The following is a 72,089-nucleotide window of genomic DNA, read 5'->3' on the forward strand; positions in this document are numbered from 1 at the left end:
AAAATAAAAATGTCACGACCCAAAATCTAACCTGTCGTGATGGCGCCTATCTCAATACTATGAAAGCCAAAAATCCCAGTAAACCACCATTTCTTTTAAATTTGAAAACAAAATAATTAAATTCAGCAGAAGAAATCTCAAATTTTCAAATATATCACTCCCAAAACCCGGTGTCACTGAGTACATGAGTATCTAATATGAATACAAGTCTGGAAAATACGGTCTATAATAGTCTGAGACCAAATACAGTAAACAAGGAGATAGAGAAGGAGAGGCAAGGTCTGCGAAACATGGCAGCAACCTCAAAATCTCATGAAAATCAGCTGTACAGAAGAATCAACACCCGTTATGTCCGGGAACACCTGAATCTGCACACGTAGTGCAGGGTGTAGTATGAGTACAACCAACTCAGCAAGTAACAATAATAAATAAGAAACTGAAGATAGTAACGAGTTGTACAATTATAATTCATTTTTAGTAAATCCAGCAAAGATTAGACATTTTTTCAAATCCGGCAGTTTAAGTCAAATCAATTTTTATACAATTCAAGTTCATTTAATCCGAATAGAATCTTTCAGAAATTTCACCACAATAACAGATAGCAACTAAGTAAATCAACCAATGAAAAACAAGTATAGCCTCTCATGACAACAATCACTCACTGGGCTCCCAGCCCTCAGCGCTCCCACTCAATGGATACCCGCGCTCACTGGGGATGTACAAACTCCGGAGGGGCTCCTACAGCCCAAGCGCTATAATCTGCACGGATAACTCACATGCTGCATGGACAACTCACGTGCCATAATATAGTTATCTGGATCCGCACGGCCAACTCACGTGCTATAGTATAATATAAGGATTCGCACAGCCAACTCACGTGCTATAGTATGATATAAGGATCCGCACGGCCAACTCACGTGCCATAGTATAATATTTCACAATCAAGCCCTCGGCCTCACTCAGTCATAAAGATCTACAGTCTCGCGGGCTCTCAACAATCATGAAATCAGCCCAAACAACAATGATATGACACATCAATAATGAACAATAGAGACTGAGATAAAATAATCAAGTAAATTGTGACTGAGTACAAAATAACAATTTAAGCAGATAATTCAACATGTACACGACCTCTGTGGGTCCCAAAAATACCAACATATATCCTAAACATGGTTTCTAACATGACTTATAGTTAAATTTCCACAACACATAGAGAACACATAATTATCAACAAGTTATTCAACTTTACAGTTTCCACGGGACGGAACAAGTCAAAATTCCCTCGGTGCACGCCCACACGCCTGTCACCTAGCATGTGTGTCACCTCCAAAATAATTACATGATACAAAATCCGGGGTTTCATACCCTCAAGACAGATTTAAAACTATTACTTACCTCAGAGCGTGAAATTCTTTACTCTGTTATGCCTTTGCCTCGCAAATCGGCCTTCGAATGCCTAGAATCTAGTCACAAATAATTCGTTTCAGTCATTAAAATTTATTGGAATTAATTCCATAAGAAAATGCTAATTTTCTATAAAAATCTGAATTTTAGCTCAAAAATCGCATATGTGGCCCACGTCTCGGAACCCAACAAAAGTTACAAAATTCGGAAGTTCATTCAATCACGAGTCTAACCATACCAATTTTATCAAAATTCAACCCCAACTCGACCCTCAAATCTTCAATTTAAACTAAGAGGGTTTTCAAACTTTTCCAACTTAATTCACCAATTAAATGATAAAAATAACTATGGATTCGGGTAATTTAACCAATATTGAGTTAGAACACTTACCCCATTATTTTTCTTGAAAAACACCCGAAAATCGCCTCTTCCCGAGCTCAAATCCATCAAAAACTGAAAATGGGACGAAGCCCCATTTTCAGAACTTAAACTCTTTGCCCAGACATTTGCTCTACGCGATCGCGAACATTCCTACGCGATCGAGAAGAACAATTTTCCATCGCCCAGATTTTACTCTACGCAATCGCAGACTTTCCCACGCGATCGCGAAGTACAACATCATAGACCTACGTGATCGCGGACTCGTCCACGCGATCATGAAGTACAAAACGCGTGACTTCTATTTCCGCTCCACTTACTCTACGTGAACGCGACCTTCTTCACGCGTTCGCGAGTCACAAAATCCCAGAGCTACGCGTTCGCGAGTCACAAAATCCCAGAGCTACGCGATCGCGTCCCGCTTCACGCGATCGCGAAGCACAAAATGCCACTGCCTCACATTAACCCTACGCGATCGCAGATATCCCCATGCGATCACGTAGAAAAAAAACCCCCACTGACCAACTAAGCCTACGCAATCGCAGACGCATTCACGCGATCGCATAGAAGGAAAACATCATCAGATATCAGAAAATTCCAGCAGCTATTCAAGTTCAAATTTTTGATCCGTTAACCATCCAAAACTCACCCGAGCCCCTCAGGACCTCAACCAAATATACCAACAAGTCCTAAAATATCATACTGACTTAGTCAAACCCTCAAATCACCTCAAACAACGCTAAAACCATGAATTATACCCCAATTCAAGCCTAATGAACTTTGAAATTTCTAATTTCTACAAACGACTCCGGAACCTATCAAATCATGTCTCATTTACCTCAAATTTTGCACATAAATCATAAATGAATAACGGAGGTACTCAAATTTTCAAAATCGAATTTCAACCCCGATATCAAAAAGTCAACCCCCCGGTCAAACTTTCCAAAAATTCAACTTTCGGCATTTCAAGCCTAATTCCACTACGGACCTCCAAATAATATTCCGGACACACTCCTAAGACCAAAATCACCATACGGAGCTATTAGAATCATAAAAATTCAAATCTGATATCGTTTACACATAGGTCCATATCTGATTCACTTTTTTAACTTAAAATTTTAATTCTGAGACTAAGTGTCTCATTTCATTCCGAATTCCTTCCGGACCCGAACCCACTAGTCCGGTAAGTCATAAAATAACTATAAAGCATAAATTGAGCAGTAAATAAAGAAACGGGGTTATAATACTCAAAACGACCAGCCGGGTCATTACATTCTCCCCCTATTAAATAAACGTTCGTCCTCGAACGGATTTAGAACAATACCTGGAGTCTCAAATAAGTGTGGATATTTGCTCCGCATCTCTTGCTCAATCTCCCAAGTAGCTTCTCCGACTAGCTGGCCTCTCCACTGCACCTTCACTGATGCTATGCTCTTTCACCTCAACTTTCTAACCTGTCGGTCTAAAATAGCCACCGGTTCCACGTCATAAGTCAAATTACAATCCAACTGTACTGTACTGAAATCCAGAATATGAGACGGATCCCCGACATACTTTCGGAGCATAAAAATACATGGAACACTGGATGAAAACCTGATAGACTAGGTGGCAAAGCAAGTTCATAAGCCAACTCTCCAATTTTTTTAAGTATCTCAAAAGGCCCACGATACCGAGGGCTCAACTTGCCCTTCTTCCCGAACCTCAACACACCCTTCATGGGTGAAATCTTGAGCAGAACCTTCTCCTCCACCATATGAACAACATCATGAACCTTCTTGTCGGCATAACTCTTCTGTCTAGACTGTGCGGTGTGAAGCCATTCCCGAATCACTTTGACCTTCTCTAAAGCATCTTGGACCAAGTCCGTACCCAATAGCCTAGCCTCACCTGGCTCAAACCAGCCCACAGGAGACCGGCACTGTCTCCCATACAAAGCTTCATACGGAGCCATTTGAATGCTTGACTGGTAGCTATTATTGTAAGCAAACTCCGCGAGTGGCAGAAATTGATCCCAAGAACCCCCAAAATCAATGACACAAGCATGTAGCATATCCTCCAATATCTGAATAGTGTGTTGGGACAGTCCGTCCGTCTGAGCGAGAAATGATATACTCAACTGAACCTGTGCCCAATTCTCGCTGCACTGCCCTCCAAAACTATGAGGTAAGCTGCGTACCCCAATATGAAATAATGGACACCGGCACACCGTGTAGGCGAATAATCTCGCGAATATAAATCTCAGCCAACCGCTCCGAAGAATAATTAGTACCGACTGGAATGAAATGTGCAGATTTGGTCAACCGATCTATATCATCCAAACAATATCAAACTTTCTCAAAGTCCGTGAGAGTCCAACTACGAAGTTCATGATAATACGCTCTCACTTCCACTCCGGAATTTCGAGTCTCTGTAGCAATCCGCCCGGTCTCTGATGCTCGTACTTTACCTGTTGACAATTTAAATACCGAGATACAAACCCAACTATATCTTTCTTCATCCGCCTCCACCAATAGTGTTGTCTCAAATCCTGATACATCTTCGCGGGGCCTGGATGAATAGAGTACCGCGAACTGTGAGCTTCCTGGAGAATCAGCTCACGCAAACCATCTACATTAGGCACACATAGCCTGCCCTGCATCCATAATACACCGTCATCTCAAATAGTGACTTCCTTGGCATCACCGTGCTGAACCATGTCCTTAAGGACAAGCAGATGTGGATCATCATACTGGCGCGCTCTGATGCGATCGTATAAAGAAGACCGAAAAACCACACAGGCCAAAACTCGATTCGGCTCGGAAACATCCAATCTAACAAACTAATTAGCCAAGGACTGAACATCTAAGGTTAAAGGCCTCTCTGCTACCGGTAAGTATGCTAAGCTGCCCAAACTCTCTACCTTACGACTCAAGGCATTGGCCACCACATTGGCCTTTCCGGGATGATAGAGAATGGTGATATCATAATCCTTAAGAAACTCCAACCACCTTCGCTGCCGCAAGTTAAGATCCTTCTGTTTAAAAAATATTGCAGACTCCGATGATCGGTGTATACCTCATACTGGACACCGTACAAATAATGCCGCCAAATTTTCAAGGCATGAACAATAACTGCTAACTCAAGATCGTGGACTGGATAATTCTTCTCATGTACCTTTAACTATCTGGATGCACAGGCAATCACACTACCATCTTGCATCAGCACTGCACCGAGACCAATTCGCGATGCGTTACAATACACAATATAAGACTCTAAACCTGTAGGAAACACCAATACTAGAGTTGTAGTCAAAGTTGTCTTGAGCTTCTGAAAGTTCTCTTCACATTCATCCGACCACCTGAACGGAGCACCTTTCTGGGTCAATTTAGTCATAGGCGAAGCAATAGACAAGAATCCCTCCACAAAGCAACGATAATAACCGGCCAAGCCGAGAAAACTTCGAATCTCAGTAACTGAAGATGGCCTGGGCCAATTCTGAATTGCCTCTATTTTCTTCGGATCCACCTTAATTCCTTCACTGGACACTATATGTCCCAAGAATGCCACTGAACTAAGTCAGAACTCACATTTAGAGAATTTAGCATAAAGTCTCTCCTCTCTCAGCCTCTATAATATAATACACAAGTGTTGTGTATGCTCCTCCTGGTTACGTGAGTACACCAGAATATCATCAATAAATACTACGACAAATAAATCAAGATATGGCTGGAATACACTATTCATCAAATGCATAAATGTTGCTGGGGCATTGGTTAGCCCAAAGGACATCACAAGAAATTCATAGTGGCCATAACAAGTTCTGAATGCCGTCTTGAGAATATCCGAATCCTGAAATTTTAACTGGTGATACCCAGACCTCAAATCAATTTTGGAGAACACCCTCGCTCCCTGAAACTAGTCAAATAAGTCATCAATACGCGATAAGGGATATTTATTTTTGATTGTAACTTTGTTCAACTGCCTATAATCGATGCACATCTGCATAGTACCATCTTTCTTTTTCACAAACAGAACCGGTGCACCCCAAGGTGACACACTAGGCCTAATAAACCCCTTTTCAAGGAGTTTTCGAAGTTGCTCTTTCAATTCTTTTAACTCAGTTGGTGCCATACGATACAGAGGAATAGAAATGGGCTGAGTGTCCTGCACCAAGTCAATACCTAAATCAATATCCCTATCGGGTGACATACCCGGCAGGTCTGCAGGAAATGCACCCGGAAAGTCTCGCACGACCGGTACTGAATCAATAATAGGAGTATCTACTTCAACATCTCTCACAAAATCCAATTATGACAAGCATCCCTTTCCAACCATACGTTGGGCCTTCAAATAAGAAACTACCCTGCTAGGAACAAGATCTAGATAACCCCTCCATTCAACCTTTGGCAACCCCGGCATCGTCAACGTCACGACTTTTGTGTGATAGTCTAGAATAGCATGACATGGAGACAACCAATCCATACCCAGGATTACATCGAAATCAACCATACCGAGTAATAAGAGATCAACTTTAGTCTCCAGTTCCCCAATAGTTACCACACACGACCGATACACATAATCCACAGTAATAATATCGCCCACCGGTATAGATACATAAACAAGTGAAACTAAGGACTCACAGGGCATATCCAGATAATGAGAAAAATACGATGATACATATGAATAAGTGGAACTAGGGTCAAATAATATAGAAGCCTCCATGTGGCACACTGAAACAATACCAGTGATCACTGTATCTGAGGCAACAGCATCTGGCCTGGCAGGAAAATCATAGAATCGAGCATGTCCGCCTCCTGATCAGCCTCCCCCTCTTGGGCGACCCCTAGCTGCCTGACCCCCAGCCCGAGAAGGAAGGGCAGGTGGTGTAACTACTGGTGCTGGTGTCGTCGGTCGAGAACTCTATTGTGAAGCCCCACTCAACAGCCTAGGACACTCTCTCTTGAAATGATCAAATTCTCCGCACTCGAAACAACCCTTTCTCTGACGGAACTACTACTCCTGATAACTCGAGGAATAACCTGCAGAAGCCTGTGCGGACGAGGCATGATGAGAACTCTATGCTGGTAGTGCACTGAATGAAGACTGGCCTGAGTGAGCACTGTAAGAACTGTGGCTAGCTGATGCACCACGATGAGCTGGACGACCCGTCTAAGCGTGTCTGTAAGAACGACCCCTACCACGGTGAAACTAACTCCCTGAAGGAACACCGCTGTAATCACCCGGACCACGAGGCCTCTTAGCCTTCCTCTTTCCACGTTCCTGGCTACGAACCATCTCTATATGCCGAGCAATGTACACTACCTCATCAAAAGTAGCACCAGATACTCTCTCCCTAGTCATAAGTAACCGCAGCTGATATGTGAGGCCATCAATGAACCTCATAATCCTCTCCCTATCAATGGGAACCAACCAAACTGTGTGATGAGCCAACTCAGAAAATCTCATCTCGTACTGCATCACTGATATATCACCCTGGCGAAGCTACTCAAACTGCCTGCGCAACTCCTCTCTGCATGACTGAGGCACGAACGTCTCCAAAAATACCAAGGAGAACTGCTACCAAGTAAGGGGTGTTGCGCCAATAGGCCTACGCCTCTCGTAAGTCTCCCACCATCTGAGTGTAGCCCCAGAACACTGAAAAGTAGCGAATGAGACCCCACTGGTCTCCAGAATACCTGCTGTCCGAAGCATCCACTGGCACCTATCCAGAAAACCCTGAGCATCCTTTGACTCAGTACCGCTAAATGGTGGAGGTCAAAGACTCTCAAATCTCTCAAGTCTCCTCTGCTCATCATATGCCATAACAGGAACTACCGGGGCCTGAGCAGCTGTAATTGGCTAGGCTGGTAGTGCCCCGGTATCTGAAGTCCCTGTACTACCTGGTCTGGAGTATGGGCAATAGGGGTATGAGTACCTCCCCCGGCCTGAGAAGTGGCAGATGCGGTCTGAGCCGAAACCACCTGAGCAAGACCAGTGCAAGCTGCCAATATCTGGGCCAAAGTCTCCTGAAGGCCTGGAATCTCAATGGGCACAGCTGGTGCCTGAGCTGATCCTGTCGGCTCAGCTATATCCGGAATCTGCTCCTGAGCTGGAGCAATTGGTGGTACTACAGGTGTTGGTCCAACTGTGGTACGAGCTACACCTCAACCTCTACCTCGACCCCGGCCTCTACCACGGCCCCAGCCTCTCGCGGCCCTAACTGGTGGCACTGGTGGCTGACCGTCTGATCTGGTAGTACGTGTCCTTACCATCTGTAAGAGAATAAAATAACAAAATTTTAGTTTCCGGAACTAACAAATTCGCACGACAGAATACAAGAAAGTGAAATTTTCCTAAGGGTTCTACAGCCTCTCGAAGATAAGTACAGATGTCTCCGTACTGATCCGCAAGACTCTACTAAACCTGCTAATGACTCGTGAGACCTATGTAACCTAGGCTCTGACACCAACTTGTCACGACCCAAAATCTCACCTGTCGTGATGACGCCTATCTCAATACTAGGCAAGCCAAAAATCCCAATAAACCACCATTTCTTTTAAATTTGAAAAAAAAATTAAATTCAGCGGAAGAAATCTCAAAATTTCAAATATATCACTCCCAAAACCCGGTGTCACTGAGTACATGAGCAACTAATATGAATACAAGTTTGGAAAATACAGTCTATAATAGTCTAAGACCAAATACAGTAAACAAGGAGATAGAGAAGGAGAGGCAAGGTCTGCGAAACACGGCAGCTACCTCAAAATCTCTTGAAAATCAACTGTACGGAAGAATCAACACCCGTTATGTCCGGGAATACCTGAATCTGCACACGTAGTGCAGGGTGTAGTATGAGTAAAACCAACTCAGCAAGTAATAATAATAAATAAGAAATTGAAGATAGTGACGAGCTGTACAATTATAATTCATTTTTAGTAATTCCAGCAAAGATTAGACATGCTTTCAAATCCGGCAGTTTAAGTCAAATCAATTTTTATACAATTCAAGTTCATTTAATCCGGATATAGAATCTTTCAGAAATTTCACCACAATAACAGATAGCAACTAAGAGTATCAACCAATGAAAAACAAGTACAACCTCTCATGATAAAAATCACTCACTGGGCTCCCACCCCTCAGCGCTCACACTCAATGGGTACCCGCGCTCACTGGGGGTGTACAGACTCCGGAGGGGCACCTACATCCCAAGCGCTATAATCTGCACGGACAACTCACGTGCCATAATATAGATATCTAGATTCGCACGGCCAACTCACGTGCTATAGTATAATATAAGGATCTGCACGGCCGACTCACGTGCTATAGTATGATATAAGGATCCGCTCGGCCAACTCACGTGCCATAGTATAATATTTCACAATTAGGCCATCGGCCTCACTCAGTCATAAAGCTCTACAGTCTCTCGGGCTCTCAACAATCATGAAATCAGCCCAAACAACAATGATATGACACATCAATAATGAACAATAGAGACTAAGGCAAAATTATCAAGTAAACTGTGACTGAGTACAAAACAATAATTTAAGCAGATAATTCAACATGTACACGACCTCTGTGGGTCCTAACAATACCAACATATATCCTAAACATGGTTTCTAACATGACTTATAGTCAAATTTCCACAACACATAGAGAACACATAATTATCAACAAGTTATTCAACTTTACAGTTTCTACTGGACGGACCAAGTCAAAATTCTCTCGGTACACACCCGCACGCCCGTCACCTAGTATGTGCGTCACCTCCAAAATAATCACATGATACAAAATCTGCGGTTTCAGACCCTCAGGACCAGATTTAAAACTGTTACTTACCTCAGAGCGTGAAATTCTTTACTCTGTTATGCCTTTGCCTCGCAAATCGGCCTCCGAATGCCTAGAATCTAGTCACAAATATATCGTTTCAGTCATTAAACTTTATTGAAATTAATTCCATAAGTAAATGCTAATTTTCTATAAAAATCTGAATTTTAGCTCAAAAATCGCATGTGGGGCCCACATCTCGGAACCCAACAAAAGTTACAAAATTCAAAAGCTCATTCAATCACGAATCTAACCATATCAATTTTATCAAAATCCGACCTCAACTCGACCCTCAAATCTTCAATTTAAACTAAGATGGTTTTCAAACTTTTCCAACTTAATTCACCAATTAAATGATAAAAACAACCATGGATTCGGGTAATTTAACCAATATTGAGTTAGAACACTTACCCCGTTATTTTTCTTGAAACACTCCCGAAAATCGCCTCTTCCCGAGCTCAAATCCATCAAAAACTGAAAATGGGAGGAAGCCCCATTTTCAGAACTTAAACTCTTTGCCCAAACATTTGCTCTACGCGATCGCGAACATTCCTACGCGATCGCGAAGAACAATTTTCCATCGCCCAGATTTTACTCTATGCGATCGCAGACTTTCCCACGCGATCGCGAAGTACAACATCATAGACCTATGCGATCGCGGACTCGTCCACGCGATCATGAAGTACAAAACGCGTGACTTCTATTTCCGCTCCACTTACTCTACGCGAACGCGACCTTCTTCACGCGTTCGCGAGTCATAAAATCATAGAGCTATGTGATCGCGTCCCACTTCACGCGATCGCGAAGCATAAAATGCCACTGCCTTACATTAACCCTACGTGATCGCAGATATCCCCATGCGATTGCGTAGAATAACAACCCCCACTGACCAACTAAGCCTACGCGATCGCAGACGCATTCACGCGATCGTGTAGAAGGAAAACATCATCAGATATCAGAAAATTCCAGTAGTTGTTCAAGTCCAAATGTTTGATCCGTTAACCATCCAAAACTCACCCGAGCCCCTCGGGACCTCAACCAAATATACCAACAAGTCTTAAAATATCATACAGACTTAGTCAAACCCTCAAATCACCTCAAACAATGCTAAAACCATGAATTACACCCCAATTCAAACCTAATGAACTTTGAAATTTCTAATTTCTACAAACGACTCCAGAACCTATCAAATCACATCCGATTTACCTCAAATTTTGCGCACAAGTCATAAATGAATAACGGAGGTACTCAAATTTTCAGAATCGGATTTCGACCCCGATATCAAAAACCCCCCCGGTCAAACTTCTCAAAAATTTAACTTTCGGTATTTCAAGCCTAATTCCACTACGGACCTCCAAATAGTATTTTGGATATGCTCCTAAGCCCAAAATCACCATACGGAGCTATTGGAATCATCAAAATTCAAATCTGAGCTCGTTTACACATAGGTCCATATCCGGTCCACTTTTCTAACTTAAATTTTCAATTATGAGACTAAGTGTCTCATTTCACTCCGAATTTCTTCTGGACCCAAACCCACTAACCCGGTAAGTCATAAAAACATCTATAAAGCATAAATTAAGCAGTAAATGGGAGAACGGGGTTATAATACTCAAAATAATCGGTCGGGTTGTTACAAAAATAACAGACACGACTCACATATTCAAATCTCTCAACAGGGATAAACATATAAGTGGGTCACAAAATTACGAAGCTCACCCATAAGCAGAGAATAATAAGAGGACTCACCTCAATATTCAGATCTGAATCAAATTAAGGGAAAATATCCTTTTTATAACAAATCAGGATCATACCTATAACGACACCATCTGGTGTATCGGCCTCAGCCAAATCATAGCGATTATATCAACGGGTCGGGCCTCCACCTCTTAGGCGTCCTCTACCCGCCTATCCTCCACCTCTAGCTGGTTGTGTACGTGGAGTAATAACTGTATTGGGGCCATAGCCTGAGTTTTCTGATAAAATCCACCCTCCCAAGTCTGGGACAATCTCTCATAATGTGCATAGTGTCACCACACTCATAACAGCCCCTCTGAGGTCGCGGTTGCTCATACTGAGTCTGTGCCGGATAACTAGAATAACTATTATAGGAATCTCGTGCCGGTGGTGCATTGTAAGAACTTATTGGAGCACTCCGAGTAGTCTGATGTGCGGACTGAGTTGGTTGACTGCTCGAGCCTCCGCTATAATGGGTCCTAGCTGAAGAGTATAATCCATTGAACCCTCCAGATCTTCGAGGCCTGTTGGCCTCCTTTGACTCCCTTTCCTCGCCTAAAACATCCTCAATCTTCCTTGCAATCTCCACTACTTGTTGAAATGGAGTATCAGTTTGCAACTCTCGAGCCATGCATATTTTAATATCATAATCAAGCCCCTCAATGAATCTGCGGACTCATTCTCTGACATTAGGAACCAAGATAGGTGCATGACGGGCTAACTCACTAAACCTGATAGAATATTTTGACACTGTCATAGTGCCCTGACGCAACCATTCAAACTCTGTGCGCCACGCATCTTGGAGAGTCTAGGGAACAAACTCTTTCAAGAACATTTCCGAAAATTGAGCCCAAGTTGGTGGTGTTGCATCGGCTGGTCTACCTTCTTCATAGCTTTGCCACCACTGCTACGCTGCGTCTAACAGTTGAAATGTAGTAAAGGCAACTCCGCTCACTTTCACAATACCCATGGTGCAGAGAATACGGTGACAATTTTCTAGAAATCCTTGGGCATCCTCTATAGCTGTGCCACTGAAAGTAAGTGGACTATACCTCTTAAACCTTTCTAGTCTCTTTTGTTCTTCTTCTGATGCCTCTGGCCTGACCTTAGGCCAAACCGGAATAACAGGTTGTACTGGTATTACACCTGGAACCTGACCAATGTGAACTTGCTGCTCAGGAGTTGTGGTAGGAGTCTGAGCTACTCCCCCAATCCGCAAAATATTTGGTGCAACAGAAATCAATCCCGCCTGAGTTAATGTACCAAACATACTCAGGAAGTATGCCAAAGTCTCCTGAAGTTCGGGGGTAACAATAGGTGCTTCTGGTACCTGTCCCCCAACTGGAGCTAATGGCGGCTCCTCAACTGCTGCTCTGACAGGTGCTCCAGTCGCGACACGTGCCCTTCCTCGACCTCTGCCCCGGCCTCTACCTCGGCCCCGGCCTCTTGCAGCCCTAGTAGTATGTGCGGATTCCTGCTCAGCTAACCCGGTAGCACGTGTCCTCACTATCTGTGAGAGAATAGAGATACAAAGGCTCAAATTTCAAAATCAATAAATCCGCATGACAGGAATGAAAGAAGTGAAAATTTCCTAACAATTCTGTAGCCTCTCGAAGATAAGTACAAACGTCTCCGTACCGATCCGCAAGACTCTACTAGACTCATTCGTGACTCGTAGAACCTATGAACCTAGAGCTCTGATACCAACTTGTCACGAACTAAAATCCCACCACAGGAGTCGTGATGGAACCTAGTCTCTAAGACTAGGTAAGCCGATTTTAATTATATTTTTTGAGTTTTCTTTTAATATGAATAAGTAATCAAAACTAACAGCGGAACAAATATGAATATACAACCTCCCAAGACTGGTAGTACTGAGTCACGAACTGTAACTGAATACATAGGATGATCACGAGGAGCGAATATACAATACTGTTTGATTAAAAATTAACAGTACAATGAAATGAAAAGACTCCAAGGGACTGTGACGGCCACGCAACTCTACCTTGAATCCTTACGATCCCGCTTAAACTCTATCCAAGTCTGATATCTCCAATACCTGGCTCTGCACAAAAATGTGCAGAAGTATAGTATGAGTACACCACGGTCGGTACCCAGTAAGTATCAAGACTAACCTAAGTGGAGTAGAGACGAGGTACAGTCAATACACTCACTAGTCTAATACCCTGTACAATATAATATAAAAAATAATAGAAAATAAATAACAATGAGGGCAACATAAAACAACCAGTTATGTGCACAATAAGACAATAAAATCACTATTAATATCGCTCAACAATTGATAAATACAATTACACCCAGTTAAATCAAGTTTTTCAATTAAATATCTTTCACACATAATTCTTACGAATAAAACTCTTTTTCAAATATAATTTCCTCAAATAAACATCTTTCGAATATAAAATTCTTTCAATAAATCTCTTCAAATATAATTTTCTCAAATAAATATCGTTCAAATACAATTCTTTCATATAATTCTTTTGAATAAAAATCCTTCCAAGTAAATATTTTGAATATAATTCTTTCAATTCAAAAGTCATCATGTGATACTTCATTTTATAATCATAACAATACGGGTCTCAGCCCATTTTTATATTTTTTATAAATACGGGTCTCAATCCATTTTTATATTTTCACGGCAATTCGTGCCCATAATTAAATCATCATATTTTTTCCGGCACCTCGTGCCCACTTTTCATATCACAGCTGTACGGACAGTTCACGTGCGAATATTATTATCATTTAATTACAGCACCTCGTGCCTACATTTCATATCACAACTGCACGAACAATTCACGTGCCAATATCTTCATTATTTACTCACGGCACCTCGTGCCCACATTTCATTTTATAATCCGCCTGGCAATAGCCACAGACTCTCAATTTCAACATAAATCAGATTGTTATCAATTTACCAACAACAAGACAAATTGCATAAGGTATAAAATAAACCCAAAAAAATCACAACATCACATGAAAATCACCAATACCACAACTCCACATCATCACATATCGTCCCTGACAATAGCCACCCTTATCGCTCATATTGTCACCCTCATCGCTCCTATAGCCACCCTTATCGTTCCGCCCAGACAATATTAATAGCCACCCTTATCGCTCCTATTGCCACCCTTATCACTCCTATAACCACCCTTATCGCTTCGCCCAGATAATATTTCAACAAACACAACAACAGTGAAATGCCACCCTTATAACCACATAATATCAACGGTAAAATACCACCCTTATTTCTCCAAAATAATAATTCACACAACACAACAATTTATACGGAAAATTATCACGACAACATAACAAATATCAATTCATATCACAATTTGCCCAGTGGCCACAACCAAAATTCCAAAGATACAACCAAATCAATTAATTTCACAATAAATAGCCGAAAGCCCCACACAATGTGTATAACACCCCAAAAATAATCAACAGAGATAGAAATTACTCAACATAAAGCAAAGCCTTCATTAATCCAAACTTAGATAATTATATTAACACTTTTTTTTTAAACTTGCTTAATTAATTATTTGCATAGGAAAAATTCATATTGAAATTAAATTCTAAGAAATATCAAACCAACAATACTCACGAAATTACATAAATTTTCAAGTAACAATCACATCAAATTGTCATATAAAAATAAATTCAACAACAAGGATTTAGGCATGACAAATAGATGATTTAATAAATACTAACAATTATCCAAATTACTATACAATTTGCCCAAGACTTTAACTCAATAAATTTTGCACATATAAGCTCAAGTGCGTACTTGTCACCTCGCATACATGGCTTTTCATATTTTACAAATGGCATATAAGACTCGATGCCTAAGGGGTAATTCTCCCACTCGAGGTTAAGCAAGATATTTACCTTTTTGAAGTTATATCGATATTCCAAAATCGCCTTCTTGCTTGAATTGACCTCCGGACAGCTCAAATCTATTCAATTCAATTGTATAACTTCATTAAAATTCATCGAAAATAATTTCGGATAATAATACTTTGACTTAAAAATTTATTCCAAAAAGTCAACAAAAGTCAATGCGGGACCCGCCTCTCGGAATACAAAATTTTCAGAAAATTTGAACACCCATTCCGATATGAGTTCAACCATACCAATTTTATCGAATTCCAATAACAACTTGACCTCCAAATCTTAAACATTGCCCAGAAACAAAAATTTGTTCTACTCCAAATTTCAACAATTCAATACACGATTTAACACCTAAATCTACTCCAAATAAACTCAATTTTGAAACATAACCTCCAAATGTCGTCAAGAACATACCCCAATCATCAATTTGTCAAAACAACAATAAATCTAACAAACTCATTTTGCAATTAAGAAGAAGAAGAAGAAGAAGAAGAAGAAGAAGTCCCAAGCAGTAGTAAAAAGTCACAACAGCTCACCGTGTAAAATACCATAAACTACCTTAAAATATGCTCATAAATATCATATGAATTCACTGTCACCTTTATTTTCACATCATCATCGTCGTCGTCGTCGTCGTCGTCGAAGAAGAAGAAGAAGAAGAAGAAGAAGAAGAAGAAGAAGAAGAAGAAGAGGAGGAGGAGGAGGAGGAGGAAGAGGAGGAAGAGGAGAAGAAGGAGAAAAAGGCCCGAAGTTATTTAAATTTTGGATATCAATTAAAAAAATTGGAAAAATAAGTACAAGTTAAATGAGACGACCAAATAGGACACCCCGTACAATTTTTACTACTCGATCCTATATGTTATGGCCCTTAAACTCCAGCGACCCACTGGACAGTTATTGGGGTCCCCCTGGTCATTCGGACTTTGAGAAAATTCCAAATTTGGACCGTAATTACTCCTTTATGATGACGGCAGATTTGCACAAATGGGATCATTTTACATTGCTATTTAACTTTTTCTTCCCATTTAAGTAAATTTTATAAGAGTTAGTTAGGGGCATTACTTGCTCGAAGTTATGCAACAGCGAAGGATCAAATCATAGAGATAGCGGATCTTAAGAGGCGGAAGAAAAGGATGATCATGGGTTGAGAACGAGAATTGAACTCTATGAGATCGAATCTTGGCCATTCGTCAAGGCCCAGGAATCCGTTGGACATCTCAGCAGCGGGATTTGATACCCGTATGTCGATGTTGACTTGTATATAAGTCAGATATTAGAAAGGGAAGGCCTGCCAGGCCGTATGCCCATGGGTGCAGGATTCTTTGAAAAAGCGCGGGCTGACTCGGAGACCTGGGACCTCCACATCTTTCTATATATAGATATAGTAATTTCTAATCTTTAGTACCGCTTTGAGATTGAATCTTTCTTTCTATCTATAGGTCGGCTTTGCGCAGATAGATCTTTGCCGGGGGCAATGCCAGCAGCCTGGTGAGGGCTGGCTGTCTGAATGCATAACTTGCTCGAAGTTACGTAGGAGCTAAGCATAACTTGTTCAAAATTATGTGGGGGTGGACATAACTTTGAATAACAAGCGCGAGGCATAACTCTAAAAAGGGGAAAAACTTAAGTACCAGCGCTTAAAAACGACTTTGAGTGATGCTGTGATAAAACTATCGTACTTTTTATTGGATGGAGGGGATATCAATTATCAATTACTCCATCAATTAACAAATAACAAATTTACTATGGGAAGTTGATCAACAAATTTGTCTTCTTTAATTTTGATCGAATTAAATATTTCTATGGTCATAACTCATAGTGTCAATATTAAAATGATATTCATGAGTTCCTCCATACGTGAGAGAGGAACGTGTGAGTTTTGTTGGTTATATGTGTAACGGTTTGTCATATTAAAATGAAGTACTTATTGTTTAATTTACTAAATTCAAAAGGCCTTAGCCGACAAGTTAATTAATTAGGGTGAATGCTAGAAATTTTATTTAGAGATTCAAGGATTCTAGAATCCTTCATTAGAAATACAAGACGAGCCCTTGGAGTTTTTTATAATGACACTTAAACTTTGTAACTTAATTAATATTTTAATTAGTCTGGGAACTTCCTTCTACATCTAACATATTATTGATATTTTCATAATTTTTAAGAGTAAAAAAACTAGTTTTCAACAAATAGGAAAAAGAGATGAGGAAAAAAAATACTACTAGAAATTCGCTAAAAACCGACCAAAAAAACCGATCAAAGTTGGTCGGTTATGGCCAATTACTGACCAAAACGCGACCATTACTGTGTGGACGGTGTTTTGATGGTCAGAATGGCTTACCGATCAAAGTTGGTCGGAAATTATCGACCAACTTTGGTCGGTAGCTTAAAACGACCATCTGACAAGTTTAATTACTTACCGACCAACTTTGGTCGGAAACATATTTTATTAATTTAATTTTACCGACCAAAGTTGGTCGGTTTAACTAAATTATATTTTTTTATTAATTATTAAAATTAAAAAAAACCGATCAACTTTGATCGGTAATTGAAAATATATATTTTTTAAAAATAATTAAAATTAAACATTACCGACCTACTATGGTCGGTAATCTCAACAGTGCAGGAAAAATACCGACCAAAGTTGGTCGGTAATGTTGAATTCTAGGAATTCAATGTTCATTAACCGACCAACTTTGGTAGGTATTTTGGAATAATTTTTTTTATTATTAAAAACCGACCAACTTTGGTCGGTTTTTTTAGGTTTAATTTTGGCATAAAATGCCTGTTTTGGCAGCTACACCACCTGCCAGCATACCAATACACCTAATAACAACAACAACACAACAACAACAACAACAACAACAACAACAACAACAACCAAAACATTCAATAAATACTTTAAAACTAACAAATTAAAGTTTAATTGAACATAAAATTCCAAAACCAAGTTAAAACTAATTACAACTAGTTCAAAACTGGTTCTATTTGTCTAGTTCAAAATATATAAAAGTCAAGGGGTATTTTCTACAATATCATCACCGTCTGATGAACTTTTATTTACAAGACGATATAGAGAACAGTCTTGTGGAGGACGGGAAGCACGATCACGGGGAGGACGGGAGGAACGATCACGAGCAGGACGGGAGGAACGATCACGTGGAGGTCGACCCTCTGGAGATGACTCACGAGATTGGGGCAACGGAAAAGCTCCACTAGATAGGAGAGTTCTGATCTGAGCTTGCATGCCAAGGAATTGAGCATCTCTAAGCCTTTCTCTTTCTTTGGCCGCTTCTAGCTCTGATGTGAGCTTTGTCACTGTCTCCCGCATAGCGGAGAGGCTCTCCCTATTAAGTTGCTCACCTTGCGAGGAAGTCCCTATTCCTCGCATTCCACACTTATAGCGATGGAAGTTTTTAGTAGGAAGCCCGTATACCTTCCCCCATTTTGGACCGCCAACAGACTCCAACCATATTCTTTCAGCATCCTCGTCCGAAGGTTGGGTTGGCTCACCCAATTCACCAGTTGGATGACTACGGATGAATTCCTCCACGTTACTTTGGTAGCGACCCTATATTATTTTAAATTAAATCAGTATTTCAAAATTTTTATAAAAGTAAATTATAATACTTAAAGAAAATTGAAAGCTTACATATGCAGTCGAGGCTCGGTCCTCGACCCACCTATCTTGATCCCCTCTTTCTTCTTCTTCACAATATATGTCTCCTTGAATAGCTCATCATGACTCATTGGACGCCCATACTTCTTTTCCTGAAAACAAATTAATTTAGTTAATAAACAAAATAGATATACTTAGAAAAGTAAAATAATTTAAGCAATTACGTACCAATCTTCTTTTTATTGTCCCTAGGCTGACCGCACCTCCAGTGTGCAAGGAGCCTCCCTTCTTGGATGTGCGAGCTTTCTTTCCTTTTTCGCTCCTCTCTAAGAACTTTGCGGTAAGCCATTGCCTTTGCAAATCATTCCACAAATTCTCAAGTAACCAGCCAGGCCTCTTGTTCTTCTTTCTAGCATCCGAGAAAGCATCCGCCAATCTCTTGCGAGCTTTATGATGAAAATTTGTAGCCTCTTTCGCGCTATAGGGGTCTTCCTATACACACTTGCTCTGTATTTCAAAAGTTAAATATTAGATGGAAACATCATAAATATAAATTATTAAACTGTTTAAAAGAACATTTATACCTTAAATTGATTGAAAATTTGCTCCTTCAGTGAGAATGGGCAATCAGTCCAAGTCGTATAAGGGCCATCATAAAGCTTTCTGATGACATTGGTGATTATCTTCGTAGTCTTATTACCCGGCCTGAACCTGCAATTTAATAATAAAAATACATTAATATCTTAGTAAAAATGTTACAAATCAATAGACGCAAAAATAATGAATAACACTTACCCATCACCCTCAGGGACTATGATGATCCTTCCATATCGATCATAATGCACTACCTCGTCATCACTATCCGAAGCATGTGTATCAGAGGCATGTGAAGACGGTGTAGGCGGGTCAGAGCTACTGCCTCGCAGGCGAAGGCCTGCAATTGATAGAGTCGATGATGAAGATGGTTGCGATCCCTGTGACTGCGACATAGCTGGATGCGACCCAAGTGGATGTGATATCGATGGTTGTGACCCGAGTGGCTGTGACATGGATAGATGCGATCCATGTGGTTGTGATATGTAGGGATGTGATCCATGTGGATGTAATGTAGATGGCTGCGATGCAGATGGCTGTGAGGCAGTTGGACTGTATGTCGGACGTATAGTCCTATGGCCCTGTGATGGAAGACTTGGTGTCTGAATGAAGGTGTACGGCTCGTGATGCTGTGGCAGCTCAGTATAGCCGTGTGGTGGAGGATAAGACATAGGCATCTCTGAAAAGGGTGGACAAAAGGGAGTATTATTTTCTACCCTCCTCTTTCCCTTCCTACCCTTTTCTCGACCCCGAGAACTAGTAGGGTCATTGTTACCTTGACCCTTGCCTGCCATTTACATAATATAATACACATTTAGATTGAAACATATAAGAAACTAGCTATAAAACAAGAGTGCTTTAAAAAACTAACTTTTTAATCCTCATCGACGTATTGTTCCTCATCCGAGAATTATTCGTCCTCACTTGTTTGAGCTTCATCAGTTGATTCTTCGTACTCATTTTCTATAATTGTTACTTCATTTATATCAACTTCTTCCAATATGCGTTCAGGATGTTCCAAATCATTTTCTAACTGATCGTCTACTATTTGGTGAACATTGGAGATATCATTTTGATATGCAAAATCTAACACATTCTCCACTTCCACCCTACATACAGGCTTAGTTTTTATTACAATCCACCAATCGGACTTATTCCGCCGCAATGGATAAGGAGCATAATACACTTGCCTAACGTTATGTGCAATTATGAAAGGATCATAGCGATCATACTCCCTCGTATGATTAACCTCAATTATGTTGTATTGGTTGTGTACTCTTGTACCTCTTGTTGGATTTGGGTCAAACCACTTGCATCTAAAGAGTATCAATTTCTTATATGGCCAACCCGTATATTCTAGTTGTAATATTTCTTTGACCACACCATAATAATCAATATCTCCAACTTGGTTACCATCACCACCTTGAACCCACACCCCGATGTTGTTGTTATTTTTATTTTTAGAGCAATTCTATGTATGAAACTTATAACCATTCACTACGTACTTAGACATTGTTGTGACCTGAAGCCCAGGTCCCCAAGATATATCTTTCAAAAATTGATTTACACTATTATTTGGATTATTTACCTACATAGAGTTAAAAAAATTCATAAGTTAGCACAACTTATGAATCAATTTTTATACATTCACTACATATATATATATATATATATATATATATATATATATATATATATATACACACACACACTTATAAACTGTTTGAACCACGTATCAAATCTCGTATATACAGCATCATGGCCAAATTGACCCACGAAGTGAATGTGACATATCAAATATTTTTAGTAGTTGCATCAATATGTAGTCACAGTAAATTTTATATTTTGATAACTAATAAATCAATACTTACTTGAGAAATGGTACAACTTCGGGACAATTTAGCAACACATGAAGTGTAGCTGACTTGTACTCCATATCACTCAAACTTCTCTTTCTAACATCCTTAGAACATCGGCCTGGTTGATTGAATATGGACATTGGTGGATATAATGGATCATTCACACATTCGACCGTGTGCCTATTGGGCCTATTCCTAGAACATGGCACGTTACTCTCAAAATAATAAGAACAAAAATGTACAGTTTCCTTTGCAAGATAGGCTTCGCATATAGATCCTTCAATCTTATTCCTCTGCTTAACAAATTGTTTGCATTTTTCAATTGTCCTACATAATCTCATGTTAGCCAAGAACATTCAAATAAAATAGAATATTACATCAAACTTATAATATTACCTCTCAAAGGGATACATTCATCTGCATTGAACAGGCCCTCCAAGTCGTGCCTTGTGTACAAGGTGTATTGGAAGGTGTTCCATCACATCAAAGAAACCACATGTGAATATTTTTTCCACCTTACTAGAAATTACATGGATGTTCTGGTCCATCCGAAGTAGGTTTTCTTCCCTTAATGTGGTAGAACACAAGTCTTTGAAAAACAAACTAATCTCTGTGATGGGTTTTCAGATTCTTTCAGGCAAACCACAAAATACAATAGGCACTAAGGTCTCCATGAAAACATGGCAGTCATGACTTTTCAAATGGCTCAACTTCCCTACCTCCATATCTACTTTTTTTCTAAGATTCGACGCATAACCCTCAGGCATCTTCAATTTCGTAACCCAATCACAAATTTGTCTTCTTTCCTCCAAAGTGAATGTGTAACTTGCTTTGGGCTTGAACACCTTATCATTGTTTGCTGTCTGCAAGTATAAATATCTTTTGTCTTACCTTTAACATCCATCACTGTATTGAAAAAATTATCAAAATAATTCTTTTCAATATGCATGACATCAAGGTTGTGTCGGAGAAGATTATCCTTCCAATAAGGCAACTCCCAAAATATACTTTGTTTCGTCCAATTATGATTAACGCCATATCCAAGGAATCTATAAGGTGGAGCCTCAGTAACTTTACTGAAGTTCTGGACCCTCTCCCAAATTTCCTCACCTGAAAGTATCGGAGGTGGAGAATCATATTCCACTTTATTCTTTTTGAATATATTTTTCATCCTTCTAAACTCATGATCATCAGGTAAGAATTGACGGTGACAATCAAACCATGATTGCTTTCGATCATATTTCAAAGTGAACGCTTTACTATTTTCCATGTGGTAAGGACAAGCTAGCTTCCCAGCAGTCATCCACCCAGACAATATTCCATACGCAGAAAAATCATTAATAGTCCACATTAAATTAGCACGCAAATTGAAATTCTACTTGGTTGATATGTCATATGTTTCAACACCATCATACCACAATTGTTTTAGCTCATCAATCAAAGGTTACAAATATACATCAATCAAACTTTTCGGATTACGTGGACCGGGATAATACAATTTAAGAATATATATGGACTAGTCATACACAACTCAGGTGGTAGATTATAAGGTGTAAGAAAGACATGACAACATAAATATGGTGTCGCAGATATAGAAAAAGGTGTGAAGCCATCCGCACACAGACCTAACCGAATGTTCCTTGGTTCACTAGCAAAATCTGGATATGTCCTATCAAAGTGCTTCCAAGCTTCTCCATCTGAAGGATGACACATAACACCAGGTGGTCTTCTATTTTCAAAGTGCCATCTCATATGAGGAGCAAAACTCATCGACGCATATAATCTCTTTAACCTAGGTATAAGAGGTAAATAATGCATCGCCTTGACAACGACCTTATTCCCGCTAGAAAGCCTCTTGAAACGAGGATTTTCGCAAAATTTACAACTGTCTAAAGTTGCATCATCTCTTATAATATAACATGCAACCATCTTCACAACAATCAATTCTCATTGACGAAAGTCCTAACTTAGAAATCAATCTCTTTGCCTTATAGAAATCACCAGGTAAGTTGATATTAGGGTCAACTAGTTCACTCATAAGGTCAATGAAAGAGTCCATGGCTGCTTGAGAAATATTCCAATTAGATTTGATACTTAGTAATCTAACTGCAACAGACAGCTCAAAGTGCGGACTTCCTTCACGTAGTGGACGACTAGCTTCCTCTAACTATTCATAAAAATGTTTTGCGTCATCATTAGGAGTTTGTTCAACATTTTCATTGGGCTCACCCTCGAAGTGCATCCCAAAAGCATCCGCAACCATATCCTGAATTCTAGAATCAAGATTTGTATTCTCCACCGACCTACTACTTTCACCAACAACCATGTTATGAAATATTCCACGGCTACCATCGATCTCTCCATGATTAGTTCACACAAAGTAATTCTCTATAAACCCCTTCCTATAAAGATGAAGCTTAACTTCCTCCGATTTTTTAAACTTCATACAATCGCACCTGACACAAGGGCACCTAATTACTCCTCCACTTTGGTATGGTGGAAGTGACATTGCATGTCTAATAAAGTCATCAACCCCTTCTACAAAATTCTCCCGCAATCCCCGCCGATTAGGATAATTCCTATTGTACATCCAAGTACGATGTTCCATCTATACAAATAAAACAAGAACAAATTAATTTATTCTACAATTATAAATTAATTAGATCTTTTTTAGTTAATTCAAAATAATAATTGACTCCTAATTACACCAATTTATATCCTAAAAGTTTAATTCATATCCAAAAGGTCCAATTCATATCTTAAAAGTTCAATTCATATCCTAAAAGTTTAATTCACAAGAACAAATCCTAAAAACTAAAATTTCAATTCATATCCTACGAGTTTAAACATAAACTAACTAAACTAAAGAAATTCAACCCATACCCTAAAAGTTCGATTCACAAGAACAAATTAATTTATTCTACAATTATAAATTAATTATATCTTTTTTAGTTAATTCAAGATAATTATTTTTTCCTAATTACACCAATTTATATCCTAAAAGTTCAATTCATATCCAAAAGGTCCAATTCATATCTTAAAAGTTCAATTCATATCCTAAAAGTTCAATTCACAAGAACAAATCCTAAAAACTAAAATTTCAATTCATATCCTACGAGTTTAAACATAAACTAACTAAACTAAAGAAATTCAACCTATACCCTAGAAGTTCGATTCACAAGAAAAATTCGTAAACCCTAGATTCTAACTAAACTATTCATGACAATACAAAGTTAATAATTCAATTCTAACTAAACTATTCAAGACAATACAAACTCAAAATTGAAACATTCATCAATTAAAACTAATTCATAACTAATTGACTAATTAACAAAACTAATTAGTTAATAAAACTAATTAACAAAACTAATTAAAACAAGACCTAAACCCTAATCCTCAATAAAATACAATGTTCAAATAATTGAAACACTAATCAATTGAAACTAATTCATAACTAATTAACAAAACCTAGAAATAATAAATAAATGGGTTGTAATTCAAACCTAGAATTTTTAGGAGATGGAAAAGGAGAGGAGCGGCAGTGGCAGTGGCAGCGGCGACAGCGACGGCGCGTCGACGGCGACGGCTGGGCGGTGGCGACGCGGGGTGGGGAATGGAATTTATGTGAGGAAAACAGAGAAGGAGAGGGGAAGGTTTTGAGTGAGGGAAATAGAGAAGGAGAGGGAAAAATAAGAGAGAAATGGGAGTTCCCCCGTTTTTCAATTCTGATTTCAGAATTACCGACCAAAGTTGGTCGATAATTTTGGTCGGTACATTAAGTGTTGACCGTTTGACCAAAAACCGACCAACTTTTGTCGGTTTTCTTTTTTTAAAAAAATTTAAATTCTTTTTTTTGTGTATTTTTTTTCTTAAAATATTATAAACTATAAAAAATATTATAAACTACAAGCATTTATTTTATTTAACTATGCAATTATTATAAATAATTATAAACTATAAGCATAATCTTTATAAATAATTATATTAACTATTTAATTTTAATAAATTATAATAGCATCTATCTAAGTAAATTTTCTAAGTTATAATTAAGTATGTGAGTAATTTCTCACACACACACATACACTATATTGTAATTGATGCTAATAACTTCTTTTTTCATTCGTTCATCACTAATAATGCATGACATAGATTAATCGATATATAGGTCGAGACGTTTTGATGAATCATCGATTAATATTCATCGATACATCTAAGTAAGTTATAAGTCGATGAATCAATTTACAAATAGATATATTTGATGATAAAGTATATATACTAATTAGTATCTTCCCAAGTCTATCCCTAAAAGAACCCGACCCTATAGTCCTAGCGCTTCGTGTTCTTATATATATATGGCTATACATACATATATATACACACACACACACACACACACAAAAACACACTTCACTGTAATACTTTAACTATATATATAGCTTGTTATAGTATATGTTAGTGTGTATATATATAGCTTGTTAAAGTTTGACCATGTTTGACCTATTAATTTAACTCGTTTACTTAATACTAATAGCTTCTTTCGTTTATTTAATTTGTGGTTCATATATATATATATATATATATATATATATATATATATATATATATATATATATATATGTATGTATGTCAAAGATATTTAGTATTAATTCTTTTATTTTTCATTCATTCATCACTAATAATGCATGACATAGCTAGATTAATCGATATAGGTTGAGATGTTTTGTTTTTACTATTAGTCGATATAGGTCAAACATTTTATTTTTAATATTCATCGATGCATCAAAGTAAGTTATAAGTCGATGAATCAATTTACAAATAGCATGTTATATATAGTATATGTTAGTGTATTCATTATTTGTATTACAAAAGTGTTAACGAATTATATTTATATTATTTAGATAGTAAATATAAAAGTAATTCGAAAGTTTGACCAATGTTGACGTAATAACCGACCAACTTTGGTCGGTTATTTTGCAGAAAATAACAATTACCGACCAAAGTTGGTCGGTAAATGCTTCCCCTACATTAACCAACCAACGTTGGTCGGTAATTTTAAATATAAATTCTTAAATATTATAAAATATTTTAAATAATAAAATAATTATTAAAATTTAAAAAATTAGATCCAGATTATCGACCAACGTTGGTCGGTAATCCAAAATTTTCTTGTCTGACCAGCTGGGTCAATTCGTTGACCAATTTACCGACCAACGTTGGTCTGTATTTAGTTTTTAAAAAATGTAAAAAAAAAAAAATTCCCAGTTTCCGTCCAACCTGGACGGTTTTTGGTCGCTTTTTTTGACCGACCAATGTTGGTCGGAAATATTTGGTCGGTTTTTAGCAGATTTTTAGTAGTGAAACAATTAGAAAAAAGAGAAGAACTTTGTTGTTTTTCATTTCCTTACTCAACATATGTAAATTGATTGAAAAGAGTTATTTTCTCTCTTTCCCTCCTCTTACTTGTGTTTATTATTTAGAAGAACTACTTTTATGATCTTACCCTTTACCTTCTTTTTTTATGTTTACTGAGTAACAACATAAAATACCTTTGGTTTCACTAAATTAAGAAGATCTTGCAGTGTAAAGAAAATTTTCAAAATCACGTGTTTATTTATCATTCTTTTCGTGTATTTACTTTTTATATATTGATACCCCTTAATTAAAATTTTAGCTCCGTTACTGCTCTATGTATGACGGCTGCAAAATAATTATCTATTTATTAATTTCTATCAAATTCCTCAAACTCCATTCTCACAGGAAAAGCTTTTTATAACACAACAATCAGTCATTTTCTATTCTTTTTTGAAAGCAACAAGTTGTATAAATCAGTATTTGGTGAATTTGTATGTGGGGAAATAAGGTGGTTGTGAAGATTATAGCTGTTTACCTCTTAATTTTTGACAATTTGGCACTTGTTAGCTGGTCACTTTAATTTACTTGTTTAATTTTTGACAACTCGGTCCCTAAATTTCACCATAGTTTAACAGTATGAAGTTGACATATGAAAACATGAGCTAGTACTTCAAGATTAGACTACCGTTTCGTCATAAATAATTGTAAATACTGAAGTTAAATATTTGAAAATTTTGATTTGTCTATGTGTTTGCAAATATTAAATTTCAATATTTGATATTTTTTTTGAATTATCTAGTGGTTTTCATCTCCGATGAAATTTGATAGTGAGATCTCATAATTATTTTCCCATTGCATTTCTATATCCAGGATAATGAAAAACTAGTTTGAGAAGTATTTCAAGTGAAATAATAATTTCTACGCATTTTTTAACTTTTTTCAGTTGAAGTTACTCATGTCCAAATATAACTCAACTTCCACAATCTTTTCATAATTCAAATATCTTTATTTATTTTTATACGCAACTAATTATGACAATGCAAAACTTGCATTTTGCAAATTCAAGCAAATTGAAAATAGCTCGAAAATTCCAAATTAACATAATGACATGCACAAAACAAGAATGACACCTTTAAGGGAATGAAGAAAAGAGAATAGAAAAATAAGAAGGTGGAAAATTCCTATGAATTGCCCTATCATTAGATTTGCAGCCTTAGGAGATCAAAGATAGATATTTGTTTTGTGTACATTTTTTTTAAAATTTTGATGAATGCATCTAGAATTTAATTGGTAGCATGCAGAGCTTTTGGAGCTATTATTAATCTAATGATTAGAAGCATCGGAAATTGTAGTACGTACCATAATAGAGTTGACATTTAACTAAAAAACATTTTTAAGAAGCAACCAAAAGATTTGGCAAGGGGATTTTGATATTTTGGTAGGGGTTTCATTCTTCAATTACAACTAAGAAGGGGTAGCTTTTAGGTTTTTAGTTCAGCCAACAAATGGGGTCAGGTTCTAGAAGTTTTAATTTCCTATCATTTTTCTTTTTCTAAATAAGTTATTAACATACATCTTTGAAAACTAGAACAAAGTTATATCATATGTCAAACAATGTTGTTATCAGTGTGAGGTAAGATATATTCTTTTTTATATACTTTTTTCTCTTCCTTCTAAGGGATTATTCAAAAATAGTTAAAGATTGCTAACAAAGTCTTAAATGAAAAGACAAAAATGGGAAATAAGCAAAATGGAAAGAGTAGAATAATATAGTATGAACCTGCTCTTAGAAGCAAGAAAAACACTTGTCAAAACATGATTAAAAAATATATCTTAATGTTCATATGGTATATTAGTTTGAAAGATTTTTTTCATGCATGTAAAACACATGTGAGGGCTCTCTTCAAGTCTTCATAATTTTGCCTATTTTTCCCTTTAGTTGTTAATAGAAGAGATCTTGGAGTAATTGTAAAATTATCTCGTATGACCTACAATTGTTACGGATTCAAGCCGTGTAAGCAACCACTGATGCTTGTACTAGAGTAGGTTGTCTATATCACACTCTTGAGATTCTGCCCTTCCCCGGACTCTGCGTTAAATTTTCATTGCTCCAATTGCCAGACGAACATCATGTAGCCTATGCCTCTTTGAAAAAGCCCAGGTTAATTCTAATTTTCTTTAATTGTAAATTTCTATGCTATTTGAGTGAAGGAACGTACAGTATTTTAACATAAAATAGCCATAATGCACGGAGAGATAGCAAGAATAACCAAACCAATAATCAAATAGCTTAATTTCAACTTTCGAAATGCATGCGTTCGTTTATTAATTACATGTACAAAATTGTTACGTGCACTGGGCGTAGCTAAAATACAGGTTACGTGTTCGGCGGAACCTAATAGCTTCGGTTTAAATTCTGTATTTGTCTTAAGCATTTCATTGAATATGCATAAATTATTAATTTAAAACCTAATAATCCAAATCCATAAGCTTTATTTCTGGCTCCGCTAGCAAGCGGTTGCACGTTATGTCAAACTCGTAGAGTTTCCCTTTTGAAATATCAAATGTTTAAGTTCCCTTTTTATTAAATTTTCGAAAAGCAGAAAACGAAAGAAATATTATTATTATAAAAAAAGAAAAAAAGAAGGGGCAGTTGAGAGGACAAAATCTGCCTTTGGAAGATATCCAGGAACTATAAAATAAAATAATTCAAGTACCAAGCACCTTGACAGCAAAGTATGAAGAAATTTTCGAACGTAAAGCAAGAACTGTAGTCTTCCAAATGTATTTATAAGAAAAAGAAAAAGAAAAACCATAACAAACTATTCTTAATTATGCCATCAAAGTCAAATAGGTGGACAAGTCAGTTCCTGTTGTTAACTAATACAGAGACTAAAAACTCTTTTTAAGTCTTAGAATTTGTGAAATGTTTCTAAGTACATTTGATTTGGTGTATACTTTAATAAATATTTAGTTATTACACGTTTACATGGGAATAATTCAAGAAATGGTAGGCAATAAGGCATCAGTCTATATCAAAGTTCTCTCTATATATAAATGAGTAGTAGGTGATTGATAACTTAGTTATAAGTTTTAAGAACTCTTCCACAAGAAAACTTACTTCTTATTTAAGGTCTCATTCCTTAAGTTGTTGATCTTCTGTACTTTTTGCTGTTTGTTTTTTCAAAGTATTTGGTGAAGAAATGGTTCTAACTTGGAAATCAATGATCCCATGTTGTTACAAAGTAGATGATGAGTTTGTAAGATCAAAGAAACAGGTCAAAAAACAAAGTTCATTTCAGAGATTGTCTCTTTTGGATTTTGATGATCCAAGTTCACCACTATCTGCTGATGGACTTTCCAATTCATTCATTGGATCAAGCCTTATCAACTTCACATTTACTCAACTTAGAGAGGTTACACATCATTTTTCATCTGCTAATTTTCTTGGTGAAGGAGGATTTGGACCGGTTTACAAGGGATTCGTCGACGACAAGCTTAGGCCGGGGTTAAAACCTCAGGTTGTGGCTGTTAAGGTGTTGGATACAGATGGTTTGCAAGGCCACAAGGAATGGCTGGTGAGTTGTTTTTCATTATTTTTTATATGACGATTCATAGAGCCGACCCCAACTTGCATGGGATGGGATAGAGGCATAATTGTTGTTGTTATTGTTGTATGCTAAGTGAACGAGAGCCTTGGCGTAACTGGTAAAGTTGTTGCCATGTGACCACGAGGTCACGGGTTTGAGCCGTGGAAACAGCCTCTTGTAGAAATGCAGGGTAAGACTGTGTACAATAGACCATTGTCGTCCGTCCTTTCCCCGGACTCCGCGCATAACGGGAGCTTAGTGCATCTTTATTGTTGTATGCTAAAGTGGAAATGTTAAAGATGGTGAAAGTGATTTTTTATGCAGACAGAGATAATATTCCTGGGGCAACTGAGGCATCCACATCTGGTAAAATTGATTGGATACTGCTGGGAAGATGATAATAGACTCCTAGTCTATGAATTCTTGCCGAGAGGAAGCTTGGAAAATCAACTCTTTGGAAGTAAGTTTCCACATTTTTTTTCTCAATATCAATTCAGAATAGGGATGTACTGAAATTAGACATAAATGTTAGAAATAGTTTACTATTATATGATTTTTAGAACTCAGAGAACCTGAAACTGAGGTATGGCTTGATTTATAATTCTCATGTTTGTATTTGTGGCAATTATGCAGAGTTTTCGATCACATTATCGTGGTCAACAAGGATGAAGATAGCATTAGGAGCAGCAAAAGGACTCGCGTTCCTCCATGAAGGCGAAAAACCAGTCATATACAGAGATTTTAAGGCATCAAACATCTTAATAAATTCAGTAAGCTTACTCCTTCCATCATGTTCTATAAAATAGTGTTTGTAAATACATTGAAAAAACAAATGAACACAGAGAGTTAACAACTCTTGAAACGCGATGATCTATCTTGTAGGATTACACTGCTAAACTTTCTGATTTCGGACTAGCAAAAGATGGACCAGCAGGGGATGATACACATGTATCGACACGAATAATGGGTACACACGGCTACGCAGCCCCTGAATACATCATGACAGGTATACTAATATGAACACTTGAACACATTTGATTCCATTGTATATCTTTGGAAGTTAAGGCAATCTAGAAATGGAAATAGTGATAAATGAGAGTTTTCTTGCTTACTTTTCTAGTCCAACTTGTGATTAGCTAATTCATTGGCAATGCCACCATTTCCAGGTCATTTGACAACAATGAGTGATGTATACAGTTTTGGAGTAGTTCTGTTGGAAATGCTGACTGGTAAAAGATCTTTGGATAAAAAAAGACGAGAAGGAGAAACGAATTTGGTTGAATGGTTAAGGCCTTATTTAAGAGATCCTAAGAAAATTGCTCGTGTGATGGACCGACGACTTGAAGGTGAATACCCGATTAAAGGCGCACAAACTGCAGCATTAGTAGCATACAAATGCTTGAGTCATTATCCTAAGCCTAGGCCTACAATGGATGATGTTGTCAAGATTCTTGAGACACTTCAGGAGGAAAGCAACAACACTGACACTGCAATTAGTGATCCAATGATAACGATGACTTCAAACAGTGATTTCAGCAGTGGGAGTGAGAAAAATGGCGAAAAAGAGGATGCTGCAACACCGGAACGAAATGGGAGAAACAGAAAGGAGAAGTACTTGAATGGGAAAAATCAAGGTTATGGCTGGAGACAGAGAATCAATAGGCAGAGAATGGTGGCGTCTTACTCGGATACAGCTCTTTATAGAAGACATTGAGATATGGCAAATATAGCTACCTCAAACATTGCAGTGAAGAATCTAAGTAATGGCACTTCACTTGGCATCACTAGCTATAGAACTTTTGCACTACAGCAAAAATGATAAAAATTCAGAAAATACTATGTGTATAAAGGTGGATTCTTTTGAGAAACACATGGTAGTAAATATTAATGCGGTAAGCAGTATATAGAATGTCTAAGCAGCATACTGCTTATAGGATTGTAACTTTTCTCATCTTTTGTGAACTCTTCAGTAGTTAGATATGAAATGGAGACTAAACCCATTCTATTGTAAGGTCTGAAATGGATATGCCATTTCATACATGGAATTGTGGTATTTAGCAACCAAGATTGTGATCAAGCGATCAATGAAGCCGGTGAAAACTACGGGGAGATCAGAGTTCAGATTTCAGCCGAAGACAAAGTTATCCAGAGTTCAGCCGAAAACAGAGTTATCCGATACATGTGTTGATGGGATGTAACATGCGAGCAGGTACCACTGTAATAATTGCGGTGCGTGCGAGTTGGCTCAAACATCACTGTTATTAAAAAAAAAAGTATTGTGGGTATTTAATAAAATGTGGAGAAGATTTTCTTTGTTTAAGTGGAGTTGGTCAGAATTTCAACAACTAAAAGAAGTGAAGCAACAACGTGATTGCATCAATCTGAAAAATAGAACATTCAGCTTCAAATAATTTATAGCAGAGATAATATAAAGCAACCTTAGAAACTTCCATTTGTACACTAATGATATATAAATTCTACCTGCTAAAAACAGAGTTAGTTAGGAAGCTTGACCTTTTCTCTTGATTGAAAGGAACGCTACTCCTTTCTCACAGTTCCCATCCACCCCTCTCTTCCCCCTCACCCAAAAAGAGAACGTTAGGGCTCCTAAGCGCTTTTTAGTAAAAATATCATTCAAATGACAAATTGTTTGAAATCTTATATATCGGGAGCACAATTGTCCTTCAGAAATTATGGCCAACCTCTTCATAAATCAAGAGTTCTACTTTATGAAGTTAAACCTTGTTTCACTTGTTAGATTAGCCCCTCGTATTATCTTAATTATAACTCTTTTTGTTCTTAAAGTTTGTATTTGACTCCCAACATCCTCAAACACATATATCACATTCCAAAAAATCAAACCAAGTATTTTCTCACTTCCCATCACATAAACAACTAATTTGGGCCATGCAAAACATAGAATTAATCCAATTAAAACTTATCGAAGAATTAAAAGAGTATATGATGTCCAATCAAATACCGTCATATAACATGAAATGGATGAAATAATATGTATTTAGTTGTAACTCATTTAGGCAAGTCAAAACCACTTAATTAATTTGATTATTCTTTTTGTTACAAATAGGTCAACAATTTTCTCTCTCTATCCATTTCTCTCGTTCTTTGTTTCTAGTTTTTAGCTACTGTTTTAGGCCAAAATAGAGGCAAAAGTGCAGCAATAGCCACTTTTAAGCTTGCTATTTAAAATATATTCATAATTTACAATATATTTAAAGATTAGCCAATTCATCCAAATTTCAGGACTAAGTATCCTAAATTTGGAAATTCAGGACCAAGTGTCCTGAATTTCTGAACTACTAATTTAAAATTCATTGCATAAGATTCGAACTTCTGTACATAATTTTCGAACTTTAGGACACGATGTCCTGAAGTTTGAGCGAAATGACTAATCTTTAAATACATTATAAAATGTGAATATATTTTAAATAACATGCTTAGAAGTAGCTACCTGATGTCATTTCCACCAAAATAGAAGGTTGAGAATCAACCCAAGAGTTGCAGTATTTTAGTCCAGAAATTTGATGGGTCAACGTGTTCATATTTACAACTTATCAGCTAATAAATTATAAAACGGAAATGCTAAAACCAAAATAAATAAGGTACAACAGAAAAAGAAGATCGTCGCCTGAGAGATTCGAACTCTCGCGGAGCAACCCCAGTACTTAGCAGGCACACGCCTTAACCACTCGGCCAAAGCGACGCTTGAATTAGAATGAAGCAAAAGTAATTTTTAATTCTAGAATTACATATTCCAGGAAAAGCCCTTGGATTTCTTATTGCTTGCCAGCAGAAAACTTCCTTTTGCTTTCTTCGATCCCAAGCTTTAACCGATCAACACAACGAATCATAACGCGATATTTGTGGTTTCAAAGTGTAATCAGAAGCTTGAAAAATGGCGACAGTTAAAGCAGTGATGGGGAATTTAACGGTGGCAGAACGACAAGTACTGACGGCAGTGAACAGCGGAGCATCAAGTTTATCATTCGTCGGTTCTGGATTCATAGTGCTCTGTTATTTGCTATTCAAAGAGCTCCGCAAGTTCTCCTTCAAGCTTGTCTTCTACCTCGCTTTATCCGTCAGTAAATTTGCTTTCACCTTTTGTCTACTCTCTCTTCTTTCTCAGTACTTAGGGTTAGTTCGATTTTTGATAATTTTATCGAGAGCTAGTCAATTATTGTAAAATTGCATTTTACATTCTTCTTCCTCAAAATGTGGCTATATTTGAAGTAATTTAGTTTACGTTTTTTTTTTCATTGAATCGAGTAAAATGTGTAGATGTAGTAGATCAGGAGTTGGATTCAGTGAGCTTGGAGGTTTGGAATGGAAATGCAATTGAACTCTATATTTGAAGGAACTTAAAAAAAAAAGTAACATATTTTATAGTCAAAATACTTCTTCATTTTTTAATTAGGCAAGTAAATAAATCCAGTACCTAATGACGCAAGCTATGGAAAATTTTCTTTGCCGGCGGGCTTAAATCAAAAGAATACAACAATGAAACAAAGTACTTGAGTATATACATAAAAGAAAGAAAGAAAAGAAAAAGATAGAAAGAAGAAAGAACATGAAAGAAGTTATATCTTTAGTCAAGGTGCACGCAAGCTGCCTGAACACCACGGTTATAAAAATAATAGAAAGAGAAGAAGTTGCTATCCATATTGGTTCTCTAGAATTAGTATTCTGACTGTTCCAATATTGGTACATTTCTCAGTCCCACAGTGGGTAATTCGAGCATTGGATCAAATGTATGTTGCTGCAATAGGATGAGAACTTGCATAGATGACTAGCAGCTTAATGGAAATGCTGTTGACTCTATCTTTTACAAATAGATTGCAACTCCATACAAGCAGTTGTCCGATCTGCTTGGGATTCTCAAAGCTTTGATATCAAGGGGTCCTTTTATTTAGCAAGTAATGCAGAAATCTCTTGTGAAAAATAAAAAAGAAGATAAATACGTACTTTGAAAAGTTAAAAGAAAATGAAAAACCAAGAAAAAAGTTTGTATGCATATTGGTTACCCCATTTAGGATTAGTTATTATGATTTGTGAATGCACTGTGCTGAGAATCTCGCAGTCTCTCTCACACAGTGGCTACTGGCTACATCGAAAATAATTTCAATTTAGATAGTTGGTCAAATTGACGTAGCTGCAGCCCGGACTGAGCTAGTAGCTCTAATGGAAATGAAGTTGACTCTATGTTTTGAATTTGTTACTTAAACAACTTAAGATCAATCAAGCTGTTATCTCATATCCTTGGATAATAGTATCTCTCTCTGAGCATTGTTTCGGGTAACAGTCCAGATTAGAGGTTGCTGAATTTACTCTGCTTTAAGTTTAGTTTTTACTTCTTAGTTAATAATTTGAAAGGTGATTGTTGCTGTGCTTACTCAAACCGAAGGACTAATGCGAAGTGCTCAATCAATGGAATGGAAGGATAGGAAAAGAAGCGCATCTAGTATAATACATAAGTGGTAAATGTCCATAATTTTAGATTATATATTATTGACTAATGGTGTGTGCCTATCAAGAAGATTGAATATTCAGATGCTTCTTTTTTTACTTTATGACTCGAAATCTGTCATACATAGGCCTTGCTATAGTGATTTATGCTCTATATGGTTTTAAGTTTCTCTCATTTCAAGACTTCCTTTAATTCGCTTGAGTGCAGGACATGTGCTGCAGTTTCTTCAGCATAATTGGGTACTGCCACTCTCTTCTACAAGTTATTTGTAGCAGGCCACAGTGAATTTTCATTCTAAATGGTTCTTCTTAACTGTTAACTGTGAGTTTGTTTGGTCATGTAGGGATCCTTCCAAAGGGTTCTTCTGTTATGCTCAAGGCTATACAACACATTTCTTCTGCCTAGCATCTTTCTTGTGGACTACAACAATTGCCTTTACTCTTCACCGAACAGTTGTTAGGCATAAGACAGATGTTGAAGATTTGGAGCCTATGTTTCATTTATACGTTTGGGGTATTTTCTTTTATCAGAGACAACAAATTGGCTTCTATAATTGGTTACTGTTGTTAATTTCTCTGTTTCTGAATGCATAGAGCAACTTGTTTAATCCCGATGCTTCTCCAGGAACTTCAGGAGTAATGACAGTGATAAGATCAATTGCCAATAATCATGAGCATCTAAGTCGGTTAGGCACTTGGTGTTGGGCACAAACAGGACATGCAGGAAAGGCAAGTATTTAGTGGTCATAATCTCTAAGTTTCTACTATGCATTTTTCATGGTAATATCTATTGAATTTTATTTGGATGTCATTTCTGTAGTTTGTGAGCTTCGAAAATTGTGATAGTTTTTAAATACTAAGTTCAAGGGATGGATTTCTGTTACTTTCATGAATAACGTTGATGTCATAAATAAATGCACGATGTAGTTTGATTGTTAATTGGCAAAGGAGTTCTCACATTTAATCTTTTGTTTTAATTTGTTTTCCTTTTTAAGGAAAAAAAAACTTTTCTGATTTTGGTAAAACGGTACAGATAGATGGTCATATTTCAGTTGTTTGGGCTATATTATCTTTTAGCTTGAAAGATCATTTATCAAATTAATCTTTGTTATGTTCATTACTGCAGGTTACCCACTTCATCACGTTTTATGCACCTCTTTGGGGTGCCATTCTTTTTAATGGTGTCACCTATTTTCAAGTAATACGGATGCTAAACAATGCAACTCGTGTATGTACTCATTGTCTTTGCCCTTAATAATTTATGATTCTTGTATTGGTTTATGAAGAATTGGGTTCTGAAGAAAAATTGTGACATTTCAAGTATGCTGATTCTTCATCTAATATTCCAGATGGCAGTGGGTATGTCAGATCGGTCATACCAACCAGATCCTCGATCAGATATGAAGGTACACAAAGCTCCTCTGCTAAGTGAAAGTAATTCAAAATGTTATCTTAAAAGTATGGGGCAGAGCTGGAAAATGAATGTCTTCTGTTATTGACGCTGTCTCATTTACCTTTCTTGCTATTTGCTCTTTTTATCAACTGTTACACTGTTGGACATCTTGCAGGCACTAAATCGTTGGGGTTACTATCCCCTAATTCTTATAGGATCATGGTTTTTCGGCACAATCAATCGTATACATGACTTTATTGAACCAGGTCATAAGATATTTTGGCTTTCTGTTCTTGACGTTGTAATGGCACAGCTCATGGTAAACCCTACTATCTCTAGATGATTTCTATCTTTTCTCTTCTCTCTCATGTGGTTATGGAAGGTGTACAGAGGGAACTGTTACACTCCTCAATGAGTATTTTATGTCCTTATCGTACATCAGATAGATTGCAGACTGTGATGGACCTCTTTGGTAACTAGTATTAACAAACAAATTCTCTCTGGAAAGAATGTTTTAGATCCTCCACTTCCACGAAGATTATAAACAGAATTTCAAGAGTAATGCCACTGAGTGTTTGCTTCAACTAGATGGTGAATTTTAAGCTGATTATTTCGTTAACCGAAAGCTCATTAGTTTGGTTTGAGCGCCAATGTTTATGAGTTAGGATGCTTGGTGGATATGAATTTATCTCTGATTTTATGCTGATGTTTAGTTTTGTTCTGCTCTTCCTTATAACTACTCGGACTCTAAAGTATTGACATGTTCTTTCTTGACAAATCTTCTATGCTTTGTTAGGGTCTCTTTAACTCAATAGCATATGGTCTTAACAGCTCAGTCCGTAGAGCAATTTATGAGAGATTGGATCTGTAAGTCGAGTTCAATTTCTTTCCTGTATTATACTATTCATTTTGCATTCCAATTTTTTGCAACATTAAATGGTGTAGACCCTATTTGCCCACTGCCCTAAAAGAGAGGAAAGGAAGAAAATGAGAGAGAGCATGCAATACATCTTTGCTTTTTTTCTTTTTTCTTTTTCAATTCTTTTCTCTCTCTTGGGTGTTACTGCGTGATTGGGGGACAGAAATGGCAGTACCAAAGCCAGTATGCACTTTTATTTCTTAGTAACATTTGGTTATTATAACTTGTTAAGATCGTTTGTGTTTTTGTTCAATATTTTGATAGATTTTTCCTTGTCTAAAGTGATGAATATCTACAGTAGTATCTAACTGTATGTTTATTTACTCAAATCACCTTCATGTGTTTACTCATTGGTTTATGGTTCAATATATGTGTGACCTTTTCCAGGTTACCAGAAAGTTTTCAAAGATGGCGTCCAAAGACCTCGAGGTCAAGAGGCCAACAGCAGGATAGTGAATTAGTCTCACTAAAGATTCAAGATCAGCAATAAGCAATTAGAATTTTGTGCTTGTACATTCATCTCAGTGCCTCTGCCACCATTTCCCTCATAGGACCAGCTTGACAATTGACAATTGCGTTGTGACAGCTCCATTGCTTCAATCCGGGTTTTATGCTCACAACCTTCCACCGAATCTCCTTGCTCCATTTGCTTAATGCTTGGGCACTTCTCCCAGATTGCTGAGTGTACATTAGTGCCAGAGTTGTTTTGTTGATAAGGTGGGGAGTATGTATCACATTCTTTTAACCTTGATGCTAACTTCTGAATGTTGCATCAGTAATATGCTCCAGGAAATTAACCCAAGCGATTTCAGTATGATCATTAGAAGACATGATATATGATTTGCATATGAAGCCGTCAATTTTAGACAAGGCTGAATATTTGTTTCTGATGTACCCTGAAAGAAAACAATTGTTCACTGTTTACATATTCTGTATTGATATAGTAAATTGTCATGGCAATCCGTTCTTAGCTACTTGTTTGCAGGCCACAGCATAACCCCTTTCCCTTTGTTATAGAACCTCAACTTCGAAGATGAAAAAGAGCTAATGCTTTGTTATTTACTGCCAACGCTTGTTTGAAATTGATGTGAACGATGTAGTTCGTGGTTGAGGAATATTAGCAACTTGCCTGACTTGTTGCAATCAAATCCTCAAAGCATAAAGCCGTTCTTTTTATTCTTCAGCATATAATGTATCGTGTTACTGCAGCCAATTGTCGAAAAACAGAATCGCAGACTGAAATTTCTACAAGATATTGGACTTCAATTAGTAGAACTCATAGAAGATTGCTTCATTCCAAAAACAATATGGAGATTTGGAAAACGAGAGCAATTTGTTTTTATCTGCGGGTAAATTTAGATATTTATTTCTCAAAATTATACTGTAAATGAACTCTCAGCAATCTTTACCAATGCCAACATAACTCAAACTAATCCGAAATAAATCTGAAACATGCCCAAGGCCCGTGGGACCCTGTCCAAACACACCAACCAATCCCAAAACTTAACATGGACCTACTCGATGCCTCGAATCATACCAAACAACATCAAAACCACGAACCGTACCTCAATTTGAACATAAGGAACTAATCCAAATTTCCAAATTCAAAACTTACGTCGAATATGCCTAAAAAACTCAGAATGACCTCAAATATTACATTATAGTCCCAAATGACACAACGGACCTATTCCAACTTCCGGAACCACAATCCGAACCTTATATCATCAAAGTCAACTTCTGGTCAAACCTATAAGTCTTATAAACCTTCAACTTACTAAATTTCGCCAAATAGAACCAAATCAACGTAGAAAACCCCAAATCCAAATCCAGGCATACACCTAAGTACAAAATCACCATACAAACCTATTGGAACCATCAAATCACCATTCTTAGGTCATCTACACAAATTTCAAACTTCGTCCAACGCTTACAACTTACGCCTCCAGCCAATGGACTATGTGTCCCAATTCAATCAAAAACTCCCCCGAAACTAAACTAACCATCCCCCGCAAGTCATATAATCATAAATACACATATGTAAGGAATCAAATGGGGAAAACGAGGCAAAAATACATAAAATGACAGGTCAGATCGTTACATAACACCATTATCTCCAATCACAACCTCTTTATCACTACCGAGCCTTGATACGCTCCAACTGAGATGACTATGCCACAACACAAGCAAGAACTCGGTTAAGCTCCAAAACATCTAACCTGATGAACCGATTGGCCAAAGCCTGAATATCCATGGCTTGTGGCCTCTCCACTATCAGTAAAAATGCCCCAGTATTCATGCTCTCTACTATTCTACTCAACGCATCAACCACAACATTGGCCTTCCCTAAATGATATAATATGATGATATCACAGTCTTTTAATAACTCCAACCATGTCCACTGCCTCAAATTATGGTCTTTCTGCTTGAACACGTGTTGGAGACTCTGAAGGTCGGTATAGACCTCACGTGGAACCCCGTATAGATAGTGCCTCCAAATCATGAGAGCGTGAACAGGGGATGCAAACTCCAAATCATGCACATGGTAATTCTTCTCATAAACCTTTAACTTACGAGACACGTAGGCAATCACCCTACTGTCCTACATCAATACTGTGCCAAGTCCAATACGCGATATATCATAATACACAGTGTAAGATCTCAAACTTGTAGGAAACACAAGCACTGGGGTTATATACCCAGAATAATCACATATCAAAAGTTTGTCCATGTGGTAATTACTAAGGGGGGAAATTTCTATTTGCAGTTCTGTCATGCTTCTCATTTTTGTCCATCCAAGTAAAAATCACTACTAGAGTACAATTTTTAACAATTTTTCCATGGGTTGCTTTGCTGTTATTGCTGTTTTAAATGTATAGGGATTAACTATAGCACTGTTTGTTTCTCTTTCTCAGTAAATGCACAGACAATCCAACTGTTATGGCATTATCAAGTAAAAAAGCAAAAACAGATTTTACTTACTAATATAATAACAGAACCTTCAATTCCTATTAAAGCCAGCTAGCGGTGGAGTTTTGCCTCAAAGTTTTCAAGAATATTTTTTGCACATAATTTTAAAGCAAACACCACTAAATGAGACAAAAATTTGGGAAAACAATAATAATGAAAATGGAGAAATGTAAATTTATAGTATTCAGATCCAGAAATACACAACAACAGAAGGAAATGAAAAAGATCAGCAGGGGTACAAACCACAGATCCAATACTATCTAAAAACCAAAAAAAAAAAAACACCTTCATTATCATTTTTCCATATAATTTCTATGGGTAAAACAAGAACCAAACCCATTAATATTCAGAAAATTTCAAGCACAGGCACATGGATTATCAACGACCACAACATCCTCTTCACCGGTCCTAAAAAGCAAATATCCGATCGACAGACCCAAAACGACGGCAACAAAAACGCCGCCGTTAAATGACATAATAGCCAACATAAGCATATACCCAATCGCCGAATTAATCCCAAATAGAATCGCCGTCGCAAATCTCGCCCAGTTCCACTCACCGCCGACGGTCGGAAATGAGTAAAGAAGAGGGGTATTCACGGCGGCGTTGGACGGCGGCGAAGGATAGTTTTTCTTGGAATTAGAAGACAGAATTTTGAATCGCTGACGGCGATCTTCCATATACTGATAAAAAACGGAGACGATGAAACAAGCAAGTAAAGCGAGAGCATAGCTTAACCAAGAATTGGTTTTCCAAAAATCGAACAAAAGGGTCACTTTGTTACCCCAGTAAAAGGTCATGTGCATCATTTTTTTTGGTTTGATTTGGATTTTTGGAATTGTGATCGGAAGAGGAGGAGTTTGAGGTGGGGTTTTTGAGGAAGATGATGGGTTGGTTTTAGATTGTTTGATTTGTTGGAAAAGTAAGGACCACAAAAGTTTATGTCTATCCAATAAAGTTGTACTACTAGTTATCTTTGTCCCAAGTACGTCTTCGATTTTATATTGAATAAACACTTTCATTTTAAAGTCTTAAAGAAAAATTGCACTTCTTTTGCATTAGTTAATATTTTTTTAAAATTATATATAGGGAGAGGGGATGGGAATAGGGGAGGAAATTACAATATGGTCAAAATATTGTGAAAACTTTTTACAATACGAGTGTATTTTTAATTGATTATTGTAAGTTAATTACTTTATTTTTTAGGTTACTATATTAGAAGTATCATAGAGTTTTATGTTGTTACAAGTCATCTTAATCATATGTCTAAAAAAGATACATTGTGCGTAATAAGTTACACTTTTCTTTTTTATATAACCTTCACAAATTTTAAGAATTCAACTTTATTAATTAAACTATTAACATATGGTGTGATGGTTTTTATCGAGCTAATTTTTCAATGATCTTATTTAATATTTTCTATTCTTTTTCGAAATATTTCTTCATCTCTAATTATATTTATGAAGTCAAATTAACATTTTAGACTACATGACTAATCAATATAGATACAAAAGATTAAATGAACGAAAAAACGAAGTATTGAAACCTAACTAGTTAGCAGAAGATTCCGAGTCGAAACACTGATTTGAAATACAGTTGTAGCCATTTTACTCTTTTGGATAAATAATTTCTGTATTTTGCAAAGAAATAATGAATAACATCAAATTAAATGAAATAGATATAGATGCTTTATCTAACTGACAAACAATTAGTTGGGAAGTGAGATGTAATTATTTCAAATGATGATTATCTGAACCATTAAGTAAAGTTAAAACAGTTCTACTGCCTTTATCATCTTGGGTAGTAAGTTAATCGAAATGTTCATCAACCGTTCAAAAAAACAGTGTAACTAAAAATGTTGACAAACCGGTCAACAAAATACTCCATCCGTTTTAATTTATGTGAACTCATGTGATTGAGCACGAAGTTTAAGAAAAGAGAGAAGACTTTTGAACTTGTGGTGTAAAATGAGGCACATATATTTTGTACGACTATAAATCATTGCATAAAGATAAATTATTTCCAAATAAGGAAAGGGGTCATTCTTTTTTGTACGGATTAAAAGGGAAATAAGTTCACATAAATTGAAACAGATGGAGTAACCGTTTATGTGGCAAATAAACTAAATGATATAGTGATTGTTTTACCCAAAATTTAGATTTAGGCCTATAATTAGATTTTTTAATAAAATAGAATTAATCTTAGCCAATATTAATATCCAAAAAATATATTAACCGATTTTGCAGTAAGATAATACGAATATTATCTAAGTAGCAATAAATGGTGGCAATACTATTATATTCAATGATCCAAAAATGAAGAAGGTGGCATTAAATAACAATAAATAGCAATGAATGACATTTAAGTAAATAAAAATACGTGAGTCACCCTTTTCTTTGATATTCTTTTTGATAATGATGAATAATTAATGAGCCTTTGAATATTCGAATTTTTCTTGGGTCGTGGGAGAAAAGTAAGACAAAGATCTCAAGAAAAAGGTATATTTTGTATGTGTAAAATAAAACGAGAATCTTCAGAGAATGTCAATGTGATATCTTACAAATGAGTGTTTCATGTTCCCTACAACTATGTCTCTTTCTATTTATAAAGAAACTTGTGCCACAAAACTCTAATAGTACAGATATAGAGAATATTCACTGGAATATTCTCTTTAAAGTTGTATCCTAAAACTAGCCGTTATTACTCTGTTTAAGAAGAGTGCTTGATCTCTGTTGACTCCTCGACCTAGCCCTTCATCTCTTATTAGATCACTTCGACCCTGAATATGCCTTTTGTTGAAGCCATACTGATGGCACGTGGCAGCCCTTGAAGGCCCTCTTAATACTGATATGGTTTAAACATAACTAAGATAATTTTTGGCCCAACAGTTAGTCCCTTCGCTTGTTGAGATCGTCCTCGCGGGCGAGTTCAATGAGCGGATAATATCGTTTATGGTCGATCTTGTTGAACAAATAACATTGGTCGTAGTCGTTATAGCGGGCAAGCGACGTGGCTCTCCGTGGGCCACGTATTTCAAACCCCTTAAATTTTTCAGGTTATTTGTTGGAGTCATCTGGTCCAAGAGAGGGGGTGACGTCATGCGTCATGATTATTCTTATTCCCGACGCATTTGCGTCGATTTGTGTGTGACTTTTGATGGGATCTACCGTTTCGATTCCGGTGCTAATTATGATGAGCCGTTTCGGGTTTGGTGCCCATTATGACAAACCTATTCGGATTTGGTGCCTCAATCTCTATAAATAGGGATAGCCAAACCCAAATATGAAATTTTTTTCTCTCCCAAACTTTTGAGACTTCAAAGTTTCTCTCTCAACCTCTCTTCTCTGTATCTTTGCTCTCTTCCATATCCTAAACTCTTCCAAGTTTCCTTTTTTACTTTCTCATAAACATGTTGAATGTTTCATATGATATTGGTGAAAGGAGTCATGACATTCCGTTGGCGGTTATGTTCCCTGAGAAATCTGCAGCCACTGTAGAGGATGAATTTATTCCCTTGGTGGAGGAGATCATCCCCCGCAATCCCGAAAATAGGTCTGATTTCCATCGATCGCCGGACACGGCACCTGGAACCTTTTTATCAATAATGGCGCCCAATTAGTTGGCTGAATTTAAAGCTAAATTTGGCCACCTCGGCCATATCGAACTGATCCCCGTTGGGGAGGAGTGCATGTACACCGTTCTCGGTACTATTCTCTATACGCTTACCCATTCACTATCGGTTACTCATTTCCCCTCCTTCCGCCGGTGGAGGAATTTTGCCTCCACTATGGCGTTTGCCCTACTCACCCCTATGTTTACAAGGTTATCAAGATGCTCACCAAGTTTGCTGAGCTCGTCGATGTCGAGGTGACATTGAGGCATTTAGTGCACCTATTCGCCCCTAGCTTCTATAAGGGGACGATGTTGAACCTCAATCACCGTGGAGGCAAGTTCCTGGTGGTAAAGATAGATGACAAGGCCAGCCGTCAATTCTGGCTCGATTTCTTTTACGTTAGAATCGTGGACGTCGTAGCCAACGCCGACGGCTTCCCCGAGACTTGGAATCATACACGTAAGTGTCTATGTTTCTTCCGTTTTTACCTTTTGCACCTCTTCGCCTGTTTTGGGCTAGTCATGTAATTATTCCTTCCTTGTAGCCAATAATTGTCCTCCGCCTCTAGTCGTACGCATCGCCGACTTGGGTCGGGAAAATTCTCCCTCATGCCGTAGGGATTTGTGATTGGCCGAGCTTCTTTAAGAAGTTCAGACCGGCTCCCCCTTCTACAGATAACTTCCCTTTTGGCTGTGATTGTAACCTCTTTTGGTATGTTGGTCGGCTTTGTCAACTTTTATGTTTATCCCTTTCTCAGGTTCGGTTAGGGGGACTTCTTGAAGGAACATGGCGTTTGTGCCCTCATTTAGGAGAAGGGCTTCTACGCCTTCGGTTTCTACCCTCGTTACGGCTACTGCGCCTTCTGCACCTGCCCCCATCCTGGCTACTGCAGTCCAAGATTCTACCTCCGTCCCAACTATTGCTTCTGCTCCTCAGTTATTTTCTTTGATTGATGAGGACGATGAGGTCTCCCCGGCGATGGGGATTTAAGGCCTCGCAAGAGGAGAGCTGTGGACGCCGGAGGAGAAGTCCCGGTTGTTGTAGACTCGCTGAGGGATAACTTGGTTCTCAAAGAGACGGCGACGATTCATTTAAGAGAGGATGTTGGGGCGAGCACCGAGGCCCCGCAAATTGAAAAGGTGACTGTGGACGCGCTGGTGCGTCCCAAAGGGGAGACAGCCGTTGTGGGGGAACTTGACGGTGGCCCCGCACTTTCGAGTCGAGAGGAAGTTTTGTCTTCTCGGGCAAAATTGTATATTTCTTCTCCTGCCGGCGACAGAGGGAAAACCGTCGTCGGTGAGGGGGAAGAGTCAGGTTCTGAAACTGACTTTGACGATCTAAGGATGATAGATGAGGGGCTCACCTAACTCGAGGTGAGGCTGGAGGAAGGTTCGAGGACCATCACGATCCCAATGGATGGTGATCTTCTTGTGGACACTGAGGAGGTAGTTCCTACCCTCGGTCCTCTTTATTCTAACGTTGAGGGTGAGACCCTCAAGATGATAACTGACAGTACTCTGTCGAAGAGTATCGCCAGCCTCGCTCTCAGGGTAAATACGATTATTACCTTCCTCTTTCCTTATGTCTTAGCTTATTTTTAAGTTCTAACCTCTTTTGTTTGATTTGTAGATGATTATTCTGGAAATTGAGAGTGCTCGGGGGAGAAAAGGCATAAAGAGATTTTTGTGAAGCGAAAAGGGAAAGTATACCAAGTATCGCAGAAAGTATCGGGAGCTTCGAGATCGGCATCATGAGGGAGGCAACGTTTGGGCCTTAAGAGAAGATTTGAAGAAGAAAGACGAGGAGCTAATGGCGGCCGTGGAAAAATTCAGCATCCTTGAGGGAACGTTGAGGGCCAAGGAAGAGGAACTGGAGCTCAGTAAGGACGTGAAGGTCCAATGCAGTGACCTTCAAGCTCAAGTAGTCCAGATGCAAGGCCAGTTAGATGAGTGCCAATTTCATATGGAGGCTCTTAGGGATGAGATTGTCGAGAAGCAGGAGGAGCTCGAGCAGGCGGAGTCTTCACGATTGGATGCTCGGAGGAAAATGGAGATCCTCGAGCTGGCAAACAGAACCCTTCATTCTGAGTGGGAGAATGACTTATCAACGGCAAGGTCTAAGGAGGACCTGCTTAAGGAGAGGATAGGGGAGCTGGACGAGAAAACCTCCGACCTTTATGATCGAGTTTCCCCGTTCTGAAGGCCGAGAAGGCCCAACTGCTTGCGCGACCTTCTTCTTTAATGCTTATGATTTCCCCAACGTCCCCCGGGAGTTGTACGAAGAGTGGATCCATGCTGAGGCCCGACTAGATGTGTTCCGTGACTTGCATGCAAGGGGCTCCATTTCTGAGGTGGCTCTTGAGGATGCTCGGGTTAAGGCTCGCAAAATTTTCTTTTTGACCATCACCACGCTGGCTATCCATTTGGGGTACTTCGACTCCCTGATAGAGCCTTTTGCTAATAGCTTCTCTACCTCCTCGTGGACGGTATCGTTGATGGTAGGGTTGAACTTTCGCTGGACCTGCCTTACTAGGGGATGGAAAGGGTCGACATTAAATTTGTGTATGACGATGTCTTTGGGGATGCCTGGCATATCTGCTTGGCTGAAAGCAAACAAATCTGTGTTAGTTATTAAGAATTCACTAAATTTACCTGGTTCTAGGAGTTTGCAGCCGATATATGCCTTTTTGCTGGTGTCGTAGTGATCTAATTGAACGGGGTCGAGGTCCTCTATAGTTGATTTTGTGGCTTCGACCGTTTTGGGGTCCATAATGACGTCCACAGCTCCTTCTTGTGGCGACCTCGACCCTGCTGATTGTTATACTTCTTTTTCCTTATCTTTATTTTGTTGAGTTGTCGTGATATCCATGGCAATGTGATAGCATTCCCGAGACATACGTTGTTCCCCTCATATGCTGAATATTCCCCAAAGTATAAGAAACTTGCTCACTTGGTATAAGATAAATGGGGAAACTCTCATAGGATATATCCATTATCGTCCTACTATGGCGTTGTATGTGGTGTCCTGGTCCATGATGTGGAACCTTGTCTCCGTAGTTATGCCACCGGCAAGGACTGGGAGTGTAATTTCTCTCAATGTCTGTTCAACTGCATTATTAAAATCGGTTGGTGTGATGCAGCGTGGCAATATCTTATCCTCGAGTCTCATCTAGGCGATTAATCAGGGATGTATGATGCATGCTCCACTCCCACCATCTACCGCGATACGTTTAACATCAGTATCTAAAATTCGTAAAGTAATGACTAGAGCATCATTGTGAGAAAAAGTCAAATAGTCTGCATCTGGCTCGTCGAAGATGATACTTTCTTTGAGTCTGTCATACCGTTCGTGGGTGACCGGTCTTTTGAGCTTATGAGTGGTATTGAACTTGATGCCATTGATGGAGGTGTCGTCGCTTCCACTAATAATCATATTGATTGTACGAGCTGGTGAGGGCGGATTCGGCGGGCCTTGACGTTCTCGACCCCTGCAGAGGGCATCTGATTTCCTGGTACTTGGATCATACCACATCTTTGGTGGTCACTTTACCTTCGTTCCGAGTTTCTCCAGGGCGTAGACGAAACACAAAAATTGTGAGCAGATAACAAAGGGGCATACCTCTCTCGTTCCTATAACTCCTTGTCCTCGGCCTAGACAGGCCATCATCATAGCGAAAGGAAAGAGGCGCAGGGGGCCTTGACGTAAGTCTGATGTCGTTCCCTGTTTGGCTGTGATACTGGGTGATCCTTCCTCATGTTATCTCTTTGTTCTTTCCTAGACTCGGTTTGTACCGAGATGAGTCGTCGGGTTGGTCCATTGAGGTCGTCATCATCTGCTCGGACTTCGGCACAATAGGCATTATGGATTTCATCCCAAGTAGTTGGAGGGTACTTCATCAATCAGCTCAGCAACTTTCTAGTCGCTCTTGCACCCTCTCTACTCAACCCATTCTGAAAGGCTACGACTGCCATCCGTTCAGACACATTTGGTAAGGCCATCCTTACCCTGTTGAATTGGGCGAGGAAGTCCCTCAGTCCCTCTCCTAAGGATTGCTTGATGGCAAAGATGTCGTTTACTCTCGTTTCGACTTTCTTGGCCCCGGGATGTGCCGTCATGAACTTATCGGCCATTTCTTCGAACGCTTCTATGGAGCAGGTTGGTAGCTGTGAATACCGTGTTAGTGCCCCTCCAGTGAGGGTTTTAAAGAATTTCTTCAGCAAAATGGAGGACATATGTTCCTTGGTGAGGTCGTTGTCCTTCACGGCGGTGACGTAATGAGTCACATGGTCTCTATGGGTCGGTTGTCTCACCGTATATTCTGAGATACAGTGGCATTTTGAAATATTTTGGTATGGTATGTGGGGTCGCTTCCTCACTATACGGCTTCTCTACGAACTTGTTAGCGTCCTTTTTCGGTAGTAGCTTAGGGGCGCCGGGTATCTTGTCGACTCGTTCCTGGTGTTCTTTCATTTGGTATTTGAGAATTTTGTTCTCATTCTCCATTTCTTCCATTCTTTTCAAAACAGTGGCGAGGATGTCAACACATGCACTGTCAGTAACATTGTGAGTTATACCTGGAGTTAGAAGGTCTGGTTGATCGCCCTGTTCATCTCCTCGCTGTGTCGTGTGGGCTCTCGTTGTTTCTATAGTCGTGCATGGAGCTTGCTTGTTCAGCACACTTTCTAGCATATCGGTTAGCCATGCTTCGAGGAGCCTTTTCGTGGCAGATGGCGTCCTTTCTCCTGTAGACTTAGAAGCCTCTTTCCCATTTGGTTTCATTGTTCTGCAATAAGCAAGAGGCGATCTCTCGCGCCTGGAGGAGGAAGTAGGCTCCACATCGTCGCCCGGTGTTTCATAGCTCTTGTTGATAGCGTTCATGAGGTTACTGGAGACGTCACCTGTCGCCCTAGTTCCGTTTTCTTGGTTACTTGCCATGGAAATTTCTATACGTGTAGAGAGGAGAAAATTTTTGTGGCTTGTTAGGTTAGCAAATCACGTGACTTTAGATCTAATGGAAATTAAAAGATTAGCTAATAAATCCCCACAGACGGCGCCAAACTGTTTGACCCAAAATTTAGATGTAGGTTTAAACAATTATATTTTCTAATAAAATGGAGTTAATCTTAGCCAATATTAATATCCAAAAGATATATTAGCCGATTTTGCAGTAAGATAATACGGATATTATCTAAGTAGCAATAAATGGTGGCAACACTGTTATATTCAGTGATCCAAAAATGAAGGAGGTAGCATTAAATAACAATAAATGGCAATGAATGACATTTAAGCAAATAAAAACATGTGAGTCACCCGAAAAATGGTGAGATTCTTTGGTATTCTTTCTGACAATGATGAATGATTGATGAGCCTTTGAATATTCGGATTCTCCTTGGGTCGTGGGGGAAATGTTAGACAAGGATCTCAAGAAAAAGATAAATTTGTATGTTATAATAAATCGAGAATCTTCAGAGAATGTCAATATAATGTCTTACGTGTTCCATGTTCCCTATAACTATGTCTCTTTCTATTTATAAGGGAATATGTGCCATAAAACCCTAATAGTACAGATACAGAGAATATTCACTGGAATATTCTCTTTAAAGTCTTATCCTAAAACTAACCGTTATTACTCTATTTAAGAAGAGTGATCGTCCTTGACCTTGATCTCTGTTGACTCCTCGACCTCACCCTTCATCTCTTATTAGATCACTTCGACCTTGAATATGCTGTTTGTTGGAGTCATACTGGTGACACGTGGCAACCCTTGAAGGCCCTCTTAATGCTGATAAGTTTAAACATAACCAAGATAATTTTTGGCCCATACAGTGATGAGCTGATTTTATATGAAGCACTAAGCTAATCAATTTATCAACCGACCATAAAAGTACTATATTATACTGTGGTTACCTAATTGTCTATGGTGGGATTAATGTTCAGATTTAAGAATTTTCTTTCTTAATCAATGAACGATAATTAAAAGTATTTTTCAACTCTAAAAGCAAAGAGACGTTTCTCAAACTTTGTTATTTTCAGTACATAGGTTATCTACGAAGTAGACTCTCGTATCTTTCTTTTTGTTGGGTAAGAAAGTATGTTTATTTACCAATTGAAAACTGCACTGTACAAGAAAACAAAACCAAGAAGCTGAGCACTAGGCCTCAAAATCTATATTAAAACTTTACATCAAAATGATCAAATTAAACAGAATGACAACTGTACTAATATAGGCTTGACTACATCGGGCTGAAAGAAACTCAGCGGCCCTTTTAACTTAAAAAATAAGTGATCCTTACACAAATAGCCGGACAAATTTACTGTTTATTAATTTTATTATTATTTTGATAATTTGATATTGAGATTTATTCTTTCTGACATTTGAAAGTTATATTTCAAATTTGAGCTAATTTGGAGTAGATTTGGGCATTGAATCGTATATTGGATTGTTAAAACTCGAAAAACAAGTTTATGTTTCAGAACTTAAGATTCGAAATATGAAGTTTCATTCAATAGATTGACCTACTTGAGATTCAAAATTTTGAAGTTGCATTTGAAAAATAAAAGAACTTCATATTTGATTTCTGAAATTGCATTGAAGAGATTGAACTACTGAAGTTGTATTTGAAAGATAGAGGAATTTCAGATTTGATTTCTGAAGTTGCATTGAAAAGATTGAATTACTTCAGATCCGAGGGGGTATACTTTGTAAATTTTATGCAATGCGGGTATAACTTCAATGGTCGACTCAAAAATGGATATATATATGAAAATGCCCCATGTTTTTCTCATATTCATTTGATCTACTCTGCAGCTGGGCCTAATATTATTATTAGGAAAAAATACATAGGCGAACACTTTCTAAAAAATATTTAATAAAATAATACTACTCTTTGTTTATTCCATAAATGACAAATTTTTTTACACTAATGGTAGATAAAGTTTATGCACATAATTAATGAGCAGCCAAAATGCACCAATTATGGGATATTTGTCTTTTCACTCTCTCTCCCCTATTTTAAATTAAGGATTCAGCTATATTCTCTTATTTTCCATTAGATTTCTCTCTCTTCTTTAACCGTTATACTCATTTTATTCAATTAATCATTATGAAACTAATACTAAATATTTAATTATTCATTATATATATTTGGTATAATTTTATGAGGAATTAAGTGTATAACTTCTTGCTTAAAATCGAAATTCTATATAATTCGTTGTTCAAATCATATTTGGTTTCAATTTGTATTCTGGTTTCATGTATTTGAAAATTATTAATGTGGATATAATTATTTATAATAAAATTAAGTTGTGGATATAGTAAACTATACTGAAATTATATATGAAATTGTACAGTGAGTATAAAAATTATATTAAAATATATACTATGGATATCATAAATTTGATAAAAATTATATTGTGAATATAATAAATTATACTGAAATTATATTGTGAATATAATAAAATATGCACTTAAATATACTAAAACTATATTGCGGTCCTCGTTGGAAGTTATTTATGGTCCAATGGGGTGAATCGAATTATCCTGAAATTATATTAACGGATATAAAAAATTATATTAAAATAAAAAAAAACTATGGATATCATAAATTTTAGTGTGAATATAATAAATTATACTTAAACATACTGAAATTATATTTATGGTACTTGTTGGGAATTATCTATGGTCCTATGGAGAGTGAATCATACTGAAATTATGATGTAGGTTTAAAAATATATTATAAGTATTTTCAAATTATGCTGAGAAAATGATTGGAGAATTCATTTTGCTCGCAATTCATTATTATTGTCCTATAAGTTTGGAATGAATTGCTTAGGCTGGGAAACAACGAGATTTTCATATAAAAATAGGTGATTTTGTTTTAGGTGGATGTGCTGTATAGAAGGTAAGTCTTTATTGGCATTTAATATCAGTTACGATGAAAAATTAACGGTTTAGATTTCTGTTAAACGTGATTATCGGTCCAAATTGATAGTTTTCTGCTAGGGGATGTATTTATGTAGTTGTCATGTATGTAAAATAGTTATTGCTTGGATTGTGAAAAGTTTTCGTAAATTTTGGTTGTTTATGTTTTTTGCTATTATTATTATTATTATTATTATTATTGTACTTGCTGGGCCAAGTATTAATTAACCCAATCCAGCTGATAATTTAGTTAAGGAATTACTTGATTTAAGAGAACTTCAAAGAAATTTTATTATATGTGAATTACCTTGGTTAATCGGATACCTTTTCTTTTTTGAGTCCAACTTTTGTGTGCTGAAAAAAAAGTAGCTTTTTCGTACTATTAGGTTACGTAACATAACCAACAGACTATAGTAACATGCAATTCTCTATAATAAACCTAATTTGATAATATAGATGATAAAGTAAATGAGTTATTATCAGAGGCGGACCGACATTGCGGGTTGAGGGGTTACATGATTCCGTTGATCTCGGCAAATACTCTGTATATATATGTCATATATATATGTACATATATAGATGGAACCCTTAAATAATTTGCTCGTGCCCCCAAACACAAAACGTCAGATTGGCGAAGTGGTTGGCTGGGTCGCACAATTTACTTTCTTTGTTGAATGTCGTGAGTTTGAAACCCAACTTCAGTCTTTTCTCCTCCTTCCTACTTTAGTTCTTGCCTTTTCTTCTCCTTTCTATCTTATACTTAATAGCAAATTACTTTATTTTTATATTTATCTTTTTTTTTAAATTCAATTATTGTATAACACTAACACATAACAGTCAACTTCATTAATTTTTCTTTTTCAAATTCCTCCCTTAAAATTAAAAGCATCAAATTGTAACTTATTGCTCCACAAATAGAAAAATATAAATTCTTTTGACAAAACCTTTTTTAACAATTACTTTGACTACGACGCTCGACAATGGCAATTAAGAGTTTGAGATTCTTCTTGAGTTCTTTGATTATTAACGTACTCTTAATCTTTATTTTTTGAGTAAGTTTTTTATACTTTAAAGTCTGAACGCCCTTTTGATAACTGACCCCCTCCCCCCACCCTATTAATAAACTAGAAATTTTAAAGTGTGAAAGATGATTAATCAAAACCTTCTCTTCCCATAACACCGATTTTGTGAAGAAATCTCTCTCTGTTCTGTGTTTTCTTTTTCTTTAGAATTTCTTTTTGTTTATATTTAGATGATAAGTCATCATAATCATTAAGTTTTTAAAAAATTGCACGCCGAATTTTATCGCTAGTGATTAGTATACAATGGTGCCCCCGTCGTGCTCAGATCCTGGGTCCGCCTCTGATTATTATGACAAGTTAAAATGCAGGACATTCATGGTAGCCCAATTTGTTCCTACCCAAACTTTCATTTTTTTTTTAGTGTAGGTTTATACACCCCCACCTTGTAATTCCATTTCCAATTTCCCTTTCCCTCTTCCTGTATATATATACTAGATAGGCGTTGGCCCGTGCTAGCACGGACACAACCAATTGAACGCTCTGATACGTACCTTTAATATTTATTTGAAAATATTTATTGCAATTAAGTTTGAATAAAATTAACAATTTGGTATATTTATTTTTGTATATAATTACTTAGTCAATATGAAATTGAGTTTTATTAAAATGAGGTGATTACAAGCCCCAATTCTCAAGGGGCAAAACATTGATGGTAATTACATGATAACATTTTAAATTCATATTTTTTCTTTTTAAAGCATATTAATAAATAAAATAAAAAAACTATTTTCCTTCTCACATTTGACTCTAAAAATGTTCTTTCTTGCTCTTGAATTCCCAATTCTATTCTAAATACGCATTTGTCTTCTTACTATTGGTCCTCGGTATTTGTGTAAAGTGTCCGTGTTTAAAATTAATTTATAGTCATCCTTAGTCAAATTTAGAAGTTTTAATTCTTATTATAGCTGCATTAGTAATTTTTGTGCCCAATCTTAATTTAAAAAACTGATAGCATTCGACATGTACTGAGCTTCGCCCCATGTGCATGGCACCTTGCGGCGCTACTTGCATGACGCTCTGCCGTTCCATTGCCAAAGGCCATCTGCTGCCACGAGCGATGCCAGACACAACTCACAACAACCGCACAACATTCGACATGTACTGAGCTTAGCTCCATGCGCATTGCACCTTGCGGCGCTACCTGCACAATGCTCCGTTGTTCCGTTGCCAAAAACCAGGTGATGCCACGAGCGATGTCGCCACCCGATGTTGGCCACAACAACCGATGGAATTCGACATGTACTGAGCTTAGCCACATGCTCATGGCACCTTGCGGCGCTACTTGCACGACGCTCCCCCGTTCCGTTGCCAAAAGTCACTAGCTGCCACGAGCGATGCCACCACCAAACGTACTACGAGCACACACGAGTACTTGCCGGCACGCTTTGCGAATACTGGGGACGTAGCACGGACAAGCCGTGCATGCCCCCAATGCCCACGCCGCATGCCAGCGTCTCCCATGCATGCCCGCCTCAGCCTGTCAGCAAGCACCTTGAGGTGCCTTCAACACCTCTACCCCTTATATATGTCTTAAAAAAAACAAGTGATAGGAGTAGACATATTTTGACCAGAGAATCATAATAGATATATACAACACCAAATTGCACAAACCAAAGTACAACTTAGCTAATACATTCACAAATGACTTTTAAACATTATAAAATAAGGCCAAATTCCAGATAAACTATTTTTGGCACTATATGTAAGTTAAATTGATTACAAGTATTATCAATTTTTCTCAGGTCAAAAGTGCCCTTCAGCATGCATGCCATCACAAGTATGCTAATTTACTTTAGTTAAATGATAAACTAAAGCAAAAATATGTATTGATAAACTACTTGTTGATAATAGTAATAATGATAATGTACGTTGAAACATGTTTCACATATTCGTTAAAAAAACTTATGCCATAAATTTGTTAAGAATACAATCGAGGTGTTAAGGCCTAAGGATCTGAGCAGTTATGCTACCAGTTGCTATAGTTAGTTATCCTAAAGATATTGATCACAAATGCACATTCAATATTAAGTTATTAACGAATATAAAGTATCCCCACACTCATTATCTTTCATTTTTTCCTTTTTGTAAATAAGTGCGCACTTAATGTAAATATATAATTTTGAATACTTAAAATTGTGGTCATTTTATTTCGATCTTTCTAGACATAACCAAAGAAGGAAAAAGATTCTTCAAGTGTCTCAGGTCCAGAAGTGCATGATAAATGCCGCCAAAGTCCAATACCGCAGAAGGAATTAAATGAAGTACTCCAGATACAAAGTATGGAAAGGTGTCTATAACTTCTCCCCCAGGGCCTACCCCCGACCTATAGTAGCTAGGTGGGGAAGTAAAATTAATCCTTATTCATACATAGGCTTCTATGGTACGAAATGGGCCACTTCAAATAGGTTCATTGCTCCGGCCCAGAATACGATTAATCCAGTATGGGCTACATGAGCCCCTAGTAGTTTACCAGATAAATTGAGAAGTCGGGAATTCCCAGCCCACCAAGTGAAACCAGTGGTTTCTTGGTCACGACCAGCTAAGGCTAAAGTTCCATTAAAGAGCGTTTTCACGTGGTAGAACCTCCTCAGGGAATATAAGGTTTTCATGAGGCTGATCTTGAGTCGCCATCCAAGCGCGAATACTTTCGTTTAAGAGAATATTTTTGGTGTAGAAAATCTCAAATTCAAGATCTCCCGCTGCGCGAATTTTCTGAAAAGCGAAGTCATAGGCACGTAGATTCAGGGCTAGACTGACTACTCCAAGAGCACTCATACATAAACCGATTACTGGTACAAATAACATAAAGAAATATAATCAACATTTATTGAAAAAAGCAACCCCAAAGATTTGGGACCAAAAGTGGTTAGCAGTGACCATTGAATAAGTTTCTTCGACTTGAGTTGGGTTAAAAGCACGGAATGTATTTGCAGCATCACCGTCTTCATATAAAATATTTTCTACGGTAGCACTATGAATGGCGCATAGCAAAGAAGTGCCCAATACACCGGCAACTCTCATCATATGAAACGGGTTCAAGTTCCAATTATGAAACCCTTGAAAAAAGAGGATGAATTGAAATATAGCTCCTACACCAAAACTAGGTGCAAATAACCAACCAGACTGACCCAGTGGATAAATCAGAAATACAGAAATAAAAACAGCAATTGGACCAGTGAATGCGGTTGCATTATAAGGTCTCAATTGAACAGATCGAGCAAGCTCGAATTGACGTAACATGAAATCTATTAGGCCAAAAGATCCATGGAGAGCAATAAAAGTCCACAGACCCCCCAATTGACACCAACGAGTAAAATCTCCTTGTGCTTCAGGACCCCATAGTAACAATAACGAATGTGCTAAACTATTAGAAGGAGTAGAAACTGTGGCAGTTAAGAAATTGCAGCCTTCCAAATAAGAACTGGCCAATCCATGTGTATACCATGAAATTACAAATGTTGTACCTGCTAACCACCCCCCTTCAGTGAAATAGGCATAAGGAAAGAGCAATAGACCGGACCAGCCTACAAAAATGAAACGGTCCCTCCTCAACAAATTCAGTTAGACTTTCTTCATAAGTTTCGTCTATCTCTGGTTGTGATTCAGCAAGTCCAAAATTTTTTCTTTCTAAATGGATCCCATCTCTGAAAAATACTGATTTTTCCAAGTTATCCCTCATAGACTGTCTATGATTGCCGATTTGAAGTATTGCTTGACTGAAAGCGCTCTCTGATGCCACTGTTGAAGCTTGAATAATTAAAATATCTCGAGCCATCCTTGAAAAAATCGGAAAGTATTTTTTTGTTCTTCTACCATTGCAAAATATCAAAGGTGCCGTCGGGATTCACTTAACGGCTACTGGGTTTGGATCGGGGAGTCGTGGGTAGGGGAGGAGGAACAACAGTACCACTAGATTCGCCAGTCTTAGATTTTCCCTTATTCTTACTTTTACCAAAAATATTTCTTAAGGAAGACATTTTAATTAATCAAGTAATAAAAACTAAATAAAACAAACAAAACTATAATATTAAGATTTAAGAGTTGGAACGAGTTTACCGAATTGACGAACAACTTGTTGAATATTGATTATCGTTAAAAACTTGAAGACTCCAATTCACCAACGTCACAATTGTTTTGAAAATTCTAACAACCTTAATATTTTTTGACTATTTGTTTTAATAAAGTAAGCAATAGTATCTACCTCATAATTGTTTCACTATTTTTTGATAAAGTAAATAATTGTAGCAAGTATTGAAGAAAATTAGAGAGAGATTTTGATAGATTGATATTAATTTTGTAAGAAAAATGAAAGAATGAGGTGGTATTTATAGTAGAAAATAGGAACAAAGTATAACAATATAAATTTTGGGGTTAAAAATTTGTTTTTTGTGCGGGAGAGGGGGGGGGAGGGATTAAATGGCTATTTTTAGAAGAGCCAACAACTATTTTTTTAAAGCCAAACAACTCTTTTTTTAAAAAAAAATCGTTGGGACCGTTTAGCCCGCCAAGGGACCGGACCAGTACTCTAACAAAATTATTTTAAATAATATACAACAAATCTATAATTTCCAGAAATACGTAGGAAAATTGATAAACAACAAGAAATATACACAAATTAGATAAAATTTCTACAATTACAGAACAAAACAAATAGGTATCAGGATGAGAATGAAAATGGTTTTTAAGTAAAAATAAAAAACAAAAATTGTAAGTACTACAATTTTACCTTCCCCAATGACTGTTGGGGTATGTTTTTAGGAGATCTTTGAACCTTCTTCTTTTTTGAAGGTTTGCCAGTAGAAGAAACTTTAATTTTTTTTGCAGGTTTCAGAATAACTTCTTCTTCGACGAAATCATCATCACGAGCAATTTCTTTGCCCTTCTGCTTTACAGATTTAGCATATGTCGAAACTTCAGTAGCATCCCTATCATGCGTGAGTTTTGTTCTAGCCTCTGCCCTAGCTTCAAGAGGAGAAAGCTTAGACTTTCTCTCTGGTATTGCATGTCTGGATTTCAACATTTTTTGGGTGAATCCTGTGAGAAAGCACCCAAATCAAAAGTAGGATTATCATCATCAGTAGATTTTTTAGGGCTATTCCTCGAAGTTCCTTTCTTATTCATCGTAAGGGAAGAAAAATTTGAAGCACTAAGAATTTCGTAGGGATTTTGAGAGAAAAATCAAAAAATTTGAGAGAGAAATTATAAAAGCTTTTTAAACAAAAATAGAAGAAAATGTTAACAGAGGGAGAGAGGATCAGAATCGTTGCGTGTGTGGACGGATATACATGGGGGAAGTGGGATATGTACGTTAGAAATATTTTAGCGTGATTAAAGGAGAAACGTGGGGGGGGGGGGGGGGGGGGGGAGGGATATCTCATTTATGTCACGACCCAAAATCCCACCTCAGGCGTCGTGATGGCACATAGCCTCTAAGACTAGGTAAGCCAATTATAATCACATTTCAAGCCATTTATTTTTAAATATATAAACCAACAGCGGAAACTAATATGAAAATCTCCCAAAACTAGTAATACTGAGTCACGAACTTTAACTAAATACATGAAATGATCTCAAGGATCGAATCCTCAATACTGTTTGAATAATAATGAATAGTACAATAAAAATGAAAAGACTCCAAGGAACTGCGACGACTAAGCAGCTCTACCTTGAATCCTTGTGATCCCACTCTAACTCTGTCTGAGTCTGATATCTTTAATACCTGGTTCTGCACACAAATGTACAAAAGTGTAGTATGAGTACACTACAGTCGGTACCCAGTAAGTATCAAGACTAACCTCAGTGGAGTAGAGACGAGGTACATTCAAGATACTCACTAGTCTAATAACTTGTGCAACATAGTATACAGAATAATAGAAAACAAATAATAATAAAAGCAACACAAATCAATCAGTGATATGCACAGCAGGGCAACAAGAACACTATTAATATTGCTCAACAAATAGTAAATACAAGTACACCTAATTAAATCAAGTCCTTCAAATAAATCTCTTTCAAATATAACTTTCTCAAATAAATATCTTTCAAATGTAAGTCACCTTGTGACACCTCATTTCAAAATCATAAAGTTCGGGTCTCAGCCCAATTTCATATTTTTCGTAAATAAGGGTCTCAACCTACTTTCATATTTTCACGGTACTTCGTGCCCATAATTAAAACATCATATTTCCCCGACACCTCGTGCCCACTTTTTATATCACATCTGCACGGACAGTTCACGTGCCAATAATAAAACCATCATATTTTCCCGGCACTTCGTGCCCACGTTTCATATCTCAATTGCACGGACAATTCAATTTCCAACATCATCATTATTTACTCACGGCACCTCGTGCCCATATTTCTTTTCATAATCTGCCTGGCAATAGCCACAGGCTCCCAATTTCAACATAAATCAGACTATTATCAATTTACCAACAACAAGACAAATTGCACAAGGTATAAAAATAAACACAAGAAAAATTACAACATCACATAAAAATCACCAATGCAACCACTCCACATCATCACATATCATCCCGGATAATAGCCACCTTTATCTCTCCTATAGCCACCCTTATCACTCTTATAATACCCTCCCTTATCCCTCTGCCCTGACAATATTAATAGCCACCCTTATCGCTCCTATACCCACCCTTATCTCTTCTATAGCTACCCTTATCGCTTTTATAGCCACCCTTATCTCTCTTATAGACACCCTTATCTCTCCGCCCAGACAATATCCCAATACACACAACAATAATGAAATGCCACTATTATACCCACATTATATCAACAGTGGAATGCCACCCTTATCTCGCGTGCACGGCTTTTCACATTTCACAAATGGTACATAAGACTCGATGCCTAAGGGATTCCCCCACTCGAGGTTAGGCAAGGTACTTACCTTTTTGAACTTAGGCCGATATTCCAAAATAGCTTTCTCGCGTGAATTGACCTCCGGACGGCTTTAATTTTTCTTGAGCCTTCCTTACATTATTATGAGGTTTTGGAAATTCTAGCAAATTTAATCTATTTATAAACATAATATAAGTGAACCATAATTAGGAAGATTTTTATGATTTCGGCTCATTTGAGCATTTTATCAAACACTAGGTGTGCAAATTTAGTTACAAGGTTCTTTTACAAAATTTCCTTCATTCCACAACCCAATCTTTACTTATTTGATCTCAGCAATATTTCTACAATTCTTATTGGTACAAGCATATATACATAATACTCTTACACCCAAGAATCATACTCCCAATCACCAATCCTTTACCCCAAACTCGAAATTGAAGACTAGGGGTTGAATCTTACTTCTTAGATGAAGATCTTGTGATTAGCTTCCTTGATTCTTGAAGATTGGATGATTAGAATGTTAGGTTCCCTCCTTATCTCTCTAAAATGCTCTTACCTCTCTGTAAAACCCTCAGAAAAACACCCCAAAATAAGCCCCAAAGGTTATTTATTAAAATGGGGTCGGGTTATGAAAATAGAAAGACTAACCCTCCGAAAGAAGGTCTGCGGTCGCATAATGGACCGCAGAATGGGTATGCGGGCCGCACAATGATCGCAAAAATTGGTGCCCAGAACTGGGCTATTCTGCTCCATTCTGCGACCAGTTTGCGGTCGCAGAAGCAGTTTTGCGATCGCAGAATTGGTCGTAGAATCATATTTTTCTAACCTTTGGTAATTTGGTCATAACTTCTTGTAGCAATGTCCAAATGATGAATGGTTTGAAGCGTTAGAAACTAGACTCAAAGATATTTCATTTGATAGGTAATACACCATATAACACTTTGTATCATGAGAGTTATGCTTATTTGAAATTAGGTCTTGTGCGAACTCACTTGAAACTTTAGTCTTTTATGAAATTTCCAACTTCTACATTCAATGCCGAAACCTATCGAATCAAGTCCGATTGACCTCAGATTTTGCACACAAGTCATAAATGACATAACGGACCTATTTTAATTTTCAGAATCGGATTCCGATCTCGTTATCAAAAATTCAACCTTCGATCGAGTTCCGAAAATCATCTATTTTCCAACTTTCGCCAAAATGCGTCGAATTGTCCTACGGACTTCCAAATCCAAATACGGACATACGCCTAAGTCCGAAATCACCATACAAAACTAGTGACATCATCAAAATTCTATTCCGGGGTCGTTTGCTCAAAAGTCAACTCTCCGGTCAACTCTTTCCATTTAAGCTTCTAAATAAGAATTGTTCTTTCAATTTATTTCCGAATCTTCCGAAAATCAAACTTGACCACACCCGCGGGTCATAATACATATTACGAAGTTGCTCGAGACCTTAAGTCATTGAACGGGGCGTTAATTCTTAAAACGACAAGTCGGGTCGTTACATTCTCCACCTCTTAAATATACCTTCGTCCTCGAACGTGCCAAGAATCTTTCTGAGGACATTAAATTACTGAGTGTATTCTTACACCCCAAACATTTTCAAAATGCTTGATTTTCACATCAACGCATGGTATTAGTCTCAACTGGCTATAGCAACTCGTGCCTACGCATACATCAACTTTCTTGATAGTGTTGAAGTACTTCAAAAAAATTTCGGGGTGTTACATTCTCCCCCACTTAGGATCATTCGCCCTTGATTGAGAAGTAGAGTGCGCCCTCAAACATATAACATAACTTATATCTTCTTTCACACGTCTCAATCCCCCAAATTTTACTAAATCCCAAATTTTTCAGAAATTTCGGCAGAGTCTCCCCTGTAAATGGGGCCTATCCACCTGCCAGAGTAACACCAAAATAACTCCTAATAACACATCCACAACCCAATAAAGCACCACAATGTATATACCAATAACACTAATCTCAACATTACAAGCATCACATTATCATAATGACATAAGGGCATGAAGCACATCATATGTATGGCCATCACCACACCTCTCGTCTTAATAGTTGTTCATAATCGATTACAACATCGCCAATTAACCTCATATTAAAAAAACCTCGTTTCGAATTTTTCACAACACTGACAGCAAAATGTGAGACATGAATACCTCATAATTATTTACTCGACTTAACGAGTCACATTTAACGCCACCTAGGCACTCACCTCATAGGCTAAAACTCAATTATTTGCCTCACAATTATGGATAAATATGCACAAAAACACATAAAAGAATTATCAAATAAGCCTAACAGGCATGACTCTTTATTAATACTATAGTACAAGTTTTAATTTCATAAAGGGAGAATTTAAACACATAAACATTCATCACAAGGATCTTGTCCTTATATAACTTTCACCGCAGCTTGTAGCCCAATTTAAATATTTCACATCATATAAAAATGCGAGGATATCGTTCTCAACTCTGAATCACAAGTATTTTGCACATTGTGCCAACTGAAAATTTTAATTTCCTTTCTTTCTTCCTTTCAATAAATTTCGTAAACAATTTTGTTTTTCAACACATAATGAACCCTCATACCGGTAAGGCATATAATTCATACAATTAAATTCAATTATTCAGAAATCACATCGAAACCTACTATAGAAAGTAATAGAAAGTCACCTTTGGACTCATAACCCACAATAATGTACAAAAAAAAAAATGATACATACGGGCTAACACCATAAAATCTCCCAACAGGGATAAACACGGGAGTGGAGTATAAATTCACTAATCCACCATATGTAAGGAGCATGAAAGGAGTTCTCACCTCGATAATCAGAATCGAATCAAAATAAGAATGGTGCTCTTTTTATTATAAATTAAATCATACATGTAATTACACCATCTGGTGTATCGACCTCAGCCAATTTATAGCAATTATATCAATGGGTCGGGCCTCCACCTCTTAGGCGCCCTCTACCCGCATGTCCTCCACCCCTAACTGGCTAGGCACGGGGAGTATTAACTAGAATAAAGCTTGTAGCATGAGTGTTCTGATGAAATTCATCCCTCCCAAGTCTGGGACAATTTCTCTTGATGTGTCTAGTATCACCACACTCATAACAACCCCTCTGCGGGTTCGGCTGCTCACACTGAGTCTGTGCCGGATAACTGGAATAACCATTATAGGAACCACGTGCCAGTGATGCATTAAAAGAACTTACTGGAATACCCCGAGTATTCTGAAATTATTTCCATGACCCCGATAATACTGAAATATAGAATTATTAAGGACGCGGGAATACCGCAAGTCCCAGCATCATCCCATACAAATCTCAGCTCTTAATCATATACATGTTTCGTAGAACCTTTCAATACCACATAAATACATCTCAGGCCAAAACTCATATAACACATGACCCCGCAATCTGATCGTTGATAGTGGGCTCCCTCACTTGGCGCGAAGCCATAGGACAAATTCCGATGATCCACAATACATTCTTCATCACTCCTAGGACACCGGTCATAAGACACCTCAAGCCATTTATTTGGAACATGTCATCCTCGTGACAATTAAACTCGCTTCCTCCAGTGCCTTGGCTGCGTATGTGCCCTTCGCTAAATAGAAATCCCATACGAACTACATAGTCTCTAATACCACTAACTATCTCAGATCTACATCCACCTCATGACCCTACCACAATTGTGATGATTAGACAATTAATTAAACCTTCTTAATATCATACTTATCAACCAGATGTCAGAACCAATTGCATCCCAATGTGCACAACCGAATGATCTCTCAATACTTCCGCATCCTCGATCTGGACGACACGTTGCAATAATGGTTGAGCAACCCTGGCTCCCTTATAACCCTTTTGTAGTATCACGAACCGTTGGCGCATAGTTGATACCGAGTGCGTAATTTCATACACGAGTGGATGCATAAGAACATAAGATATATGCTTCAAGCTGAATAAATGTCGTACGATAAGGAATGAAAGAAGTGAAATATTTTCCTACTAGCTCTGTAGCCTCTCGAAGATAAGTACAGATGTCTCCGTACCGATCCGCAAGACTCTACTAAACTCGTTCGTGACTCGTAGAACCTATGAACCTAGAGCTCTGATACCAACTTGTTACGATCCAAGATCCCACCTCAGGCGTCATGATGGCACCTAGCCTCTAAGACTAGGTAAGCCGATTATAATCACATTTCAAGCCATTTGTTTTATATATATATATATATATATATATATATATAAAAACCAACAGCGGAAACTAATATGAAAATCTCCCAAGACTGGTAATACTGAGTCACGAACTCTAACTAAATACATGAAATGATATAAGGATCGAATACTCAATACCGTTTGAATAATAATAATTAATAGTATAATAAAAATAAAAAGACTCCAAGGAACTGCGACGACTAAGCAGCTCTACCTTGAATCCTTGCGATCCCACTCTAACTCTGTCCGAGTCTGATATCTTCAATACCTGGCTCTGCACAAAAATATACAGAAGTGTAGTATGAGTACACCACAGTCGGTACCCAGTAAGTATCAAGACTAACCTCAGTGGAGTAGAGATGAGTTACAGTTAAGACACTCACTAGTCTAATAACCTATGCAATATAGTATACAGAATAATAGAAAACAAATAACAATAAGGGCAACACAAATCAATCAGTGATATGCACAGCAGGGCAACAAGACCCCCATTAATATTGCTCAATAAATAGTAAATACAAGTACACCCAATTAAATCAAGTCCTTCAAATAAATATCTTTCACATATAATTCTTCCAAATAACTCTCTTTCAATTATAATTTCCTCAAATAAATATCTTTCAAATATAATTCTTTCAATAAATCTCTTTCAAATATAATTTCCTCAAATAAGTATCTTTCAAATATAATTATTTCAATAAATCTCTTTCAAATATAGCTTCCTCAAATAAATATCTTTCAAATGTAAGTCACCCTGTGACACCTCATTTTAAAATCATAAAGTACGGGTCTCTGCCCAATTTTATATTTTTCGTAAACAAGGGTCTCAGCCTACTTTCATATTTTCACGGCACTTCGTGCCCATAATTAAATCATCATATTTTTCCGGCACCTCGTGCCCACTTTTCATATCGCATCTGCACGGACAGTTCACGTGCCAATAATAAAACCATCATATTTTCCCCGACACTTCGTGCCCACGTTTCATATCTCAACTGCACGGACAATTCTCGTGCCAACATCATCATTATTTACTCACGGCACCTCGTGCCCACATTTCTTTTCATAATCTGCCTGGCAATAGCCACAGACTCCCAATTTCAACATAAATCAGACTATTATCAATTTACAAACAATAAGACAAATTGCATAAGGTATAAAAATAAACACAAGAAAAACCACAACATCACATAAAAATCACCAATGCAACCACTCTACATCATCACATATCAACAACAACAACAACAACCCAGTAAAATCTCACTAATGGGGTCTGGGGAGGGTAGTGTGTACGCAGACCTTACCCCTACCCCGAAGGAGTAGAGAGGCTATTTTCGAAAGACCCTCGGCTCAAAAAAATAAAAAGACAAAATGACAAAATGACAAAAAGGAAACAATATTAGTATCACAACAACAATCATAGGATAAATAGGAACACCATGAAATCCAGAAGAAAGATGCAAAGCAAAGGGAGATAATATTAGTAAATATTAGTATCACCACAACAATCATAAGAAAAATAGGAACACCACGAAATCTAGAAGAAAGATGCAAAGCAAAAGCGATAGCTAGTAAATAGGACATGCACTGAAAAGCGAAATAGTAAGCCACAACATTGCCAATAGCTATCTTAGACAAAAACCCTACATGGTTAGTTCCATAATGGTACTACATCATCACATATCATCCCTGATAATAGTCACCCTTATCTCTCCTATAGCCACCCTTATTACTCCTATAATAGCCTCCCTTATCCCTCCGCCCTGACAATATCAATAGCCACCCTTATCGCTCTTATAGCCACCCTTATCTCTCCTATAGCCACCCTTATCGCTCTTATAACCACCCTTATCTCTCCTATAGCCACCCTTATCTCTCCGCCCAGACAATATCCCAATACATACAACAATAGTGAAATGTCACCCTTATACCCACATTATATCAACAGTGGAATGCCACCCTTATATCCTCAAAATAATAACTCAAATAGCACAACAATTTACATGGAATATTCTCACGGCAATATAACAAAATCAATTCATATCACGATTTGCCCAATGGACACAACAAATTCCAAAGATATAACAAAATCAATTAATTTCACAACAAATAGCCCAAGACTCCACACAATGTGTATAAAACCTTAAAAACAATCAACAGCGATAGAAAAATAATCAGCATAGGGCAACACCTTCATTAATCCAAATTTTGATAATTATACTAACACTCATTCTTCAGCTTGTTTAATTAATTATTTGAGACGGAAAATACATAAAGAAATTAAATTTCGAGAAATATCAAATCATCAAATTCACGAAATCCGCATAAATATACAAGTAATAATCACCTCAAATTGTCATACAAAAATAAATTCAACAAACGCGAATTGAGGCATGGCAAGTAGATGATTTTATAAATGCCAACAATTATCCAATTTACTATACAATATGCCCAAGACTTTAACTCAATATATTTTGCACATATAAGCCCGAGTACGTACTCGTCACCTCGCGTACACGGCTTTCACAAAAGGCACATAAAACTCGATGCCTAAGGGGTAATTCCCCCACTCGAGGTTAGGCAAGATACTTACCTTTTTGAACTTAGGCCGATATTCCAAAATAGCTTTCTCACGTGAATTGACCTCCGAACGGCCCAATCTTTTTTGAGCCTTCCTTACATTACTACGAGGTTCCGAAAATCCTAGCAACTTTAATCTATTTAGAAACATAACATAAGTGAACCATAATTAGGATGATTTTTATGGTTTTAGCTCATTTGAGCATTTTATCAAACACTAGGTGTGCAAATTTGGTTACAAGGTTCTTTTACATGATTTTCTTCATTCCACAACCCAATCTTTACTTATTTGATCTCAACAATCTTTCCACAAACTTTATTGGTACAAGCATGTATACATAATACTGTAACACCCAAGAATCATACTCCCAATCACCAATCCTTTACCCCAAACTCGAAATTGAAGACTAGGGGTTGAATCTTACCTCTTAGATGAAGATCTTGTGATTAGCTTCCTTGATTCTTGAAGATTGGATGATTAGAATGTTAGGTTCCCTCATTCTCTCTCCAAAATATGGATGATTAGAATGTTAGGTTCCCTCCTTCTCTCTCCAAAATACTCTTACCTCTCTCTAAAACTCTCAGAAAAATACCCCAAAATAAGCCCCAAAGGCTATTTATTAAAATGGGGTCGGGTTATGAAAATAGAAAGATTAATCCTCCGAAAGTAGGTCTGCGGTCGCATAATGGACCGCAAAATGGGTATGCGGGCCGCACAATGATCACAAAAATTAGTGCCCAGAACTGGGCTGTTCTGCTCCATTTTACGACCAGTTTGTGGTCGCAGAAGCAGTTTCGCGATCGCATAACTATTCCAGAATTGGTCGCAGAATCGCATTTTTCCAGTGTTTGGTAATTTGGTCATAACGTCTTGTAGGAATATCCAAATGATGAATGGTTTGAAGCGTTAGAAACTAGACTCAATGATCTTTCATTTGATAGGTAATACACCATATAATACTTCGTATCATGAGAGTTATGCTCATTTGAATTTAGGTCTTATACGAACTCACTTGAAACTTTAGTCTATTATGAAATTTACAACTTCTATATTCGATGCCGAAACCTATCGAATCAAGTCCGATTGACCTCAAATTTTTCACACAAGTCATAAATGACCTAACAGACCTATTTCAATTTCCAGAATCGAATTCTGACCTCGTTATCAAAAATTCAACCTTCGATCGAACTTTCCGAAAATCGTCTATTTTCTAACTTTTGCCAAAATGCGTCGAATTATCCTACGGACTTTCAAATCCAAATCCGAACATACGCTTAAGTCCGAAATCACCATACGAAACTATTGACATCATCAAAATTCTATTCCGGGGTCGTTTGCTCAAAAGTCAACTCTCCGATCAACTCTTTCCATTTAAATTTCTAAATAAGAATTGTTCTTTCAATTTATTTTGGAATCTTCCGAAAATCAAACTTGACCACACCCGCGGGTTATAATACATATTACGAAATGCTCAAGACCTTAAGTTACTGAACGGGGCGTTGATTCTTAAAACGACAAGTCGGGTCGTTACAATTTAATTCCTAAATTGTATATAATTGATAAATTGTATATGCCCATGTAATTAAATTGAAACTTGAGTAGGAAGGGTAATAAGGTTTCATATAGTGTATAGAAAGGTAAACATATTTACAAAAAAACTGACATTAATTGAAACCATTTGGGCTTAAAATGACATTTGGACTTTTTTAGTAGATATTTTATTTTGGACTATTTTTTATTGGGAAAGTTTATAGAGTGAGTATTTGAGTAATTTTTCCTTATACTTAAACCAAAAGACTGCATAGCAGTTATAACAAGCTAACAAAGATAAACAGTGGGACAAAAAAGTCTACCAACAATTGAAAGCAACTCATTTGTTAAAAAAAAATATATATATAAGTGAAATTATAGTTTTCTTCACAAAAACAACTATATTATTTATATGGTTGATAATTTGATATGGAAGAACCTATCAAGTAAATTCGAACTTTTCCAAAAAGCTAGTCACATAATTTACCTATAGTGGTAATTCACTATATATTAATTACATAACCAGAAGCTAAAAGATTAATATAGGTGTATGCAATTAGTAAATAGTGACAATTGTAATGATATGAATGGTTGGAAAATGCAAAGTTGAGAGACGATTTAGGTAGGGAGGGGACGTGGGGTCCACATGGGAGAGTTCAAAGTAAAGCTATTGTGAGAAGTGTGTAGTGACATACCATGACATAAGCAAAGGTAAATTTAGTTAAGGTACTCAAAAGTTTATATAGCAGTTATAGTAATATTCCTTTTTAGCCCACCATAATGTTCCATTTAACCTCAAATGACCAAATTATTCTTATAACCTATGGTTGTCCACCGTGACAGGACGAGACGGGACAGGATCAAATAAACAGATCGGGACGACATTCAGCCGAGACGGTGGCGAGACGGGCCTAAACGGGACAAAACGATAGGCCCATCTCATCCCGCTAACAAATGAAATGGGATGGGACGGGACGGTTCACGGGCCTTAAGTGGGCCTCTTTTTTTAAAATAATAATAATTATTTAAGCATTAAATAAACTTGGGGAATAGGAAAAAAAATATAAATTTTGCAATCATTTCATTAATGGTCGGTGCATAAGTTAGATTTGTTTTATACTTACCAAATACAACAGGAATTCCACAAATATATCATAATATTTGTGTAACGGTAGGATAATATATACCAGAAAATTATTTTGTAGCATAATAAAATTTTTCTAAAAATTTAGTAAGCTCTTTGATCGCATCCCAATCAGAATCAACAATTTGATCAGCGGAGATACCATTATGCATATTAAATACCTTTTGTATAGGCACCCGATAATCATAAGCAACTTTAAGCATTTCGTAAGTAGAATTCTACCTAGTATAAATATCTTTTGGAATTTTTCTATATGGAAGGTTAGCACTAGCACATTGTTGAGAAAATTTACGAAGTCTACTCGCTTTATTAGCACAAAAAATATAGCCGCAAGCATGTTGTAATTTACTTCAAGCATCAGAAAATAAATTAATACCATCTTTTACAACCAAGTTAAAAATATGGCATGCACATCTAACATGAAAAATTACTGGATTAATTGGACAAAGTCTAGCTCTTAAGCTAGTTGTCGTGGTTGTGTTAGCAGAAGCATTATGTAAGGTGATAGTTAAAACTTTATCAATGAGCCCATAAAAATCAACTATTTGTCGAACAGTAATTGCAATATATGCTCCAATGTGTTTTGAATCAACAAATTTATAACCAATAATACGTTTTTGCATGTTCCAGTGATGATCAAACCAATGACATATAACAATTAAATAATCACAACCATTTAGACTACGACCTATATCAGATGTGATAGACACATTACAATCTAAGTGAAAAAAATATACAACGAATATACTAAAGATATTCGGTTTGAAATTTAAAAATATCATTTCTAACTGTGGTCTTAGGACAACTTTGAAAAGCATGATTATAAGTTTCTTGTATATAATGCATAAAAGAAGGGTGAGAAGGAAAAGTAAAAGGTAAGCCACAGACAACGACCATTTTTGCTAAATTTTCACGATCTCTATCTTTGTTATAAGGACGTAAAATGTTATCAGAAGCAGGGTCAAGCTGTTGTTGTAAAAAGTTAGAACCCCCGCCAGATCCACTAGGAGCGCCAGTACCGCTACTAGGATCCGAAATTTTTTCGGGATCTATTTGAGCTGGTATCCAAAAAGATTTGTGGTCCTTAAGTAAGTGTCTTGATAAACCTCCCGTCCCACCACTTTGTATATGTACAAATCATTGCTTACATTTTACACATAGCATATTCATTGACTCTATCATATTTAAAAACTTTTCATACAAGTGATGTTTTGGTACGTTCAACCTTACGCTTACCCCTTACAGGAGGTACAGGGGGTAAAGCTCCAGACCGAGATTGACTCTGAGTTGGAGCTTGTGTTGCGGGACTAGTGGGTGTTTCATCTAATTCTTCTTCCTTATTTTCTTCATCCTCAATAAAAATATCATTGCCACATTGTCTTTGTAAAGTTTCATGATCTAGTTGTTCTCCGAAATTAATATTACAACTTGCAAGGGATTGGAAAAATGAAGTTTCATCAACATGAGTCATTTTATCTATATATTTTCTAATTCTAGGAGAAGGATTAGGATAACTACTACTATCACCTTTACTATTTTTTTAAACATGCCAAATACATTTTTAGGAGGCATAATTTAAATACGAAATTAAATTAAAAAAGTTAACATAAAAATTAAACACACAAATAAAATACGAAAATAGAACATGTAAAGTAAACACAAAAATTAAGTACTAAAATGATACGCAAAAATTATATATTAAATTAGGAGATGGAATGAGTGTACCGTGATTAAATATTGAAACTTGAAGAAATTGCCCCAAAAATTACTCCAAATACTTGACGAATTAATTTGAAGCTTAAAGTTGCTCCAAATATTTGCACAAATAGTTGAAAATTAGTTGATTGTGAGAAAATTTAGAGAATAATCTATATAGAACGTAAGAGATTTGAGAGAGAATGATTGATTTTTGTGAAAAAAAATAAAGAAGGATGGGGTTATTTATAGTTAAAAATAGGGCCAAAGTATAATTTAATAAATTTAGGGGTTAAATTAAAAGTTTGGGGGGTAGGGGGTGTTTTGGGAGGGGGAGGGGGCAAATATGGCCGTTTATAGCTGTTGGCCAACGACTCTATTTCAAAAAAATAAAATTAAAATTAAATAACAC

General features: G+C 37.2%; 2 protein-coding genes, 1 non-coding gene and 1 pseudogene across 4 annotated transcripts; 2 read left to right on the forward strand and 2 right to left on the reverse strand.

Moving 5' to 3' along the window:
• Positions 1–29,741: 29,741 nt before the first annotated feature.
• LOC104096004 (serine/threonine-protein kinase RIPK) lies at positions 29,742–32,565 on the forward strand. The gene is made up of 5 exons (XM_009602280.3): positions 29,742–30,233; positions 30,570–30,705; positions 30,879–31,015; positions 31,128–31,251; positions 31,412–32,565. Exons 1-5 carry the CDS (start codon positions 29,859–29,861, stop codon positions 31,957–31,959), a joined length of 1,320 nt encoding a protein of 439 aa, XP_009600575.1. The 5' UTR covers positions 29,742–29,858; the 3' UTR covers positions 31,960–32,565.
• A 1,320-nt stretch (positions 32,566–33,885) lies between these two features.
• TRNAS-GCU (transfer RNA serine (anticodon GCU)) lies at positions 33,886–33,966 on the reverse strand. Its single transcript has one exon. It is a non-coding gene; the product is annotated as a tRNA-Ser (tRNA).
• Positions 33,967–34,058: 92 nt separating this feature from the next.
• LOC104096003 (G-protein coupled receptor 1) lies at positions 34,059–38,998 on the forward strand. 2 transcript variants are annotated; one of them, XM_009602277.3, is made up of 9 exons: positions 34,059–34,341; positions 35,935–35,966; positions 36,071–36,240; positions 36,352–36,455; positions 36,853–36,954; positions 37,076–37,132; positions 37,295–37,438; positions 37,916–37,986; positions 38,426–38,998. In XM_009602277.3, the coding sequence occupies exons 1-9, from the start codon at positions 34,159–34,161 to the stop codon at positions 38,526–38,528; spliced, it is 966 nt and encodes a 321-aa protein (XP_009600572.1). In that variant the 5' UTR covers positions 34,059–34,158; the 3' UTR covers positions 38,529–38,998. The 2 variants fall into 2 exon arrangements, with proteins under 2 accessions (XP_009600572.1, XP_009600574.1); XM_009602279.3 differs by lacking the exon at positions 34,059–34,341 and adding an exon at positions 35,681–35,737.
• A 16,967-nt stretch (positions 38,999–55,965) lies between these two features.
• LOC117275696 (photosystem II D2 protein-like) lies at positions 55,966–71,453 on the reverse strand (annotated as a pseudogene).
• Positions 71,454–72,089: the final 636 nt, after the last annotated feature.

This window comes from Nicotiana tomentosiformis, chromosome 8, assembly GCF_000390325.3.
Source record: "Nicotiana tomentosiformis chromosome 8, ASM39032v3, whole genome shotgun sequence".
Classification (NCBI taxonomy): Eukaryota; Viridiplantae; Streptophyta; class Magnoliopsida; order Solanales; family Solanaceae; genus Nicotiana; species Nicotiana tomentosiformis.

What these genes read in the sequence shown, in the direction of transcription:
- LOC104096004 (XM_009602280.3), top strand. Translation starts at nt 29,859, where the DNA reads ATGGTTCTAACTTGGAAATCAATGATCCCATGTTGTTACAAAGTAGAT. An exon ending in AAGGCCACAAGGAATGGCTG is followed by an intron (nt 30,234 to 30,569) that starts GTGAGTTGTTTT and finishes TTTTTTATGCAG; the next exon opens with ACAGAGATAATATTCCTGGG. An exon ending in GGAAAATCAACTCTTTGGAA is followed by an intron (nt 30,706 to 30,878) that starts GTAAGTTTCCAC and finishes GCAATTATGCAG; the next exon opens with AGTTTTCGATCACATTATCG.
- LOC104096003 (XM_009602277.3), top strand. Translation starts at nt 34,159, where the DNA reads ATGGCGACAGTTAAAGCAGTGATGGGGAATTTAACGGTGGCAGAACGA. An exon ending in AGTTTCTTCAGCATAATTGG is followed by an intron (nt 35,967 to 36,070) that starts GTACTGCCACTC and finishes TTGGTCATGTAG; the next exon opens with GGATCCTTCCAAAGGGTTCT. An exon ending in TGCTAAACAATGCAACTCGT is followed by an intron (nt 36,955 to 37,075) that starts GTATGTACTCAT and finishes CTAATATTCCAG; the next exon opens with ATGGCAGTGGGTATGTCAGA.